The 66998-nt window shown below is 40.4% G+C and overlaps 3 protein-coding genes across 3 annotated transcripts; all 3 read left to right on the top strand.

Annotated features, from left to right (window-relative positions):
- The first annotated feature begins 20377 nt into the window (after positions 1–20377).
- Positions 20378–21101, top strand: LOC132015783 (uncharacterized). Its single transcript, XM_059396549.1, has one exon. The coding sequence runs from the start codon at positions 20766–20768 to the stop codon at positions 21099–21101; it is 336 nt and encodes a 111-aa protein (XP_059252532.1). The 5' UTR covers positions 20378–20765.
- A 43-nt stretch (positions 21102–21144) lies between these two features.
- Positions 21145–42849, top strand: IFRD1 (interferon related developmental regulator 1). The gene is made up of 12 exons (XM_059396548.1): positions 21145–21235; positions 25812–25916; positions 26063–26147; positions 26833–26957; positions 28650–28807; positions 31694–31744; positions 31852–32030; positions 32120–32228; positions 35291–35425; positions 39807–39935; positions 40365–40460; positions 42542–42849. Exons 1-12 carry the CDS (start codon positions 21145–21147, stop codon positions 42629–42631), a joined length of 1353 nt encoding a protein of 450 aa, XP_059252531.1. The 3' UTR covers positions 42632–42849.
- Positions 42850–51163: 8314 nt separating this feature from the next.
- Positions 51164–57069, top strand: LSMEM1 (leucine rich single-pass membrane protein 1). The gene is made up of 3 exons (XM_059395651.1): positions 51164–51287; positions 53014–53142; positions 56781–57069. Exons 1-3 carry the CDS (start codon positions 51164–51166, stop codon positions 56909–56911), a joined length of 384 nt encoding a protein of 127 aa, XP_059251634.1. The 3' UTR covers positions 56912–57069.
- The last annotated feature ends 9929 nt before the right edge of the window (positions 57070–66998 follow it).

Raw genomic sequence — 66998 nt, 5'->3', positions numbered from 1 at the left:
TCATGTGTGTGTGTATACCACATCTTCTTTATCCATTCATCTGTTGATGGACATCTAGGTTCTTTCCATAGCTTGGCTATTGTGGACATTGCTGCTATAAACATTCGGGTGCATGTGCCCCTTTGGATCACTACATTTGTATCTTTAGGGTAAATACACAGTACTGCAATTGCTGGGTCATAGGGTAGCTCTATTTTCAACTTTTTGAGGAACCTCCATGATGTTTTCCAGAGTGGTTGCACCAGCTTGCATTCTGGGGTCTCTGTTTTAAGCAGCTTAGCATGTACCCTAATAAACTTATTTCTTATTTATTTATTTTAAAAGATTTTTAAATTTCATTTATTTGACACAGAGAGAGATCACAAGTAGGCAGAGAGGCAGGCAGAGAGTGGGGGAAAGCAGGCTCCCTGCTGAGCAGAGAGCCCGATGTGGGGCTCAGTCCCAGGACTCTTGAGATCACGACCTGAGCCAAAGGCAGAGACTTAACCTACTGAGGCACCCAGGTGCCCCAAACTTATTTCTTATTTAAAAAGTAGTATGCATTCACTGTAGAAACGGTATAACTTAATGATAAATAGAAAGTAAATGACACAATTCCTGTTAATCCTCCTACTTTTCTTTCTTTCTTTCTTTCTTTTTTTTTTTTTTAAGATTTCATTTATTCATGAGAGAGAGAGAGAGAGAGAGAGAGGGAGGGAGGGGCAGGAGGAGAAGCAGGCTCCCCACTGACCAGGGATCCCAATTCAGGACTCGATCCCAGGACCCCAGGATCATGACCTGAGCCGAAGGGAGACGCTTAACTATCTGGGCCACTCAGGGGCCCTCCTTCTACTTTTCTAATATTCTCAGTAGCCTATGCTTAATTGCCTTCTTTTCTTTCTCTTATCCACAATAACAGGCATAGTATAGTTCTCTACTCTTCTTGTCTCTATGTCCTTTGTCAGAGAGAATGACTCGTATAGTGATTGATTCAATCATTAATTTGTTCATTCAAAAATAATCTAACGAGACCTATATTCTGCTAAGTGCTAGGGATACAAACATGAGTCAGACATCGCTCCTACCCCTGAGTTAATGATAGGCTGGAGAGGAGACGAAAAGAGAGAAACAAGTCCTCAGTATAGTGTGTGGAGTACCTTAAGGGAGGTGGAAAGGAGGAAGATGAGGAGAAACAGAGACTCTAAGCTAAGAGGTCAGCCAGGAACTGAAAGCCTGGATATGAAAACTTTAAAGGTGTTTACAAAGAAATGCAGGCATTATGTTGTTGATACTGTGAAGAGTTGAATGCTGAGGTTGCTGAGGTACAAAGGACAAGGTCATGGAGGCCTTGCTTGTCATGCTAAGGAGGCTTAATGCTTTCTCCTAACTGGGGCTTTAATGAAGGGTACTCAATAGATATGTGAAATCGTAGATTTAATTTTTAGGTAGAGATTAGATAGAGTTCCGAGTGTTAGGGTTAAGGATTTCTGACAAGGGTCAGGAATGGGAACAGGGAGCCTGTTAGGAAGCTCTTTGCAGTAGAGTAGGTAAGAGATGCTGTTGGTAGATGTATTGGTATTAAGGATGAAGAAAGAGGGGTGCCTGGGTGGCCCAGTAGGTTAATGTCAGACTCTTGATTCAGCCCCACCTTGAGCTCTGTGCTGGGCATGGAACCTGTTTAATTTTCTTTTCCTCTCCCTCTCCCCTTCTCCCTCCTGTTTGCATGCTTGCTCTCTCTTTCAAAAAAAAAAAAAAAAAAAAAAAAGAATGAAGAAAGAAATGAATTTGAGAAATAATTAGGAAATGAAATGGTCATGACTTGGTGACTGAAGGGGAAATGCGAGGAAGAGTCAAAGATGACTTCTGGGTCGCCTGGGTGGCTCAGTGAGTTAAACCGCTGCTTTCGGCTCAGGTCATGATCTCAGGGTCCTGGGATTGAGCCCTGCATCGGGCTCTCTGCTCAGCAGGGAGCCTGCTTCCTCCTCTCTCTCTGCCTGCCTCTCTTCCTGCTTGTGATTTCTCTCTGTCAAATAGATAAATAAAATCTTTAAAAAAAAAAAAAAAAAGAGGACTTCTGGGTTTCCAGCTTGGGTGGTCAGATAGGGGTTAAACTATCACTTACCCATAAGGTAGCTTATTGTGAAGATACAGAAGTTTAACCTTCAGGCCTCTTTCCTTGTATGGGTCCATTCAAAGTCTCTGGGTATGGCACCAGCAGTTTTATATTCTTAAATATATATTCTTTTTCTTAATAAAAACGACCTACACCCTCTTGGGGCGCCTGGGTGGCTCAGTGGGTTGGGGACTCTGCCTTCGGTTCGGGTCATGGTCTCAGGGTCCTGGGATCGGGCCCTGCATTGGACTCTTTGCTCGGCAGGGAGCCTGCTTCCCCTTCTCTATTTGCCTGCCTCTCTGCCTACTTGTGATCTCTCTCTGTCAGATGAATAAATAAAATCTTAAAAACAAACAAACCCCAAATCGACCTACACCCTCTTTAAGCTGATAATAGCTTCAGACGCACAGAACCTGAACCCAACCCTGCCCATCCCCTTTCAATTCATTCTTCTGATTAGTAGATTAATCTTATAAGAATCATCAACATCATGTCAGTCCTCTCCTCAGAAGCTATTGTTTTCATGTCAGTAGCCTTTTACCAACCTGGCAGTTTTGCTTCCTCCTTTCTAAAACTTTCTAAAACTGTCTCCCAACAAATGTTTATAGTTTCAGAAAAAATAACTTGACCTGTCTGTCAAAGAGCCTGTACATCATTTACAAATGCCCTTGGAAGACTTATCTACTAAAAGTTGCAATTACTCTGTTGAACTTTTTGTTTATTACCACTCTTCTTTATCTTTCTTTTCTTTTTTCTTGTTTTTATACTAGTTGTGGCTTTTCTACCTCACACACTTGTCTAATGTCAGACTTGCCTGTTCAGTGTTAACTGGTGTTTGGAATGTCTCATGCCTATAGAAAGCTTTCTTGCACAAGCCAGCATCACTTTGCATTTTGGCCATGGTGTATGTCTACTCTGTGATTATGCTTTAATATTCTATTTTTGATAATGTTGAATCAAAGATTGTTTGCTATCCAGAATGTTCATTCTGGGCTATAAACCTTTGAACATTGGTTATGCAATAGTTCCAAGATCTGGACTATAATGTTGCTGTCATCTGCAGTGACAGCTATCTAGAACCATTCCCTCATTTGGAAGAAGAGTTGTATTCATTGTTGTTGGCTGCATCACCACTTGATAAATTATTTCTGAGGGGTTTTCTGCTCTCTGAGCAGCCACTGTTCCATGTATGAAATACCTAATTTCACTTCCTAAGCATTTTCCCCATAATGCACCTTCTGCTTCAACAAATTCTCACTCAGACATACTAAAATGGGACTCACAATAATCAATTTATTATTTTAGCAGCCTTAGTAAACAAGGCAGTCTCACTGTGTTCTTTTTCACTATGTTCTTTTTTCTTTAGGGATAAGGCAGGCCTAGCATTTTTCTACAAAAGAACATACTGTATGGCCTCATGTTACAAAATTTCAGCTTGGTTAAATTGTAACAGACAGTCCTTCAATTTTTCCTGTGAGAAGATCACTTATTATGGATTAGAAACTGTTACATTAAAAAATCAAGAAAGAATGTTACCATCAGGAGACTGCTGTGAGATGGAGAGTATGGTTATGATGTTTCACACCCAATCTTTCTCCTCTTCTTTCTTCTCAGTATCTTCCTGCTGCTTCAGTCTCTCCCTCTGTCTCATGTTGGCAGGTACAGATCGGAGGTGTAGTGGGCTTGACGGCACCTGCAGGGGCTGAAGGACTTCTCTTGTGTAAACAGATTTAGGTTGGCCTGCCTTAATTCTGTAGAAGGAGTAGTGAACCAAGGAGAGCAAAATATGAGAACACTAGGAAATGTGGAGCAGATGCACCATAGGGCAGGATGAGGACTTGGAGCCCACTTTGTCTTTGGAGAAATACTGTTTTCTGTAGTGTTATGTCCTTTTCGGTCAGCACAGGCCTTCTGATTTTCGTGATGCTTTGAGGGATTCAGGTATGGAAGCAGAGGGGGAAGGCTGGCAGCAGCCCAGGGAGGGTAGTTATGACACAGGGAGCTGTCACCAGCTGAGAGCCAAAGGGTAGCCTGGCTCTGGGCTCTGGACTCCTCGATGGGGACAGATAGTGGGCTGCGCAGATGTGCAAAGCAGGCCAGTGCTCTGGAAGAATTCTCCCAAGTACCCGGAAGGAGAACCTGGAACAAGAAAAATTTCCTTTTTGTCACACATGACAGGAACTTTAGCTTTGATCCTTGTTGCCCTTGGAAGACCGGAGAAGTCTTTTAACATCTGGCCTACCCAGAACACACAGTGATGAATGCATGTCCAGAGTGGGGCTAACTCCCCGCCTCCCTCCCACAGGCACACCCCTCCCAGCTGCTGCTCGTGCCACTTCTGTCTCTTCCATTTGGAGTTGCCCCAGGGGAAGAGGAAGACTAGAAGACATTTTATGTAAACAGAGCAAGGGGGATGTCAGATGCTGACCACCTGTTTGTAGCTTGGTACCCCGAAAAGTGGCCCTGGGCCCTCCTGAGGTCTGGTGTTTGAAATAGAATGTTGTCTCAGCATCCTGTTTCTTATAGGTCAGCATCATATTCCTTTTTTTTTTTTTTCTTTTAATTGACTACACTTGCCATTTTTCCCCCTTTAGCATTTACTTACTTGTTTGTATGTTTATTAAAGATTTTATTCATTTGACAGAGAGCATAAGCAGGGGGAGTAGCAGGCAGAGGTAGAGGGAGAGGCAGGCTCCCCGCTGAACAGAGAGCCTGATGTGAGGCTCAATCCAGGATCCTGGGATCATGACCTGAGCCAAAGGCAGGCAATTAACCAACTAAGCCACCCAGGCACCCCTAACATCATATTTCTCAGCTAGTTAATACAAATGCCCCCCCAAAGACTGATGAGGGTGAAGGGCCATTCCTCAGAGCTCCTTTAGCTCAGTGTTTTACATAATTAATCTTTAATATGGCTAGATCTTGTTAGGTTGATTTGTTATCTCTTGGCTTTCTTCTTCCTCCCTTCCACCTTCTCTCTACCCTCCCTTCTTTCCTTCTTGCATATTTGGTCCTAGAAAATTTTCTGTTCAAGTAGTGTTGCTGCTGCTCCCTATGTCTTGTGTTCCCTGTTGTTGCTCCCTATGTCTTGTGTTCCCTGTTGTGGCCAGAAATCTGCATCCATCATTAAAGGCTTAGAGGGGATACAGGAGGCTGAGGAAGCTTAAGGATAGGTCTTGAGGTTACTGCTTAGACTGCCAGGAAAGTCTTGTATGAAGACCTATAGCATTGTTATAACTCTGTGTCTTATTATATTTTGAATTAAGGATATCAATATAAGGATGTATGATGAAATTTAAATTGTTAATTCAGCATGACAGCTCTGGACTTTTTCCTCCTCTTTGATCGATAGTTACTCCAGTATGGCTTATGAACTCTACTTTCCTATCTGTCTTGGTGAACAACAATGACACACATCAGTAAGGAAAATTTAGGTGAGATCACCAGGGAGCCAGGTTACAGATGAGGTATAATCATTTATCTTTAGACTCATGGTTACAGTTTACCTTCCCTTCACCCATTCTTCATTTCTACACAGCCTTCCTTCCCTTGGTGCTGTAATAATGGGAGGGTATATCCAGGGCAGTAGGAACCTCCCTTGTCCTGACCTCCAGAGTCATGGCTCCTATACTCTCTTATTTATGACAAAGATCAGAGGTGCTACCTCCCTCTGTCTAAGTGGGTGGGAGCAGACAGGTCACAGTTATGGAAGTAGTATTTGAAATAAAGAGGAAAGGGCTATCGAGTGTCCTGTATGTTCTCTGTGATCTTTTAAAATCTATTTTACATGGAAACTTGAGTCATCTAAGGCCTCAGAGTCTTGGAAAGCAAGCACCTCCATGTTAGTCCCTGACATAGATGTACTTGTTCATAAATATTTTATCCGTTTTGGTATCCTCCACTTCCTAAGTGCTCAGTAAGTATTTACTAAACAAATAAGTGACTCTTGCTGCCTATAATAGTGTTGTGTTGGAGGTATGAGCACATTTTTATGGTAGAATGTATTAGTCATCAAGCCAGCCATTTAGCCATGTCCTCTCTTGCCTATTCCAGTAATTACATGCTAAATACAAGGGTGTGAATGCCCATAGCATTTTTTGTATCCTATTTTTTTTTCATATTTATTTGTTTTGAAAGTCAAAAATTAGTTATTTGTGCCTACTATGTACCAGGCACTGTAACTGTGACTGGCACTTTTATACATTCTTTCTAATTCTCACAATAGTGCTCTAAGGGATTATCTTCATTTTTTATTCATTCAACACCAGCCAGGCTCTGTGTTAGATGCTAAGGACAAACGGTGAATGAGACAGATAGCATCCTACCTTCATGGTGCTTAGAAGCTTAGGCATCCAGAAGTAACTGGTAGTAAGGCATTATAATAAGTGGCCAAACCTGAATGTGAATCTGCCTGTTGCCAGAATGCTGAAAAATAGTGGCAGTCTGCTACAAAGAACTTGCAAAGTGCCAGTCCTTTCTAACTCAACTCAGTTTTAAACCTTCAGACCAATCCCATGTTACCTCCATTTTCCAAGTAAGGAAATGGGACTCTGGGAGGTTAAATAACTTGCTCACGATCATAGAGCCAGTCGACAGCAGGACCAAGACCTGGATGGAGGTTGGCCTGTCTCCAGAGGCCAATTTGCTTCTACTTGACCATGCTGTTGCCCTACATAGCAGAGAAGACAAAGGTCCACAGGCCCTGCCCTGTAGGATTTTATAGACAAGAAAAGCAAAATATAATTACAGTGCAAAGCAGAATAGCATAAAGCCACAAGAAGAATATAAACAAGGTGCTTTGAGGTTGAGGAGGAATTATTTTAGTCTAAGGAGTCCTTGAAAACAGAGGACAAGAAAAAGTGCTCTATTTGATAGATCTACAGGGTATCATCTTTCAAGTAGAAAATGACTTATTATTCTGAGTGAAATATAAAAATAGAATTTAGAATTATTTCACTTCCTTAATTTTTTTTTTGTGTGTGAGTGTGTGTGTATTCGTTTTATAAAATTTAATGAATGGTTGACTGGGTATAGCACTGTAAGAAACATCAGTTTCAGAGATGTTAAATAGTTTAAAAATGTGGATCTTAGAATCAAATACAAACACAAATTCCGAGCAAGAATATATAAAACAGTCTTTGTTCAAAGTATTTTCTATAGGAGATGTACGAAAGAGTCCTGGTATATTTTCACTTCCATTGGCACCCAAGTGGGGCTACTGTTTGCAGTTGTATAGTTTGTGTGATACACAAAGGTATCCAGCTGAGGAGGTGCCAAGGGGTTGAAACCCAATCACATTTCCCATACTAAACAATGCTCCCCATTGGAGGACTGCCTCCCTCTCTCCAAGAGGAAGGGCATCTTGGTGACTTTTTAAATTTTGTAGAAGTTAGAAAAGATTCTCTATGCGCTAGCAGTGACCCTGGGTCCTACAGCAGGAATGCTGGTAAGAGCTCTGCAGCAGCTGGAGTTGAAGTGTATTCGTTATTCTGAAATTGAAGGATAATTAACATACAGTATTATATTAGTTTCAGATGGGCAGCATAGTAATTTGATATTTTTATATATTATAAAATGGTCACCTTGATAGGTCTAGTTACCCTCTGTACCACACAAAGTTATCGTGATTTTATTGAGTGGACATTGTCATCCCTGGGACTTATTTATTTCATAACTAGAAGTTTGTACCTCTTAATCCTCTTTACCTATTTCACCTACCCTCCACCCATCCCCCGGTTCCCCCCCCACCACAACCACCAGTTTGTTCCCTATAAGTCTGTTTCTCTTCTGTTCGTTCATTTGTTTCTTAGATTCTACATGTAAGTGAAATCATAAGGTATTTGTCTTTCTCTCTCTGAATTACTTTATTAGCACAATGTCTTCTAGATCCATCCATGTTTCATTATTTTATATGGTGAAGTAATATTGGAATATTATGTATATATGTTGGAATATTATGTATATATGTACACACACATAACACATCTTCTCTATTTAATAATCTATCAGTGGACACTTGGGTAACTTCCATATCTTGGCTATTGTAAGTAATGCTGCAGTGAACATAGCAGTATGTATATCTTTTTGAATTAGTGTTTTCATTTCCTTCAGATAAATACCCAGAAAGGGAAAAGCTAGTTGTATGGTAGTTCTATTTTTAATTTTTTGAGGAACCTCTATATTGTTTTCTATAGTAGCCTCACCAGTTTACCTTTCTACCAACAGTGCTTGGAGTTCCCTTTTCTCTACATCCTTGCCAATACTTGTCTTTTTGATAATAGCCATTCTGACAGGTGTGAGGTGTATCTTGTGGTTTTGATTTGCATTTCCCTGATGATTAGTGATGTTGAACGTTTCATGTGCTTTTTGCCCATATGTATGTCTTCTCTGCCCATTTTTTTTTACCAGGTTTTTGTTGTTGTTGTTGTTGTTGTTACCGAGTTGTATGAGTTCTTTATATATTTTGGGTATGAACCCCTACCAGATAAATCATGTGCAAATGTCCTCTCCCATTCAGTAGGTTGACTTTCCTTTTGTTAATGGTTTCCTTTGCTGGGCAAAAGTTTTTTAGTTTGTTGTAGTCCTAATTGTTTGTTCTTTATTTTGTTGCTCTTACCAGAGGAGACATATATAAAAGAATGTAGGTAAGATCAATGTCAAAGAACTTACTGCCTGTATTTTCTTACAGAAATTTTATGGCTTCAGGTCTTATATTTAAGTCTTTAATCCATTTTGATTTGATTTTTGCATATGGTGTAAGAGAGTGGTCCAGTTACATTTTTTTGCATATTGTTGTCCAGTTTTCCCAACACCATTTGCTGAAGAGACTGTCTTTTTCATTGTACATTTTTTAAAAAGTTATTTATTTATTTGAGAGAGAGAGAGAGAGAAGGAGACAGATGGTGGTGGAGATAGCGAGAGAGAGCATGAGCAGGGAGGAAAGGGAGAAGCAGCTTACCCACTGAGCAGGAAGCCCAGTGATACAGGGCTGGATACCAGGACCCTGGGACCATGACCTGAGCAGAACGCAGACACTTAACTGACATACCACCTAGGCGCCCCCCTCATTGTACATTCTTGCCTCCTTTGTCATTGATTAATTGACCATATAAATGTGGGTTTATTTGTGGGCTCCCAATTCTATGCTGTTATCTATGGGTCTATTTTTGTGCCTGTACCATACTGTTTTGATTACTATACTTTTGTTTTATAGTTGAAATCAGAGAGCATAATACCTCCAGCTTTGTTTTTTCTCAAGATTGCTTTGCCTCTTGGGGGGGGGGGGTCTTTGGTGGTTCCATAAAGATTTTAGGATTATTTGTTCTAGTTCTATGAATAATGCCATTGGTATTATGATAGGGATTGCAGTGAATGAAGTATACTTAATATGACGACATGTTTTTTTTTTTAATGTCTACTAATAGACCTAAAAGGGATATATGACTTTATTAAATCCTAAATTAAACTTAAGATTAAATTAAGTAATTATTAATATCACTGTAAAATCTGTTAATGAAAAGTTTTGTTGATTCCATACTATTACATAAAGACAAATTATAATATGGGATAAAATATAATTTCAGGGAGTCCACAGTGCATCTAAATCCCATTTTTGGACCTCAGATTAGAATACCCATAGTACTGTATGGAGTGGTTCAAAAATAATTGAACACTTAACAATATAAACATGGGTTTTAACACTTTCCCTATGGCTAGACAGTTAAAAGGTCACCCACGGTTTAATGCATTTATCTGGTCAGTTTAGATAATAGCTCTTTGTAAAATTTTAATTTTCTCTTATTAATAAGAACATTCATATGTTAGTGTATCATTTATTTTGAAATGTTTTACTCATTTTACTCTATTGATACTTTTCTTCGTGAAGGCATCAAATAACATTGACTAATTATAAACCACATTTCCTTAATTTTTTCATTTTCAAAACGTGCAAATATTCCTTCAAAGAAGACATGTTTTAACCACGAGTTAAAACTGAATATAAGCAATGCAGTATGAAGTCACCAGGGCAGGGTGCCTGGGTGGCTCAGCTGTTAAGTGTCTGCCTTCTGCTCAGGTCATGATCCCAGGGTCCTGGGATTGAGCCCCACATCGGGCTCCCTGCTCAGTGGGGAGCCTGCTTCTCCCTTTCTCACTCCCCCTGTTTGTGTCCCCTCTCTATCAAATAAATAAAATCTTAAAAGAAAAGAAGAAGAAGAAGAGGAAGTCATTGTCATCACCAGGGCACATGGCAAGCATTTTACTTCATTTTCAAGGATGCAACAAGGATGAAAGTGATTGCAGGCAGGATTTGTGCGCTAGGGATGTTCATGATCAGTGATTCAGTGGGTGGCAGTTTTCCTTGCCCAACACATAGATGAGCCATAATAGTTGTTGACATTTTTTTATTTGACAAATATTTTCTGCGTGCTTCACCTGTGTCAGTCAGAGTTCAGTGGTTGGGACACAGATCAATAACGCAGGGCCTCTGTGTGTTGCATCCCCGGTAGTCAGCGCTTCACGAAAGAGGCAAAAGATACTGTGGGAGCACAGAGGCGGGAGGGATCAGTTCTAGCTACAGCGTTGCCATGAAGTTTGGAAATGCAGATAGATTATTTTAACCTATAATGTAATAATCCCAACAAAACTATTATGTGTTTGCCTGTGTTTCTGGACTTGGTGGCCAGTTTTAAGATGGTCAGCAAAGACTATAGGAAAAGATACTTGATTTGGGCCTCAGATGTCAAAAGAAATTCACCAGATTAGAAAAGGGCCTGGGAGGACATTCCCAGTTGAAGGAAACGTTTCTTCGGGAAGCTATGAGTGATCATGCTTAGCTGGTATGTAGAAGAGGAAGTGAGACAGATGTATAGGAGGCAGGTATTAGAAGTTTTGTAAACCGTGTTAAAGTGTATGGATTTTATACTAAAGGCAGTCAGGGGCCAATGAAGGGTTACGAGTTAGGCAGTAACACAGACATTCAATCAAAAACTGTTCGTGTAGTGCCTACTACCTTTTAGGCCAGTGCTAGATGCTGAGCTACAAAAATGAATTAGATGCAAGTAACTCAAAAGCCTGGTAAAGAAAAATATAGAGAAGTTGGTGCAATGGAAGCCATAGATTTTCTGTAATCATAATCACAGCATTACTACATTTATGGAATATTTACTATGTGCCTGGCATGTGCTAAGTGCTAACATGCATTGTCTTATTTAATTATGTCAATAATTCTAAAAGCACTATTGATTGGTGCCGCTTTATAGAAGAGGAAACTGAAAGCACAGATTCAGTAACTTGCGTCTGGTAAAGGGTGGAGCCAGGGTTCAAATCTTAATAGTCTGACTCCAGAAAATGCACTTTTTACCATATCGGAGGGGACAGTCCATTCTGCAGGGACAAAGGTGGGATTTGGAAAGTCTGCATGGGGATAGTGACAGGGTTTGCCTTAAGGAAGATTACTCATTTTTAAAAAAGATTTTATTTATTTATTTGACAGAGAGAGCGAGGGAGCACACAGGCGGGGAAGCAGTAGACAGAGAGAGAAAGAGAAGCCAGCCTGCTGCTGAGCAAGGAGCCTGAGGCAGGTCTTGGTTCCAGGACCTGGGGATCAAGATCCGAGCTGAAGGCACAGGCTTAACCAACTGAGCCACACCCAGGCGCCCCAAGGAAGATCACTCTTAATTAGTGGCAAAGAGGGAGAAAGAAAAGGATACTAGGGGGAGAAGCCCAGAAAGCACTCTCATACAATAATAGTGGGAGTGAAGGAAAGGAAATTCTCCAAATAAAGAGTTTTAACAGGGTGTCCTTGGACAGACTTCTGTGGAGGCGGCATGAAGTGGGCAGTGGCACTATGTTGGTACATTCTAAGTACAAAACAGCAGATGACAGAAGTGAGGATTTCAAAGACATTTTCTTTCTTGGAGCATATGGAATTTTTAGGGTTGTAGGGGAATAGTTGAAGAATTATTTTTATTCAACTCCCTTTTAAACACATATAAGAATGTTAGAAATTGCCAAATGCTACCATCATTTTCAAGAGATTGTTAGATATAGCAGTATTAGTCGGGATCCTTTTAGCACCAAGTCACAGAAATCTCCAGTTAAAATTGACTTAAATATTAAGTACTTTTATTATCTCACATGGTGAGTGGTCTAGAGGTGATAGGTGATGCTACGTGGTAATTGAGTATCTCAGAAATCTTATCTAGTTTCTGTAATCCTTTTTTCTTACAGTTCCTGGTATGTTAGCTTTGTTTCCTGTCATTGGTCTCAAATGACAATATTCAGAGAAAGAGAAGACCACCTTTTTGTTTGTATTTCTTTTGGAAAAGAGAAGTCTTCATGACAAACCCTCAACTCTCACACTTCGTTGGTTAGAATTATGTTGTGTGTCCAAGACTGAACCAACCATTCATAGGAGGAATCAGTCACGGGATCATTCATGACCCAGTGCTTGGTGCTGGGGCTAGGTCCATCTTTCCCTGAAGCACATGGCCACTCAAAGGGGGTTGGAAATCTGGACAAAATTGCAGTTTTGTGAATGAGGAGAGAGAGCTGGGTAGATTTGGGGTAGGCAATCGATGGTGTCTGTTTTAAATTAACTACGAAAGTCTTTCTTAAATGGAATGACAATATAATTATTAAATGTATCTTATTAATAAAATTTTCAGTCTTATAGCCATGTGTTCAGTAGCCAATTTTCTTTTATTTTTAATAAAATAATTATAATTTTAGAACACCTAATATCAATATTTCAATGCAATAAACCTGTTAAGGTCAGTTCAGTTTGGTTTAGGTTTTTAAACTAACTCTTCAGAATTCTTTTGGCTGATTATGGTTCATGGTAAATATCACTGATGATGAATGAAATTTGGCAGTTCACTCATTCTCCATAATTTAGGGAAATGCTAAAATACTAACATGCCTCTAAAGTGTTAGAGAATCTGTTCCTACTTCCCACCACCTTTCATTTGAGAGTAGAGGATTAGGCTCTGCAAGTCCTGTTTGCAACTGACTGAATGGTTTCCTGGGTCTCCAAGAAACAATCACTCAAGGAAACAGGGAAGTGCCAAGAAGAAGCTATCAGTTACTCCAGCCTCCAAGAAATAGAAACCGACTAAGCCTAAACCTAGACCTAACTTAAGCCTAAAGAAACGGTTTACTTTAAAAGTTCAGGGATGATCCTGGAACCCAAATTCCGCTGAGTCTTAGGAAGTTCTGTTCTCTGAAAGTGGAAGTACATCGGGAGCTGGGAAGTTTCAACTTCTGTCCCTGCTTCTCACAGTAGTGCTGTTTGGTTCTTTTCTCTCTGCAGACTAACTTTGTTGTTTTTTCAAGTCTGTGGTGGGCAGATGATAGCTAATTTATATTCCTTGATATCACATCCCCTCTGCTCAAAAGACTAGTCCAAACTCTGAATGTCTCTACATTCTAACTCTGAATTTCCCAGGAGAGAGAATCTAATTTACAAATGGATCTGTGGCATAAATTGAATATCTTGCACAAGATCACCCAGCTAGTAAGTGGAAGATAAGGCCTTTTGACTCTAAGTCAGTCTGGATCTAAAACCTGATGACTTTCCAACAAAATATGTAGCCACCAATTAGATTTTCAGGAGCAGTGCTGGATGCCTTGTTGATTCAGTCTGGTCTTCTCCTTGCTGGTAAACCTGATTTGGGGTCTTGGTATAGACCAAGGTCTAGGTATTAGACCTAAAGACCTAAAGACCTAAAACCTTGCCTTGCTGACTGGTACCTATAATTCTATCATGAGAAGAGTCATGTTTTTTCTTTGGCTTAACACATGGAATATATCTCATCTTTACAGAATATCTGACAGGTTACAAGGATGATATAATGATCTCATTTTATTTTTACAACAATCCAGTGACATAATAGGCAAGGTTATTTACTCCTATTTAGACATAAGGAAATGGAGGTTCACAAAAGGAAGGTGATTTCTTCCAGAAGAGAGGACTGACCTCCCTGGGGAGCCTGTAAACTAGTTGCTTTGAAGAAGCTGAAGCATCTCATTGGTAACATACCTGCGGAACATTGAAGTATCCCTTCCAAGGGGGTGCAGGATAGCCACAGGCCACTTGGCGCTGAACTGCATAGACTGGGAACTTTGTCAGGACAGACACTATTCTCTACTCCTCTCTTTGTTCTCAGGTTCTAGCATCATATTTTGTACATTGCAGACACTTGATGAATATTTATTGAAGGAATATGGGACTTCTTAAAATGATAACTCTAATATTGGAATGATCTGCCTTGAAAGTTGTGTGATTCTTAGCACTGGCAGAGTTTAAGAAAAGATGGGTAAATATCTCCATCCTAATATTAAAGACTAACATTTATTGAGTGTTTACTCTGTGTTGGGCACTGGGCTGAGTGCTCTACATAGTAATATTTCATGTATTCCTCATTACAAGTCAATACAATAGGCTCTGTTATTATTCTCTTTGAAACCAAGGCACAGAGAGGTGAAGTGATTTGCTCAAGAATCCATTCAAGTGGTCAGGATTTGAATCCTGGTAGACTAAGTTAGAGATCAGGATCTCAGTTGTGTTGCCAAAGCATTTCCTAGATGAGACAGGAGTTTAAAGTAGATGACCTCAGGTCTTTTTTTGATTTTAAGATTCTCTGGTTGGTTGGCCAGAAGATTGGTGCTACCAGAGGAACTGGGGAAGGAGAACCAACTGTAGGTTTTAGATTTTTTTTTTTTTTTTTTTTTTTTGACAGAGAGAGAGATCACAAGTAGGCAGAGAGGCAGTGGGGGAAGCAGGCTCCCTGCTGAGCAGAGAGCCTGATGCTGTGCTTGATCTCAGGACCCTGAGACCATGACCTAAGCCGAAGGCAGAGGCTTAACCCACTGAGCCACCCAGGTGCCCCTGTAGGTTTTAGGATAGAGGGATCAGCAGAGAACAAATTGATTTTGTATCAGAGGATATCCAAATGAAAGAGTTCAAGCTTCTTTGAAGCTTTTTCTTCAAAGAAAAGAAAATCCATATGTATGCTGTTTTCATGAAAAGCCCTTTCAGTACATCGTGTGATAAACGTTACTGTCTGGCCATGTATATTATAGTATTTATGCCTCACAGTCCTCTTCTAATAGAGCCTTATACTGTAGTATTGATAGAACCACACCTTTGTGAGATAAGCAACATTCTCTTTTGAGAGGACAACTGACAATCTTGTTTTTTATTTTTCAGGAATTTCATTAGAGAAAGTGTATGCAATTTCAGAACCAATAAGAGATATGTCTCCTACATAACAAAAAGAAAAAAGGCAAACAAATATATATTTGGAGGCTTAGGAGTTTTAACTAATTTTGCCACTGTATCCCTTCTTATTTTTTTAAAGATTATTTATTTATTTGACAGACAGAGATCACACGTAGGCAGAGAGAGGAAGGGAAGCAGGCTCCCTGCTGAGCAGAGAGCCCGATGTGGGTCATGATCCCAGAACCCTGGGATCATGACCTGAGCCGAAGGCAGAGGCTTTAACCACTGAGCCTCCCAGGCACCCCCTTCTTATTTTTTTTAAAAGATGTTTGTTTATTTGTTTATTCATTTATTTATTTATTTGACAGAGAGAGAGAGAGAGAGAGAACACAAACAGTGGGAGTGGGAAAAGGAGAAGCAGGCTTCCTGCTGAGCAGGGAGTCCAATGTGGGGTTCGATCCCAGGACTTCATGACCTGAGCTGAAAGCAGATGCTTAACCACCTGAGCCACCCAGACACCCCACTGTATCCCTTCTTAAAAGAAATAAACAGGGACTGCATATTTATCATGTTGTATTATCATCTTCCCTGGCAATAACACAAAACTTGCAAACAGATAAAGAAAGCAACATGCCTAAAACGTAACAAATGATAATCACTTTAAACATTATTTGGTTGAATGACATTGTTATTTAAAAATATAATTCTGCCAGAGTCTTTGAATTATCAGAAACTCTAAATCTGCCAAACAATCAAACAATCAGTCAACAACAGTAGGCATCTAGGGACACTACAAAAGCAGGGAACAAGACAAGATTCTGCCCACATGGCCTTTCCTAGCAAGACTACATACATAACCCATGACTCTTGGGAAGAAGCGTTCAGATTGCCATGTGGCCGAGGTCAGCCAAGGACAACCTTGGAAACAGATGGGCCTGGGCTTTAATCACAGACATACTATTTACTAATGGTACAGCCATGGGAAAGTGACAAAACCTCTCTGAGCCCAGTTCTTCATCCACAAAATGTTACAACTAATCTGTCCCGCATACGGTCATTGTAAGAAGTGTATGAGATATGTGAGGTGAACCTACAATTAAGTGTTCTTATCACACTTACCCACAGGGTAGGAGGAAATTTTTGGAGGTGATGGATATGTTTATGGCATTGATTATAGTAATGGTCCCACTGGTGTATACTTATTTCTGAACTCATCAGGTTGTATCCATCAAAAAGTAGAGCTTTTTGTGTATCAATCATACTGTAATCAAGTGGTAAAAAAGAGGAAAAAAACCTATAACAGCACGAGCAACAGAGGGGACTTCTGATAATTATTAGTATCATCCTTTCCCCCCACTTCAGTTTCTATCTTTAAGAAAACTGCTCTGATTTAGAGGAAATCCATCCCCTCACTGAATTAAACAGTATTATCTATGAGGACCACTCTGTACAAATGGACAGGTTGTTCCCTGATGAAGGGAGAGAGGGGGCTGAATTCCAGCTCATTATCACCCATCAAGCTGGGTGCCCTGGCTTCTCTTTCTAATTTGCACAAAGATGCTACATGTAAAGCTTAGGTACTTATCAGGCTCTGGTGTCTGATTTAGTAATGATGATCTTGGACTTTGCCCATTTTGTGTCTGATGGGGAAATGGTAATCAAGAATTACAATACATGTAATTAATGCTGTTCTAAGGAGGGCACTATGGGAACATAGAAGAGAGACATTTAAATCTGATGGGCTGGGGGAGGGAGGCCCAGGATCTGTGACTTAAAGGATGAGAGGAATTGGTGGAGTGACGTTCAGTTATTTATCCATCTATCCGTTCAGTAATCATGAATATCTACTGAGAGCCAATACTGAAGATAAAACAGTGAATAGAATGATATCTGTTCTTACCATCATTCTGACATTGTAGTAGGGCCAAAAGAAAATAATGACTGAACCTGAGAAGCATTAGGTGGTGAGATGTGCTTTAGGAGAATAACGTACATAGGGTGGTGGTAAGTGGGGTGAGGGGACCATGTCTGAATGGAGAGTAGGGAGGCTCCTTAGGGAGGCGTCACTTGAGCTGAGAACTGAGTGGCAATTGTGGAAACTCAGGGGTGAGGGACAGCTGTTACAAAAGTCTTAAGGGGGAAAGAACTTTATAATCTGAGATGGCAAAGGACACACTTAGGCAAAGTGTAGTGGGTGAAGAGAGGAGTGGGAGAGGTAGCCAGGCATTGAGCATGATGAGCTGTGATACCTGCCAGGAGTTCCATATGGCAAAACAGAAGATCTCTGGCTAGGGGCTGAGAGGTAAGAGGAAGAGGGTAAGAGGAAGAACTTCTAACAACACAGTCCCTTCCCTTCTGTCATATATGACTGTTGTTAGGTGATGAGAGATGAGTTGGGAGAGACAGGCAGGAACTAGGTTATGGTAAGTCTCAGCTGGATCTGGGAGACATTTAATTTTGCTTAATGCTATGCAAAGAATCCCAAGGAAGCCATGACTAAAGTCATTCAAAGACAGGCTTTTATGTTTATGCCTTCAGAGGAAGTTTGAATACCAAGTCTTATTTGTGTTAATTAATTGTTCTTGAGCCATATTTCTCAATATACAGATCCCATGAGAGCTTGGAACTCTTCTCAGGTGTGTCCACACATTCAGATTAATGTACAATTTATTTTCGCAACAATGAGTTTATTTACGTGATAGTGATGTCTGTTGGAATGTTAAACTGAGTAGGTTGTATTTTATAGGGGGAGGAAACATCTTTTTACTGCTAAGAGCTGAGATGCAGCACATAATGTCAAGTTGTTAACAAATATGTGATATTTATTAGAGCATGGGAAATCTTTGCCTCATAATACATGAAGGAGACCCTGCTAGCTGCTTACCTGACATCCATGATCTCCCCCTTATTCTTATTGACAGAACCTTAGATTTGATTGTCAATAAGCCCCGCTGAAAATACTTGTCTTCTAGACTCCCTTTGGGTCAGGGATCGTTGTGTGACAAAAGTCTGGCCTGTGAGATCTAGGCAGAAGTCACTGGAGAATGAAAAGGCAAATCCTGACAAGGAAAAAGCCCTGTGTCCTCTTCCCCTTTCCTCCTGCTATTTGTAGTCACTTGGTGACTCAGTGTTGTTGGGAGTCTTGTACTTTCTTTAAATATGTTGCAAAGCCAACATGTTGAGTTAAGGACCACTGTCTTATGAGGACTGTGACTAAATCTTTCTGGCACTTGTACTGGTCTGAGGTACTTCTGATAAAATCATCTCACTATATTTTAATGTGTATACACATTCTGATTTTATCAGAAGTACCTCTCAGAGTTCATAATTTGAGGTATCTTCAGTGTATGTCATGTTTCTTCCTGTTTTTGAACTAGAGAAATATAGTCAACAATTATTTCTTAAACATTCATTTAACATATGCTGAATATCTATAATTATGAAGATAACACTTTTTTATGTGCTGTGAGGAATAGAGATGATGAGACCAAGCTTCTTGTTCTGGGGGAGCCAACAATTTTATTAGATGACAGATGTTCATAAATTAATGTAAAACGTGTATGCATATCCTGTGTAGGCCACGGCTGGGCCTGCCCCAGAAAAGCCTCTAAGTGGACATGAACGTGGATGCAGATAAAAGGAACATGCTCCCAAATGCAGGCAGAGCACATGTACAAAGCTTGGAGCCTGGACATCCAGCCTGTATGGATGTCAGTGGGCTTATTACACTGTGGCAAAATTATTGCCTTAAGTGTAGTATTATTTATTTCTGTATGATGGAGAGCCTAGTGTTATAAAAGGTATGGAGTTCTTTGTTCCTCTAACCTGGGTTTGTCTCACTCAGTGTGGCCCAAGGTCGCTAGACTTCAGATGTGTAGTCATGGGAGGGATGATGGAAGGAAATCATGCGAGCTGTGTCCACCAATCTTCATCCTGACCTGGTTTACATGCTCTATGTGGCTTACTTGCTGCCTTAGGATTAAAGAACGTAAAAGCCATCCTGAAATATGGCCCCTTGGAGAGCATCGTTGAATGGGCTGTGTGACCTGTAGGGATATAGTAAGTGACAACAGAGTATTACAAAGAGCACTGAGTTGTGAGGAGGAAGAAACAGTTCTGTTTAGGGCTTCCCTAAGGCTTCATTCACATGGCTGAAGAATGGGATGTGTATGGGGAAGCACTGAGAGATGGAGCTGGAAAGGGAGTCCAGGCCAAGCTAAGAGGTTTGGCATTGAACATATTGGTAATGGAACCGAGGAATGTTTTTGAGCAACTATTAAACTAGTGAATTAGTAAAACGGGATCATAAATAAACCTGACAGCATTATCATATGTGATACCTTGGTGAAATGACTGGAAGATCCCTTTAGGTGCCCAGGTTTGAACTGAGGCCATGTGTGACTGGAGAATAGTGCATGAATTTAGAGTTTTATCATAAAACTGATTGGGGAACATGAAAGAGAGTGGGGAACCACATAGGAAGTTTGAGTTTTTTAATTTGGACAGAGGGGATAGTAGTACTGTGAACACACAAAGGGCACAGGAAGAGGGAAACAGTTCTTGTTTTAGTGATATTGGATTGAGGTGCTGGCAGCACATTCAGGCGGAAATATGCTACAAGCAGCAGAAAATAAGAGAAGGAGCCCAGGAGAGAGGTGGAGTGAGGGATTAGCCACCTACGCTGGGGTGAGTCAGTGAGTTTGGGCATAATACATGAACCTAATGACAGGTCCCAAATACATGACAAATGTAACAGGGAAGACATACCTAAGAGTGCCTTGGAAAATAAAAAACACTGCGATCTTGGTATTTATAGTTTATGTTTGTTTTACCAGCTGTTGAATTCTCAGAAACCAACTCTTATCCCGGATTGACCTCCTAACTGGCCGAATTGTCAAAGGACTCATTTTTGTTTAGAAATGTGACTCCTGTGACATTGAATCACCAGATCTTTCTGGTCTATACTAGGAGAAAGAGACGAACTACACGACTAAAGCACGCCTTTTTTTGGAGGTAGGGGGCACACAGCCCCTCAATTATAGGTAGTGGTGATCACTAAACTAATTCAACAACTAAAATCTTGGAGGTGTTCCCGAGGAGGGGTATGGGTGTGCCTGGACGGAAGCTGCACGGAAGCAGGGGAGAGGTTAAACAGAAGAACGCCACCCGCGAGATAAAGATGAGCTAAGCCAATTGCGTAGCTCCCAGTTGGAAGCTGGCCTTCGTCATCAGGCATACTCGCTTCATTGCTCACCGCCTGGGAACAACTCAGTTTATTCCGAGGCGGGGCCGCTGAGAAGCAGGGGAGGGGACAAGAGTAGGGAGAAAAGAGCGCAGAAAAACCCGTTGGGCGGAGACAGGAGAACTTCCCCCCGAAGATTTACTACATTTCCCAGAATTCAGTGCGGCAGAGAGGCGTTGATCCTTGGTCGCCGCTGGAAGATTTGCGACATGGGATTGGTAGTCAGCATCCATCGGTCGCCGGAGGTAGGACTCCGGTGGGGAGTCTATAGGGATTGGCTAATGAGAGTTCGAGTTCCGCCCACAGATGGTGACGACAGGCGGCGGTCTTGCTACTTAAGGCGTCGTGGCCCAGCCCGCCCCGCCTTAGCTCCCGCGCTAGAGAGAAACATGTATCGTTTCCGCTCACAGCTCTTCACGGGGATTTCTGCTGCTGCCACCGCCCGCTCGTACCCCCGCCGCTTCTCGCCTCTGTTAGCTGAAGACTCGCCTCTTAGCCGCCCGCCGCACAGACGCACGAGTAAAAAGTGCAGCTCCATCGGCTGATCCTCGCTAAGCTCCGAGTTTAGGCGGCACCGGGCGTCCCACGATGCCGAAGAATAAGAAGCGGAACACTCCCCACCGCGGTGGCAGTGGTGGCAGCGGCACAGGGGCAGCTGCAGCGACGGCGGCGACAGCAGGTAAGGGGGTATCCCCGCCGCCGACATCCCCGTTGCCGGCCGGGCTTGCGAGTCTCATCCTCGGGCGCCGTGGGATTTGTAGTTCCATTCCTCTGGACATATGTGTCGGCTGGGCTCTTTGCTTGACTGGCGAACTACAATTCCCAGCGTGCCGTGGGGGCAGTACCTCGCGCGATTTGGATCTGGCTTGCGGACCGAACTCTTTGGCACCGGCCTTGGGGACGGGGAGGGGCGGCGCGAATAGGTTCTAGGGCCTGAGAGTGGATCCGGGTCCGGGGTGACGGATTGTTGGGCGGGAGAGGAAATCTCAGAAGCTGGTGCTTGCTCCTCAGAGCTCACTCTGACGGAGGGTGGGGCCGGGAGAGGCTTTGCGTCTTTCTATCTGTGGTTGCCTTTGACCCACCGACTCCAACGTGGAGTTCTGGGGAATGCCAAAGGTCCTGCGCGTTTGGCCCGGCTCTTGCGTCACGAGGCCCGCCCTTGCGCTTTGCGGCCCGGGTGACGCGGAGGCGCCGGTGTGGCATCCCATCCCGTTGCCGCCTTGGGCAGCCCGCGTGTCCACCTGGCTGGGCGGAGGCGTGGAGGCTCAGGGCCACTGTCCGAGCCTAGGGTCCATTTCTATTACAAACTGGCACCTCCAGAAACCCCGCGCCCCCGCTTCGTCTGCGGGGGGTGCTCCAGCGACCTTCTCCCGGGGGGCAGAAACCGCGTTCTCCTTTGTGCAGCGTTCTATAGGTTCTGTCCCCTGAGGCCGGGGTGGGTGAGGTGGTGGGGAACTCAGGTTGCAATTGGCCAAAAGTTTAGATTTTTTTTTGTGTTCTCATTGCAAAGTTGAAGCTTTTCCTGGATGGGTGGGTGCTAAAGTGAACTCCTGATTCTCTACTACTAACTATAGGGTTAGGGGAAAAGGACTTAAAGGAAAGTCTTATGAAACACCACTAAACTTAAATCGAGTATTAATGAAATCATCTCATTTAGTAATTTTTTGGTCGAGATTTTGAAGTTAAACATTGGAATTCTCGGACTTTAGCCCGTCAGAACTAGTACTAACCATTATGTATTTGTCAACACAATATCGACCCTCGTAATGATACGCCTCTGTTCATTAATGAATAGTCCATTTTCCTTGTTAAAGATGATACGAAACTGGCGTTTAAAACGCTTTCCTGTAGGATTTATAGCAGCATGAAAACTTATGTTCTGTAGTAAACATTTAATAATTGACAATAGAAATCAATTATTATAGTTGCAGTTTTCCCCCTTTTTATGTTGCTCTTTATTTTTATTGTATGCCCTCGATACTCATGAAATTTGTTCTTGATCAAGATGTAAAATACAAAATTAGTTTGTTGTAGCATTTGATTGTCAATGTGAATAGAGGGTACCTCTATTCTTTTCTGTATTTTAGCTTTTCCTCCTCTGAAGTCAATTTGAATTGTCTGGGAGGTCCTTATTCATTTTACTCTTCTTTAAGTTTTTACCTTTTGTTGGTGGAGCAGATGATGGTGAAGCAGCAAGCAGTCATTTTAAAAGTTGTAATGGATGTTACTCATGGCTTCCTCGAATCACAAACAAATCTTTATCCCCTCAGAAACTCTGAAATTTCCTTTCTTCCTAGGGCTAAGGAATAACCACAGGTGGTGGTGGGGTATTACTTTTCAAATTTCCCCTCTCCTCTTTGCTCATTTCTCATCAGCCTAATTGCTGTTGCTTTTTTTTTTTAATTTATTTTCAGTAGAAAAGGTAAACTTAAACACTGAATTTTAGCATATTCAAACGAATGGAAAAGAATTCTTCGTTGAGTGTATAAAACTGTACAGGCTTTGAATATTTTTGGAAATTTACACTAGTACTTGTTATCTGTGCTTACCTCTGGTAAGTGGGTTATGCAGTGGGATTTACTTTTTTAATACGTTAATTTGATTCCATGTGGATGTATTACTTTTTAAATAAAGGGATAAATAATAACGGAGTAGAAGGGATGGAATGTTGTCACAAACTTGTACTTACTTAAAAGCCATTTACCTTATTGGTATTTTTAAAATGACATCCAGTAGAGATGGGATTCAAATGAGATCTTAACATGTACAATAAAAAGATAACCATGTTTCTTATCACTTTAATTGATTTTCCATTTAAATTCTTTCTCTTTTAAGTTATGCAGGGTTTTAGAAAGCTGATAAAATTGACAAGTATGCTTATTTTTCATTGCACTTAATTTAAAGAGAGCATTTTTTTTTTTTAAATGAAAGAACAAAACCTTGTTAGTAAACCCTGAAGATATAAGGACTTTATGTCTAGAGTGCCACCTAATTAATATTACTTGGGATCACACAGTGGGTGAATTTGATCTAGATATCAGGCATTCATACAGGGTTCTTTTTCTTGATTTGTTGTTGTTTGTTTAACTTCTCTTTCCTGGAGTTGGAAACTGAGACTTAGGGAAAGGAGTTGAGTAAGAGGTGTTTAAGGGTACTCTTCTTGGCAGTTTAGAAGTAGACTGAATATGAAAAGTAAAAAATATGAATTGACTTGTGAATGTGTATTAGTAGAAATCAGATGGCTCTAAACTATTCCCATGACTTCAAATCATGGAAGACAATGAAGGTAGATCCAGAAATAGAGTATGATGTTATAGGTCTTGGTTTATTTGTTTATTCCTGCCCTAAGCACTCTGATTAATATGTTATGGTATCCTGGCTTCTTAGCTTATTCTTTATGCCGTCCTACCTTTATTAGCAAAGTTATTCCTTTGGAATAGCAAGCAAATTTGAAGGCTGCTTGTCATCTTGTGTTGATTTAAAAATTAGCCAGGTTGTATTTTGATTTTTAAAAAAAAAAAAAACTTCATTAAAAATATACCCCCCAAATACTAAACTTAGGAAGCTTAAACACAGAGGATTGGAAAAACAAAACAAACAAACAACAAACAAACCACTGCTTTTTAAGGGAATAAGTGACATGAATTTCTTGAACAGAGGCACCTGGTGATATTTGGTACAATCTTTAATTTTACTGATAAGCGAACTTGGACTCAAAGGTGAATCAGGTGACTCAAAGTCACTTTTGAGACAGATTTTGGTACGTACTGTAACTCAGTGCTGAATGTAATTCATGACAGAGCAGTACTTTATTATTAAATTCCTGCAAAACAAAATATAACTAAATTTATTTTTTTTGAAGATTTTACTTATTTATTTGCCAGACAGATCACAAGTAGGCAGAGAGGCAGTCAGAGATAGAGAGGGGGAAGTATCTGAGCAGAGAGCCCGGTTCAGGGCTCGATTCCAGGACCTGAGCCAAAGGCAGAGGCTTAATCCACTGATCCACCCAGGCACCGTGGATTTATTTTTTAAGTTAATTTGAGGAAAGATTCTAGTTACAAAAAAAGATTATATTTTGGGATGCTTGGGTGGCTCAGTCGGTGGAGCATAGGATTCTTTATCTTGGAGTTGTCAATTCAAGCTCCAAGTTGAGTGTAGAGATTACTCAAAAAATAAAATCTTTAAAAAAAAGATTTTATTTTTTAGTAACAGCCCTGATGTTTTTAAACTGTTGGATATGTTAACCTTTCTTTTAAAAGTGAATCATCTAACAGGCTTTTCTACTATATCAAAAACCAAAATTTCTGTTTTATTCCTTCCCCCACCTTTTAATTTATTTTTTATTTTTATTTTTATTTTTTTAAAGATTTTATTTTTATTTATTTGTCAGAGAGAGAGAGCACACAGGCAGGCAGAGTGGCAGGCAGAGGCGGAGGGAGAAGCAGGCTCCCAGCCGTGCAAGGATCCCAAGATGGGACTCGATCCCAGAAGACTGGGATCATGACCCGAGCCGAAGACAGCCGCCTAACCGACTGAGCCACCCAGGGGTCCCCCCCCCACCTTTTTAAATAAAGATGTTATTTATTTATTTGTTTGAGAGAGAGAGACTGCATGTGTGTGTTTGTGTATGTATGTGCAGGGGGCGGGGCAGAGGGAGAGAGAGTCTCAAGAGGACTGAAGACTGTGCTGACCCCAGCATCCAGAGCCCCATATGGGGCTCCTGAGATCATGACCTGAGTTGGATGTTTAATTGACTGAACCACTCAGGTGTCCCCCCCCCCCTTGCTTAATTCAAGCTATCTTTAAAACTACCATCTCTTAATGTCTTATTTCTTCACACAAGGTGTATAGCTTAAAAATTAATCCATTTACCATGTTTATGTTTACTAGGCTCAGTCATTCTCCTTGAACAATATACTTACTCTTATGACCTATTGTTTCATACTCTATTTCTGGATATATTTTTATTGTCTTTAACGAAGTCATGTTTTGGAAATACTTTTTCAACCATAATACCAGTTTTTGATACATTTCTGAAGTTGATGTATATTGTAAAACAGTAGTCTGAAAAACAGGGGAATTGACTTTTTTTAGAATATTTAAGTATGTTTATTTGTAGCATAATCATCCCTTTTAAATAAGGTTGGATTTTCATTACCAAAATTCTCCTAAGTAGATTTAAAAATTCCCAAGTGAGCTTTTTGAGCATATGGCAACACAGTCATCTACTTCCACCCTCTTTTGCCTACTAGGTGGCCAGCATCGGAATGTTCAACCTTTTAGTGATGAGGATGCATCGATTGAAACCATGAGCCATTGCAGTGGTTACAGCGATCCTTCCAGTTTTGCTGAAGATGGTATGAGTTTTAAATTTAAATTTGCAACTTTAGATAAAAAGATGTTTTAGGTAGAAGAATTCTTATAGCTAAGGCACACTATTGCTGTTTTCTGTCTGCTTTTTTCCTACTTAAATTAACATTGGTAAGTTTATATTATTCCTTAGGACCAGAAGTCCTTGATGAGGAAGGAACTCAAGAAGATTTAGAGTACAAATTGAAGGGATTCATTGATTTGACCCTGGATAAAAGGTAGGAGATACTGGAAACTTTGTTCTGTGTGATTCTGATCAGCCACTATGTATATTATATGCAGTTCTGTGATTTAGCAGTATACTTTTCTAAAGCTTGATTTGTTTACTTTCGATCTTTAAGTGTTTCTTATTCCTTTGGACTTTTAACAGATTGGAACATGCCACTAGAATTTAGATTGTCTTAGATTAGTCATTATTCTAGCATAATAAATAGCATATAACTGTATTTGTTTGCAATTGAAATGGGTTTGTTGGACTAAAAGTTACTCTTCAGCTGGAAAGAACAGCTAAACTTTGCTTTAAGCCTCTTGCCCACTAATTTTATTGCAGATGTGAAAAATAGCAAAGCTAAATTTTCTTATTTCATAGTAGTTCTAGAGCTGACTTAAACAGAAGTAAAGAGCCCTAACGATGCAAATGCGAAGTCCAGACTTTTGCAGTATCAAAAAATTGTGAGTTTGCTTAAATATGTAATACGGGAGAATATGTCTTCTGTGTAAAGAGGTGAATTGTGGATTCACCTTATTACACTGAAAAATGGTTAAGAGCTTGATAACAATTCTATAGAAAGAAAGAATCTACAAATGTATAAAGAGAAATGGAGAGGGAAATAGTGTAGTTTTTATAAGTCATTGTTGACCTATGGTACACACCAAATTGATCTTCTGATTTGTTTTAAATAGTGCGAAGACAAGGCAGGCAGCTCTTGAAGGCATTAAAAATGCACTGGCTTCAAAAATGCTTTATGAATTTATTCTGGAAAGAAGAATGACTTTGACTGACAGCATTGAACGCTGCCTGAAAAAAGGTAATATACTTATTTTTGAGTCAGAGGCACAGAACTAAAAAGGAATTTGCCACCTTCTTTGCAGTAATATTTATTAATGGAAATGGAAGATTGGCTCACTCTTAACTTTACGGTTGTCAAGGAATACACTATGCTTATTCAATTCAGAATGAGACTTGTTTTTGTTTATGTAAAAACAGCTTGAAACTAGGATTGTGATGGATTGTCATCCTTGTTTATATTGGAACAGGTGATTGCCATTTTCATGTATAAGAAAATCTTGAAAGCTTGTGTCAGATTTTAACAAAGGTATTAAAAAAGCCATCCTACTTCATTTTCCTAACTTAAAAAGTATTATAATCACATAGCTCATTTTCCCTTGCACTTACTAAAAACCTCAGTCATACCTGTGGATGACATCATTTTCAGGATATCCCTTGAAATGTTTAAATTCTAGAACTTTGTAATGGAGATTCTGGAAGTCATATTATAATCATAGAACTTTTAAAAATGAAGAGAGACCTTGAAGATTAAGTCTAATATTAACAAACTTCACTTTTAGGAACCACTAAAATTACAAGGGTCTGGGGCTGCCAGCTTAATTATTTTGTCAAGTAAGAACATTATGAGAATAATGACCTTATCATAAAGACCTATGGTTAGGTCTTTATTAACAAAATATTTCTAGCACCAGAAATGTGGGAAGCACACCTGCTCTTTTTAAATGGAATGAGCTTATTACCTTTATCTTCTTGTATTTCTCATTTTACCTCAGGTGAAAGCTTTGCAATAGAATGCCAACCATTCCATCTCTCTCATTGTACAGAATAAAGGTCTAGGAAATGTGAGATTGGTCTAAGGTTATATAACTTCTTAGTGGTATAGTTGATAGCAGAGCCAACTTTTTTGAGACTGTTTCCTATTAATGGTAGTTGGGTTAGATGACCTTTAAAAATTCCGTTCCAATCTGCTTTTTTAATAGATTTTTAATTTGTCAGGTAATAATTTGGTATCTGCAGTTTTCGTATGGTTTTAAAGAATTCTTTCTTTCTTTCTAAAGATTTTATTTGAAAGAGCATGCATATGTAAGCAGAATGGGGAGGGGCAAGCAGACTCCCCTCTGATTGTGGAGCTGGATGCGGGGCTGGATCTCAGTACCCTGAGATCATGAGCTGAAATGAAATCAAGGGTTGGATGTTTATCGAGCAGAACCACCCAGGCGCCCCAAGAATCCTTTATTTTTAATCCCTTACTTGTTTTAAAAAAAATTGGGGAAGGAGAAACCTTGAAGGTTTAGTTTACTTCATGGGCTGCATCCATCTGAAATGGTTGAGAAACTAATTCAGAGTCTACCTGAGCACTGTTCTATGAGTACATGAAAGATCTCGAAGATCAGGTCAGCTTGAAACACGTCATTTTGCTGAATTGTTACAGTGCTCCCTTAAGACAGGTGTTAATCTCCATTTCACTGCTGAAGAAATACGTTTTGAGAATAAGAGTTGTAAGTCATTTATTTGGCTAATAAGTGGTGGTTGTAGGGTGAGGTTGGTTTCTAGAGTTTGAGGTCACTAGGTTTGCAGCTCATGTAGCATATTATGGGGTTGTATGAACGGTAAATAATATTTTGGTGAATTGTACAAATGTGGGAAATTGCTGTCTTAATAAGTTCTCTCAGAACAATTTTTCATGGTTGTACCTTTGCTTTTTTCCTAGGTAAGAGTGATGAGCAGCGTGCGGCTGCAGCATTAGCATCTGTTCTTTGTGTTCAGTTGGGCCCTGGAATTGAAAGTGAAGAGGTTTTAAAAACTCTTGGACCAGTCTTAAAGAAAATAATTTGTGATGGAACAGCTAGTATCCAGGCTAGGCAAACTGTAAGTATATGATTTTTTACTTTATAAGTCTGTCCAGGCATGACATCCAGATACTCTGATGAATGGTCTAGGAAGGTTACATTTTTAAAATAATAGGTTTTTAATTAACATTTTATTTGCATTTATCTTTTACTTTGAGCAGACTTAATGGTATTGACAATTGTTTCCTTAAATTTTCTGAGATACCATAGAACATCCCAGATAGAACACATCTCGATGTCTTTGAAATCAAAGGTCATAAGCTGATAGGAAATACTATTTTGAGTTCTTCAGGATGATTGAAGAATAATTTTTGTTGTAACTTAAATGATATAGAAAGTGCTTATTGGGTGGTCATTTTTTATTCTAAGAAATGTAATAGGTATTTTTAAAAAACCTTGGCTGTTGTGGCCTAGAAGTCCTTATGAAAAAGCTGAAAGCTTTATTTCGTAGGAATCTGTAACTTGTGAGATACTCTAGTCATGTCATGGGGTTTGAAAGACCATGTTTCATTCTCTGATTATTCGATACTCATTACTCATGACAGTTGACTTTAGATTGTGGATTTTGTTTGTTTGCTTTTGGAGTGCTCAGGTAATTATCAGAAGCATCTTTGTGGGTTTGGAAAGTGGATTTGAATCATAAGGGGTCTTAAGAATTTAATCTTAGTAGATTTGATTGTTAAGCTTTTTTTTTTTTTTTTTTTAACAAGAAACCAGTTCAGCTTCGAGGCTTTCTAATAGTTTTAATAGTGACTTTTCACATTAGCTTTCTCTTTAGTATTACTGACTATTTAGTATTACATTTAGATGACATTGATCTTTCTATCAGATAAACCCTGAAATCTTAGGGACTTAATAAAAATTTATTTCTTGCTCATATCACTGTGTAAGTTGGCAGAGTCCCTGGGTGTCCATCCACAACTCTGTGTCCTACCTTTAGGTCCTCCTTATGGCAACTATGGCGGCAAGGTGGGGAAAGAAAAAAGACAGGTGCTCAGGCCAGAATGCATCACTTTAGTGGCTGGTTCCTTGGTTTACAAACTATATGGAGGCTGGGAATAGTTAAGCTGTTTCCCCAGAGGCAAAAAAAAGTAGAATTTTGGTGACTTCATAGGAATCTCTTGCCCTCTAGCAGTTCATAGTCCCAAAAATAGCTAATTAAGCTTTTGTTGTTTATATTTTTATCCCCCTTTTTTGGGTTTTCATGAAGCTTTTAAATCATGCAGGACTATAGGGGTATTTTTGAAATGTTTGACAGAAAACACTGTTGCGTGGATACTTGTAGTAAACCCTTAATTTTCCTTGCATGTGTGTTCGTTGTCATTTTAAAAATAATATGTTTGATGCTTGCTGTGAATTTAAAAAAGTACTTGGCAATCCTCATATTAGCAGAAGGAATGAAGGCAGTTCTAGTTTTTAAGCTATCTTTTCTCTCTTAGAGGCATCAAAAGGAGAGATGTGGCTTTGCCTCTGCTGCTTGTTTAGGATGAGGGATTACAGATTCAAAGTTTCTGTTATCGGGGTGCCTGGGTGGCACAGTGGGTTAAAGCCTCTGCCTTCGGCTCAGGTCATGATCTCAGGGTCCTGGGATCGAGTCCCGTATCGGTCTCTCTGCTCAGCAGGGAACCTGCTTCCTCCTTTCTCTCTGCCTGCCTCTCTGCCTACTTGAGATCTCTGCCTGTCAAATAAATACAAAAATAAAATCTTTAAAAAAAAAAAACAAAAAAACCCACAAAGTTTCTGTTATCGAGAATAATGCCTCGACTACTTTTTAATTTTAGCGATATCCAGTTTTACGAGGCTGAAATAATGAAAATAAAATAGTGACACCGAGCAGATGAATCTGCAAATGTCCTCATGATACCAGGAACTTGGCTGTATGAATGGTGACTTAAAGACTTCACGCTTTAGTGCCACTTAGAACAACATGAGAGGATTTTAGTGAAAATTAGCAAAAAGGGAAATGGAGAATACAGAAATCTCACAAATTATAAGTTGTTTTCCTATGATTTATTTGTTTAGAGCAGTGTTCTGAAAACTAATGGTTCCCGTAAAGTTGCAAGCAGATTGTATATAAATTTTGTATTCTGAGCTCCATTTTATTAGGTAACTTAAACCATGGTAGTCCTGTAATGTCATCATTTGTCTAACCTCTTTTTTTCCCTAACAAAAGGGAATTATAGGATTCCTGACTGGTTTTCAACATAGGCAGAAAAAAGTGGAATTTGAATGAATGAGACCCCTTTTGAGGTGGCAAGTTTGAGGATAGTTAATTAAATTTTAGATTTCTGCTATTTCTTGGAAACTGATTTCTTTTAGAAGTTTTCATAGTAGAGTATAAAAAGAGATGAATGAATATAAATGGTTTTAAATGCTTAAAAGCTTATAACAAACTTTGTGTTTAAAGGCTTTTTAAGAAGAGTAGGCTTCTTTATCTCCAATGTGCAAACTTCATCTCTGTCTTTGAGTTGGAGTTGGAAGTTTAAAAAGGATCTGCTGGATTAAAGAAGGAAGACCCAGGAGAGATTGAGTAACTTTCCTAAAGTCACATTGTTGATTTGGTAGCAGAGCTTGGGCTAAAATCCACTTCCGTTAACTCTTGATCTTGTATTCCTTATCTCTTCATATTCTTTTTTTGAAAAAGATTTTTATTTATTTGAGAGCGAGGGAGAGTATGAGCAGAGAGGGGGCTGTGCAGGGGGAGAGGCAGAAGCAGACTCTCTATGCTAGGCCCCCGGCAGACACTTAACCCATGAGCCACCCAGGCACCCCTCTCTTTTTATTCTGTGCTTGGGAGCAGTGTCATCATGTAATTGAGAAAATCTTCACACTGAATTTTAAAAGCAGGAAAATACGGAAATAATAAGAAAATTACCAACATTAATGTCTATTTTTTTCTTTTTAGTGTGCAACTTGCTTTGGTGTTTGCTGTTTTATTGCTACAGAAGACATTACTGTAAGTAGAACACCCTTTACTCTTGCACATTTCAAATTTAATTAATTAATATACTTGCATATTTCAAATTTAAAGTGGTTACCTTACTTCATGTTCTGATGCATTAGGAGCTGTATTCAACTCTGGAATGTTTGGAAAGTATCTTCACCAAGTCCTATCTCAAAGACAAAGACACTAATGTTATTTGCAGCACCCCTAATACAATGCTTCATATCAGCACTCTTCTCGCATGGACATTATTATTGACTATATGCCCAATCAGTGAAGTGAAGAAAAAGCTTGAGATGTATGTACTCTTAGTTTCATATTTTATAAAAACAGCATTTATTGATATGATTGGTTATGTTCACACAGTAATGACTAACTGTTTTTTAGGCATTTCCATAAACTTCCAAGCCTCCTCTCTTCTGATGATGTCAACATGAGAATAGCTGCTGGTGAATCGTTGGCACTTATGTTTGAATTGGCCAGAGGGATGGAGAGTGTAAGTGTCTGACGAACAGAGGGAAAAGATTGTGTCTCAAGGACCATTATTCTACCATTATATTCATAATTAAGAATTGGATGATAACTTTGGAGTATGGCCAGCTTGAGAATCAAGTGACTGATTGCTCTGCTTCTTGGCAGTGGTGGTATAAAAATTTTAAGAGTATAAACCGGTAGGGGTTGGTAGAGCAACATTTAAGTGTAGTTTATTACACGTAACTCTTGTTGTCTGTAGAACTCAAGTTTAGGGACACTGTTACTTGTGGAGAGAGTTGTCTATGACAGTCTGTGTGGCTCTGCTTGGATGTCTCAGACACAGGGCATATTAAGGTGATTCAGGCATGAGTGCTTTATAATAAATGTCAGACAAATGGATGACATACTTAGGTGACATAGGTTTGAGATCTAATGAGTTTAGTCACTGTTGTTTAACCTCTCTAAGCCAAAGCTGAACGCAAACATCACCCTTTAGACTGGGCATTATGTGCTTTGCAGTTCCCTACCTATTGTCCGTCCATGGATGTTTATTACCTCGATTTGGCTCTCAAAAATATTTGAGTTTGTGATAGCTGACCAACTTTACCGGTTCGCCTGTTCTGTTGCGGGGTTAGCACTGAAAGTTCTGTGTTCCAGGAAACCTTTCCTCTCAAGCTAACTGGAACATTTGGTCACCCTGGTTTGTATCCTCTCTTGTGAACCTTGGCTTACTTATTAGCTGCTTTTTAATGTAAGAACAAAGATTATATTTCTGGAATGAAACCTTTCCAGGAATTCAATATGTTATTTAACAATGAATAATTCCATTCTAGTCCCGTGTTTAAAAATATCTGGGAAGTGTCTTTTTTAGGCTTACCCCGGCCTCTCTCTTTTTCTTTGAAGGATAGCAGGGTGGGAATGAAAAGAAGTTATTAAGGCTTTCAGTAGCGAATGAATCTACTTATGTGAGAAATTGGCCTCAAGTTTAGCAATCAATTTAATTTTATTGCGCTAGTTAATGCCTCCCTAACCTCAAGGCATAGAAGCCAGATGTCCCACTTTTTTAATCTTCTGTTCTTCTGCAGGCCAGAAATGGTAATTTCTTTTTCTTTTTCCTTTAAAGTGTATTTTAAAAGTAAAGTAATAAGGCAGTTCAAGTTATACATGTTGAATTTTTAAAAAAATTTGTAAATACACTTTTATTGTTGCCCACGTAGCTTATATTCTGTGGGTATAATAAATCATATGAGAGAGCTCGGAGAACTCAGATAAAATTGAACAAGTTTGGGTAACTATTTGTTTAAGGACAGAAGTGACCTTGGTTACAGAACAGAACCTAGTGTTTTGTTTGCTATTTTTGTTAAGTAAGCTTTTTGAAAGGAGTGAGTGTGTGGTTTTGGTGGGGGTAGTTAAGGAGTGTTCAAAAAATTAAACCATGTGTTGATGAATATATAGGCTGATTTAAATTAGGGTTTTGGAAGCAAATACATGGCATTGAAATATTCAGAGCCTTTTGCTAACATAATTATAAGTTGACATGAAGAATTAGGAATTGTTTGTGAGAGCTCTCTGTGGTTTATTATGCATGTTTGCTCTACAACCAAATGGGTAAGAGTGCACTCTACACTACGCTCCTAGGTTCAAATCTCTTTTCCACCCTTATTAGTTGGATAATGTTGGGTGACTTCTCTATGTCTCGGTATCAGTATCTTTAAAATGGAGAATAAAGTAGTAACTACCTCATGGGGTTGTTGAGAACATAGATACAGTGTAAGTGGTAGCTATTACAGTAACTGTTCATTAAAGTGAGGATTACGTCCCCCTCCTGGTGGTGATCTTTTGGTAGTGGCCTTTTAGGGGCTCTCTGGGATAACCTATAATAAAACAAAGACTGTTTACTGGGCAGAGTTACAGGTCTTGGGAGCCACATAATGTGCTGACTCAGGAAACTGTACCAAAATATATTCTAGACAGATCTTCCCCAGTTCTTCCTTTTTTGTCCTCACCTAACCTGACATGGGAAGTGCTGCAAGAACAAGGCAGACAGACAGACACAACACACGCACACACATACCCTTCTGTGATAATGATTATGCTGTTTTCTTTTTATTACTGATAGGAGTTGAGGTGTTTATTTGTATCTCCAAGAGCTCATTTGTCCCTGGGTGTATAGTTTTACTGTAGAGTTACCCTAAACTCTAGTAAATTGGCTTTTGGAAGCTATTTATGGACTTTTTTAATGTCTTAAATTTACTTTCTTTTTAATGCCCCAACATGTTATGGATATGTTTCCCTATAATATTAGTATTTAATTTTTCCAAGTTAATACTGTATTGAACTCATTGACTCAGACTGTAAACTAGATTGAGTTTTACTCATGGCAGAGGTCAATTATAGTGGGATTTCTCAATCTCTACACTGTTGATATATTACTGGGCTGGATAATTTTGTGCTGGAGGGGAGTCATATCAAGGTAATAGCAAACAGTAATACATTTTGTGGCTTCCCTTCAAAAGGGATTAAAATATCTTCTTAGCTTGAGTAATTTAATTACTTAAGTTGTGCACCAGATTTAAATTGTATTGCATTTTTGAAATATGGCCAGTATATTAGAAGTTAGGTGCTTTAGGCATTACTGATAGTTTGTACTTTTGGAATAAGAATATTTGGAATTCCGGGGTTGTGTGCTTTGGGGACTGAAGAGCCAAAGGATAGAAGCTATGTTGGTATTTGGGGTATTCAGTTTCACTGAACTACTTTGAAATCCTAGGAATGTCTTGAGTATGGTAGGAGCGCACTAAATATTTATTGAATGTATCTGGATATACTTGGAGGGGGAATGTTAATTGTTTAGTGGTAGTATATCATCTTGTAGTCAGCATTTCTGGATTAAAACTTCTGCATGATATTATAAATGCATTAATGTATTCCTGTGCGCCAAGATCTCTAAAGAGCTCGGAGATTTGTGGTGCTGTTTTTACCCCTGCTGGGTATTTTCCAAAGTAGAGTGTTCTCTTTTAGCACTAGGAAAGGTTGGGGGGAAGACCCAATAATGAACTAAACAAAATTGTTTTTCCTGACCAGGACTTCTTTTACGAAGACATGGACTCTTTGACCCAGATGCTTAGGGCTTTGGCTACGGATGGAAACAAGCACCGTGCCAAAGTGGACAAGAGAAAGCAGCGGTCGGTGTTCAGAGACATCCTGAGGGCAGTGGAGGTAGGTCTTTTAATGCTATAATGGCTACTTTCATTTACTTATTTATTTATAAAATATTTGACAGAGACACAGCGAGAGAGGGAACACAAGCAGGGGGAGTGGGAGAGGGAGAAGCAGGCTCCTCACTGAACAGGGAGCCTGATTTGGGGCTTGATCACAGGATCCGGGGATCATGACCTGAGCTTAACCACTGAGCCACCCAGGTGCCGCTCCTTCCTACTTTTTTTTTTTTTTTTAAAGTAGATTCGATGCACCCACCATGGGGCTTGAACTCATAACCCCGAGATTAAGAGTTGTATGCTCCACCAACTGAGCCAGCCAGGCATGTGCTATTTGTTTTGAGATGAGATTGGTTTAGGCTAAACTGGACAGTTGTGGGTCATTTTTTTATTGAACTTCAGTTTTGGGCAAAATGGTTTCCTCCGTTTAAGCAAGGTTTTTAACTACATACAGAGAGATGACTTTTTTTTTTTTAAACAAAAGAAAATTTAGTTCTGATGCATAAAGGTACTTTTTTTTTTAGGTTAAAAAATATGACAATTTCATAGTTAAAGTGTGTTTCACTTTGTTGTACTTGCCATCATTTAAGCAAAGGTGCACATAGATATTTAGTATGGTATTTTTTGTGAATGGTAAATTATTGCCTACCCTTCAGTACTTTAAACAGAGATCTTTGTCTGGGAAACCTGAGTGCTAAAAACGGAAATAACGAAATCCAGCCTTTACACTAGGTCTTAGCCAAAAGGCTAAGAAATGATGAAATCCAGCCTTTAAATAAGGGTTTAAAATCATCTGATGCTTGAGTATCTTCTATAGTCTTCTAACCTGTTTTAATCTGTCTGGCAAATAAATTGATTTAGAAACTTTCAGGGATTTGGATAGAATGCATGGTTAAAAGGAACTGCAGGATAAAAGCAGTTTTACTGTGGATAATACCAAAGTATTTGTTTTGTTTTTTTGTTTTTCTTTTTCTTAGCTAGATAAGAATGATTTCTTGGATATAAGAATAAATATCTCAGATACTTGCTATCTGATAGGGCAGTTCATTTAAGAATTAGTATGTCACCAAAGAGTCATCAGCCTGACATGTATATGAAAACTTAGAATGGGAATTAAAAAAATAAAGATGCTAAGACCCCATTCAGGTCCAGTTTTGAAATGTTGCAATGATTCTCATACATAGGCTACTTAAGAACTACTTTCTTCATTTTATTTTATTATTTATTTATTTTAAATAAAGATTTTGTTTATTTATTTGACAGAGAGAGAGAGAAAGATCACAAGTAGGCAGAGAGGCAGGCAGAGAGAGGTGGGGGTTGGGGAAGCAGGCTCCCTGCTGAGCAGAGAGCCCGACGTGGGGCTCGATCCCAGGACCCTAGGATCATGACCTGAGCTGAAGGCAGAGGCTTAACCCACTGAGCCACCCAGGTTCCCTACTTTCTTCATTTTAATCTAAGTAAAACCTAGGGTATAGGTATAGAGGTCTTCTGGGACCTGAACATTTTGTTAATGCTAACTCTAATTAGAATAGTAGTTTATATTTACTCTGGTTTTTATAATCTAAAACACAGAGTAAAATCCCGAACTTGAGCAGAAATCTGTATTAACAATTGATCCTTTTGATCTTAAAATTTTAGTGTGGTGGTATCCTCAAATTGAGCCATTTTCTTGAATGACTGCAACCTACTCACCTGGGTGGATCAGTCAGTAAAGCATCTGCCTTTGGCTCAGGTCATGATCCCAGGGTTCTTGGATTGAGCCCCTCATTGGTCTCCCCGCTTGGCGGAAGCCTGCTTCTCCCTCTACCCCTCAATTTGCTCGTGCGTGTGCTCTCTCTCTCTCTCTCTCTCTCTCTCAAATAAATAAGTAAAATCTTTAAGCAGCCTTAACAGGTCTTTTGTGTGCCCGTCACTCTTGCCCAGCAGTACAAAAAGTAAAAGCCATTTCTTTGCCTCATAATTCTGACCTGTGGTGCTCTCCCTCCCAGACCTTAAACACCCTCTCCTCTCCATCTCAGGATTTCTCTTCCTCCCATTCCCTTTGACCGGCTTTGCTGTGCTCCAGTTCTGCTTCAGTGTACCCACCAAAGAAAGGTCTGGCCTTCCAGCCTTGTTGAGTGTTGCGGTTTCTTTGCTTTTACTGGAAGCCAGTTTTCTCTGAAGGACCCTGCTTCCTGGATGGATGGAGGTTGTTAAACTGCTATAGAGGAGAATTCTCCATTTTAGGCATAGTTATTGCTGCCTGTCATTTCTTTTCATTCAGGAGTCTTTCTTTTAAGACCATGTGTTTCTCAAGTTAGCAAGCATTTAATAGGTTAGGTACCTTGACATACAGTTTTCTTATTTTAATTCCTTTATAACTTAAGCAACAGAATTAACTTTTTAAGGAAAAAGGAGTTTACTAAAGACATAAAGAACAGTAAGTAGGAAAGCTGGAATTTGAACTCACTGCACTGTGCTATCTTTCATCAGGGCCAAGAACTGCAGATGGGCAAGTGAGAGAGAGTCAAAGTGTCCATTGGATTTGTCAGTTAGGTCATTGGTGGGTGACCTTTACAAGTGCAGCTTCAGTAGAATGATGGCAGGAAAGCTTAATGGGGATTGATTGAAAAGAGAATGGGAAGTGAAGAAGTGGAGATGGGGTGTCTTGACTGTTTTTTTTAAAAATACGACTGTAATTGGAAGGGGAAGAGAGTTGACCACTGGACTGTGGGAGTGTGTGTTACTGTGTCTTGTTTAAGATGCTGGATGCATTTTATGGGAGAAGAAAGCCATGGAGAAGGGAGCATTTTAAAATATAAATGAAAGGTTGAGAGTATGATGTAAACAGTATGATTTGCCTTGAACTAGAGAGATTTAGGAGAAGAGTAGGTAAGGATGCAGTTGAGTTTAGAGGGAGTTCTTTCCTGGTGTCTCATGTTTTCTGAAATAAGGAAGGCTGAAATAGTAGAACCCTTGTGGGTTTTTTGAGCTGTTGTAACAGATCAGCTACTGTATGTGCTTCACAACACAGACTTTGTCTTAACACTTGTAATAACTGGTAGGGGGAGGAAAGCCCCACTTGACAAGCAAAGGAACAGACCCAAAGGGGTTAAATTACTTGGCAAAATGACAAGCCAATGAGTAGTATACTTGTGTAAGTCTGGAGTTTGCATTCTGTTCTTCCATGTTATATGCTGTGTCTGCTGGGAAAGAAGGGGGCTACGTAGGTGTGGGGAAGACAATTGGAGTGATTAAGTTCCGTCTCTTTATCCTGTCTCCGGTGACCCGCTGTTCTCTTCCTGGTTGCTCTTTCATAGTCATGATTCATCAAACAATGGAGTGGCCAGTGTTTTTCCTCCCCAAGTTTTGCCTCTAGTCTGTGTGACTCCTCTGTGCATTTGGAAAACCCTATCCTGTATTTGTTCATGATCTTTACTTCCATTTCCTTTATTTTCATTCACTTGATTCTCTCTCAGGGTTATACTTTATAAAATTGTCTTCTGGCAAAATTATTCCATCTCTGAAGTCTTAAACTCACCTATTCCTTCTCATTTTCTCTTTCTTTCTTTTTTTTTTTTTTCTTAAGATTTTATTTATTTGACAGAGAGCACAAGTAGGGGCAAGAGGCAGAGGGAGCCCGATGTGGGGCTCCATCCCAGGGCCCTGGATTCATGACCTGAGCCGAAGGCAGATGCTTAACCAACCGAGCCACCCAGGCGTACCTGCTCTCATTTTCTTAATAAGCCTGGTCTTAAACCCTTGGAGCCCCCTGGTTGCTGGTCCCCTTCTTTTTGGTTGGTCTGTTAACCCCGTTTGTCTTCTCTTGACCCTGCTTCCCCTCGGTTTCACCACTGGCGTGTGGGGGCATCTTATCTTTGATACCACTTCCTCTTCCCTCCCCACTTCACCTCCCATTTGTAGACCGGTAGAGATAACTTTTTTTCCTTCAAGTTTTCTTTTAAATTAACATATGATGCATTATTTGTTTCAGTGGTACAGGTTTGTGATTCATCAGCACTCACCACAGCACATACCCTCCCCAATGGCCATCACCCAGCCACCCCATCCTTCCCACTCTGCCAACTCCAGCAACCCTCAGTTTGTTTCCTGAGGTTTCTTGAGTGCTACTGAAATTTAAAGACATTCGCAACAATGTGGTTTGCCAGTAAGATTTATTTGAACTCAGTTGTGCCAAGTCTATGACAACTAGATTAAGTTCTACACCCTTATTAGGATAGTAATTTCTAGTCTATTCACATCTCAGGGATGGCAGTATCAGTTAAAACCATATTGTTTTCTTACCTCAGCACGTAAATGTGTCTATTTAGAAATTGTATTTATGTAGGATCTCTTTAAGTCCTCTTAATTTCTCTTAAAATTTTGGTTCTTCTGTTGTCTAGGAACGGGATTTTCCAGCAGAAACTGTTAAATTTGGCCCTGAACGAATGTATATTGATTGCTGGGTCAAAAAACATACCTATGACACCTTTAAGGAAGTTCTTGGATCAGGGATGCAGTATCATTTGCAGGTGAGTGAGTGACTTCTTTTCTGTGTGTTTGCTTTTAAATTAGGGAGCAGTTTTGAATGTAGTTCACTGAATGGGCTTTTGAAGTTAGCAGGATATGCTGAATGCATTTAGCATGATACAAAACTACATTTTATTAATTAATTTTACATTTATATTTTAAAGTAAAATTCAATAAGTATGAAACTCTTCCGTTTGTATTGTATAAATCCGGTGGAACATCTATAAATTCTGTAGAGCGCTGTTGCTCTTCTCATAACTTTACTGGATTCAAGGCATTTGAAACAATTTAGTCTTACAAAGAGAAACAAAATAAGTGACCTGTGTTCTTATTTATAAGCTTCACATTACTTCTGTTAATCATTTCACTTTGTATAAAAAAAGAGCTGATGTTTAATAATGAGCTTTATTACCTTTTCTATTTTACTGAAGTCAAATGAATTCCTTCGTAATGTATTTGAACTTGGACCCCCGGTGATGCTTGATGCCGCAACACTTAAAACGATGAAGATTTCTCGTTTTGAAAGGGTAGGTTTTGTTTTTGTTCTCATCAGAACCAAATGCATTGAAGAGAAGCAGAGCTGATGCTTCGATTCTACCAGGTGATAGGTGTTGAGTGGAGTCTGTGGGCCTTGAGTGCCTCATGCTGTTTCAGACACAACAGCTGTATTAAAATTGTAGAAACTTCATTGCAGTTAGAGTCCAGAGGGGTTGTATTGAATAATTTTATTCTTAATCCCATTAATAAAGAAATTTTCCTTTTTTGTTTTCCTTTATTCTGTTAACTTCTATGAAAGAATAAATATTACATAGTGCTTCTTTTGTATCAGATAACTAAACCTACTTAATAAGTACCAGATTCATTTGCAAATTAAGGAAACAGGCTTAAAGAGTTTGTGACATTACTTATAATTTCACTTAACCTTTCAAAAATCCTTAAATTATAATTATTCTTATGTTTTTACGGAGGTGAAATTCACGTAACAAACTGTTTTCAGTCGTATAATTCAGGGCATTTAGTACAGTCACAATGTTGTACAGCTATCTGTCTAGTTTCAGGATATTTTCATCTCCTCAGAAGGAAGCTTATACCTTTAAGCATTCAATTCCCATTCCCTCCCCCTTCCCTCCCCCCACAGCTACTGGCAACCACTTGTCTGCTTTCTGTCTGCATTTACCTATTCTGGATATTTTGTATAAATAGACTCAAATAACATGTGACTTGTTGTGTGGTTTTTTTCATTCAGCATTATGTTGCCAAGGGTCATCCATGTTCTAGCACATACCAGTACTTCGGTCCTTTTTGGGCTGAATAATACTCCATTGTGTGGAGTATTATTGATTATCCAGTCATCCTTTGATGGACATTTAGCTTGTTTACACTTTTTGGCCATTGTGAATAATGTTGCTATGAACATTTGTAAGTTTTCATTAGAGCACTTGTTCTTAATTCTTTTAGGTATAGGAATGGAGTTGCTGGGTCATATGGTAGTTATATGTTTAATTTTTTAGGGAACTGCCAAACCATTTTCTGTTGGTCCTGAACCATTTTACATTCCTACCAGCAGTGTATGATAATTTCAACTTCTATATCCTTTTCAACACTTGTTATTTTAGCTTTTTTGTTTTTGTTCTGTTTTAAATTATAACCATACTAGTGGGTGTGAAGTGCTCAATCATATATATATATATGTTTGTAAATATATATGTTTATCTCATATATATGTTTATATATATATTTCTTACATAAATATGCTTTTTAAAGATTTTATTTGGGGAGAGAGAATGCATAAGTGTGCGGTTTGGGGGAGGGGCAGAGCAGAAAATCTCAAGCAGATTCCATGCTGAGCGCAGAACCCAATGTGGGGCTCAGTCCCACCACCCTGAGATCACGATCTGAGCCGAAACCAAGAGTTGGAGCTTAACCAACTCTGCCACCCAGGTGCCCCTGAAGTGTTTAATTATATTTCTATAGACTCTCTATAGTTAATCATTGTTATGGTCATATAATTGATGAGTATTTTAATATTAGCATCTTTACATATATTTCTCCTTTGAATTTTTTTCTCAGAAGAAATCTGTACATGGGAATACAGAGTCAATTCTGACTTTTCCCATATGTACTGCCAAATTACCTTCTAAAGTTATTCTGTCATTTTTAATTATTTCTAGCAATGAATGAAGGCACATAGCCATTACATATTTGACAGCATTGAATTTTAGGATTTAAAACATTTGTTAGTTTAATTGGCATTAAGATGGAGCCTAATTTTTTTTCCTTGCTATTTTAATTAATTGGATATTTTGGGTATTTTGTTCACTTTATTCATGAATTGTTTTTTTCTTTGATCAGATTAAATGATGCATTTTTTAAAAACTTTTTGGTAGAATTTGGTATTTTACATATTTGAATAATACTTTTTCTTAATACAAAATATCATCTATTATGTGTTAATTTTCCCCCTTGTTCTTTGTGTGTGCTTTATAAACTTTTAAAATTGATAAGGTTGAGTTAGCTCATTTCTTTGCTTTGTGATTTTTAATTCATCCTTTATCAGAGTATCTTAAATTTTAGTGATCCACATGTGTTTTTCTTTCCTTCATTTCAGCACCTGTATAACTCTGCAGCCTTCAAAGCTCGAACAAAAGCTCGAAGCAAATGTCGAGATAAGAGAGCAGATGTTGGAGAATTCTTCTAGCTTTTTAGCATTTGGAAGACCACTTTCTAAATTTTTTTTTCCCCTTTGGTAATTCCTAATGTATTTAAACTAGGGATAGTTTTTATCTAGGGTCAGCATAGATAGCTTTTGTAGCAGGGGTTATATTATAATTTAATGTACAGTATTACAAATGGTGAGTTCTGATTACTGAATATTCTCTGTAAACATAAACATAAATAAAGTGTAATGTTTGGTCATTTTCTGTTTATGAGGAGAGTAAAAATATGATATTTCATTTGATTTCATAATGAGGAAAATTATCACCCAAGGTTAAATTTCCTATACTGTGGTTGTCCAAAAATATTGATTATAATGTTGTAAATATACATGGTATTTAAGTTAAGATGTTAAACAGGTGAGTTCTGGATACAGTTTTGGGAGCTAGTTCTTCTGGAAAAGCTGCTATATTTTAATTTTTAAATGGAACCTAATTTAATTTTGTCACTGGGATCAACATAGAGAATTTATACCTTACAGAATAGACCTTACAGATGTACTTAAAGGTTATTCATTCCAGCTATGGGAGTTCCTGAACAATTAGCATATGCCAGAAAGGCTGCTAACCTTGACCTCTGAGGGTACTAACACATTTTATTTGCTATATTCTTGTATTTTGAAATAAAGATCTTTTCACATAAAAAAGTGCTTCTTTTCTAATAGAAGAAACATTTCTGGGTCTGAAGTAGAGTTCAAAATGACCAAGCTAGTAGGGAAAGAGTGAGAAGAAAACTTACTCTGTATATCTGGACAACATGAAAGTAAATGAAAAAAAAAAAGTAGCAGTGTCCCCGGGAAAATTAGAGTAATATTGTAGCATATCATTGGGATTTTAGTTACTGATTTCTTTGGTATTAGTGCAGAGAACAGTAGTAAGAGGCAGGAGGGATGGGGAAGCACGTACAGTGTAGAGAAGAACCAAAATCAGTGAGCGTACTTCCGAAACTAGCGTTCTTCCTCTCCTGCATTTTCCACATCTCTGGGAGGTCTGATGGGGCCCCTCGGCTGCACTCGGCTGGCCTGTGGGGATGCTCTTGGTTGCTTTGAGTGTGCAGCCCATCCTTCAGATCCGGTGCAGAGGAAGACCACCTTGGAATCCAGAATTTGAGTTTGCATGCTGTCACCTCCTTCTGCTCCCAAGTAGCTGAGAATTGTGGAAAAGAGATTGCAAGTAGTGTTTTCCCCCCTAAATTTTCAATTTCCTGTATGTATACATATCTTTAAATAATGAATTTTTACTAAAGCGATCTATATACATAGCTTAATAGTACCGCAAGGATTGTAAGGAAAAGTGTTAGCTCCTGGCACCATCCTTTTCCATTTCTTAGGGGGCATTTCAGCCTTGAGGTTTTTCCTAGCACCTTGGTTTCATATTTCTGAGTGGGGCCTATACTGCTTATTTTTTAATTTGCTATGTTTAGAAACATCTGACAGTATCCTATTTGATAGATGAAGTTTTCTGCCTTTTTACTTTTTTCTCATTCCCCCAGAATTTTTTCATTAAATTGGCATCATTGTATTACAGCGACCATATTTTTCTGTGTTCATTCCCGAACTAGTTCGCTGTGCTTCTGTTTCCATTCTCAACATTTTGTCTTGCTTTTACATACACATCACTACTTCTTCCAAAACCGTCCCAAATAGGTAAAACTTTAAATCTATTTTTGACATGGTCAAAGCTCTACTGTGTACTTGTTTCAGTGTAAACTAAATTCTTTCTTACCCATGTATACAGCTGTTTCCTGAGACTTCATCATCCTGGTATTTGTTTTTCTCTCTGATTGGAGTTTGTATTTCCTGGACCCTGTGTCTTGGTTATTAGATTACTTAATTGTTGAAGTGGAACACTTCCTTCAGTAACTTCAGGAATGGGTGCATGGGAGGTTGATTACTTTGAGAGTATTACATGTCTGAAAGGTAGTATGAATTGGTATATAAGACTTGAGGTAGATCAAGAGTTTCAAAGGCATTGCTCTATTCTAATTAAAAGTGTTGTGATGCACAGTATTTATTTCTGATTTCTTTGTTTTTTTTGTTAGAGGTTTTTTAGTGTTATAAAATTGTGTGATACTGTGCTTTGGTGGCCCCTGGCAATCTGGAAAATAAAATTCGTAGGTTCTTGACCCTGCCCTGCACTACACCTTCCCCAAGCCAAAAATCCCAACTGCACGCACACACATACACACATACACACTTTTCTTTGTCTCCAAACCCCATGACATAACTAAAGCTGCTGGATTCCTTATTTTTCATTTATTTTTCTTTCTGGGAGATTTCTATAATGTAGTTTTCCAATGTTCATGAAATGACCTGCTTGTGTTTAGCTTCATACTTAGTGTTGCCGCCAATTATTGAGCCCGCCTGGACTCTGCAGTTTCCCTCATTCATCAGTGATCGTCCTCTGGAGGCCTGTGAAGGCAGGCTAACAACCACGGTCTCTTGCATATTTAATACATTTGTTAAAATATTGTTCAGTATTGTTTCTTCCAATTTTCTTTCTTGTGGTTTTGAAATCTTTATATCTATTCTGCCTTTTAGCTGGAGTTTTAGGAGGAAGAAGAGATGAGTGAGTGTTTATCTGCTTCTTAGGTTTATAGGTGGATACATTTTCATGAAATTTATGGATGTTTGCTCAACAAGGATTAATGGGGATTCAGTGTATACAAATCTTTGAGTTTTCTTGAAAGTAGTAAAATGGTATATGACAGACAAGTTCATTCCTTGATTCTTCGTTAATCTTGCTGGTTTTAAAGGAATTTAAAATGGCCCCTGCTTACTAAGTTCTTTGAGGCTCAAGCATTAATTTTGGAACAACCAGCATTCCATGACTCAAGTGGCATCCACTGAATTTTCTGGGAATTGAATCTAGATAGAATAAATTACTTGAAATAAAAATCAAATACTTAAAAATGCCCCCAGATTAAACAATTCAGGTGAGAATACCCATTTTCTTCTTGTGGCTTTGAACTATTCCTAATGTGTTCTTTCAAGTATGTAATAGATAAAATGAGGTGTGTCCTCTTGCTTTGCTCTTAATGTAGTTCTCCAGAATTGGGAGACAATTGGTCATAAGCTATAAAAACTTACAGCCCCTTCACTGGTTTAAAAATTCAGAGGCACCTAGGTGGCTCAGTTGGTTAAATGTCTGCCTTCAGCTCAGGTCATGGTCCCAGGGTCCTGGGATGGAGTCCTGCTTCGGGCTCCCTGCTCAGCAGGGAGCCTTTCTCTCTCTCTTCCCACTTATGCTTTCTTGCTATCTCTGTCTCTCAAAAACAAGAAAATCTTTTTAAAAAAAATGGTTTTACTCAGATTTTGGTGTAAGGAATTGCTTAGGCTCCATTTTCCTCATCCCTGGAGGGAATTGATAATTCACAGGCTTGTAAGACTATAGGAGAAAAACAGTAAATGCTCAAAATGAGGCCATTCTATTATTTTTTCAAAGATTTGATGGTTTAAGACAGATCAGGTTGTTAGGGGAGTATTTAAAAAACAGGCTGATAATTAACAGCAAACATTTTCATTTTTCATGGAATTTGGCATAGGTTTTTAAAGTACAATATAGTTCTGAGAAGGCAGTTATGAGTTATGTCTTCTGCATCAATTGGTCCGCTGGTACAGATGAAGCCTAAGAAAATGGCTTTCCTTTCCCCTAAAAGTAGGGTGAGGTCTGTACTGAATGTAAACTGTAAAGGAAGTTCTGTGAAGCCAGTATTTTCTCACTGACATACAAAATGTTTCAAGGACAAATAATGTCTGTCTTAGACGGGGCAGTGGAAGGTGGGTATCCCTTTAGTACCCAGCCCTCCGCATCCCGCTGGGAGAGTCTGTCCCTGTGGCCTTCAAATGGGACTCACAGGGACCTCAGGACTCACTGTAGCTCCTTTTATGTACAGCAGAGGGCAGAAGCTCCTTGGCGTGTTCGTGAGGGAGCCACACAAGAGAAAGCCTGACATTCCTGAGAAAGGAGGATGCCTAAAAACTCAGAGTGAATAAAGCTTTCCAGTAGACAGGGAGGTGGATGAGACAAAGTGCTTCCCTCTCCTGCGGTGGGTCTGGAGCCACAAAATCTCCCCCTCCCAATCCTGTTTCCTAGTGACTGGACGCCCTAGGGATTCTCTGACGTGCCATGCCCCTAGTTAATATCACAACCTTGTTCTGTCTTTGCTGATTGCCATCCTCTGCCTGGTCTGGAGTCCTGTGCGAGGTAGTTGTCAGGATGGCAGCTCTAGTCTGCTAGTGGACATTTATATATGGGCGCATACCGTGGCCGAGGCGCTAGAAATGTGTCTGCTTACACACACACACCAGCCAAATAAGGACATTTAACTTTGGTCCAATAAGGACCTCATCAGTTACCAACTGAATCAAAGCATGGTGGCTTTTTATTTTCAAAGCATGGTTTCAGCAATATATTCACAAAAAGCTCAGACATTTTGAAAAAAGTATTTGGCATCTTACATTGCTTGGCTAAATGAACACTAAATATAGACCGACATCAAGCTGGGGTTTCTGGGCCTTGTAGGAACACCTGTGCGCTGAAGGAAGGCAAACAAAGAACCACAGAATTTGTAAAGTTTTGTTGCAGTTGCTTCTGATTAGTTTTTTTTTTTTTTTTTTTTCCTGGCCGCCTAGCAGTCAAAGCTCACATTTTTGTAAGTAATTTGCATGTTATTACTCTGCCGACCTCATTATGATTCTTGAGCCTGGGATTTTTTTGTTGCATGCACTCTGCTTTTAACTTTTGATAGAAATGATTTAAACTTGATTTAAAAAATTAATTCCTGAATGTGAAGAGGCACTGACTCTGAAATGGAATTAAAGAACAAATTACCATGACTCACTCAATAAAGCTTCCTGTTAGCTTTGAGTTATGCCCGATTATAACAGTTCTGATCCTGTGGCAAGCAATATCGGTGTGTTACTTCCGAGCTTTGAGACCGAGCACCTTTGGTTAAAAAATAAAGAGCAAAGCCATTTTTCATAGACAACTATTCTGTCAGAATATTTGTAGGTAGTGAAAGAGTCCTTAAATGAGGAAAAGAATCAGTTTTGAGCATTGATCTAAGCTGGAGGAAAATGAAATTACTTACATGTTTTAGTGCCAGGTATCAGAAAGGGCTCCATTAAAAGGATACTACTTTGGTCAACCTTAATGAGCAGATTTGCACACCAGGATTAGGGAGTAAGGCTGAGCCGGGGTGATGCAGAATTTAGTAACCAGCCCTGCTGATTGTTGCCCTTCTACGGAGGAGCCACAGATAGCAACAACTGGATGCCAACAGCTGTGGGTCCTCATTTTAGGGCCATGTGATCCTGTATCCATTTACTTATCGAGTCATTGGTGAGCACTTGGTGGCCGTGAACCACAGACGCCCAACTCTGTTTTCTTGGACAGGTCTTTATTTTCCATTTGCATGTTGTAGTTAATTTTAAAAATACATGAAAATGGCATCTCTTTATATTGTGACTTAATCCTGAATAAGAAATTTACTTTCAGGGCCCTTCATAGCTTAAGTTGCTGCCTTAGTGCTTTTGGACTCCATGTTGCCCTGAGTCACCTTTGTAGTCAGCAGTAGCAAGGCTAATGATTTGGAGATTTAATTAACTGCACGGCTCTTGGGTTAGCTTTCGTGGCTGTGATTTTCTATTTGGCCCTCCACTTTGTAAACGTCAATTAAGCTTCAGTCTGAGATTTGAGCAATATGAATTCCATTCCTAAAGGGGAAGCTAAGGCTCAAGGACATTAAGTCAGAGATCCAAAAATGAACCACGCGTCAGTCACCAAGCCTAAAATAGGAGCCATGGCTGGAATGATGATCTTATGATGTGAAACATATAACCTTTAGTCTTCATCAAATTTTAGTATCGGGGAGAGTAGAATATACGAGATGATAACACATAGAATATCTCTGGAAGAAGAGAAATCTGTGACCATGCCTCAGTCACGGTTTTACCTGTGAGAGGATAAGATTTGATTGAGCTCTAAGGCTCCTTTATTTTATATGCTGCTGCTGCTTTTTAAAAAAATGACCACTCCATGTCATTCCCTTATGAATGCTCCATGGGTCTATTTGGAATTCAGTATCTAAGGTGTGCTTCAGTAGTAGCTAAACTACCCAGAGAATTACGTATTTTTGTTAATTAAAATTTCAAGGTAACTGAAACACCTTGTTCAGTCTTTAACTTTGGTTGAGCAAAAGTTTAATGAGTCCATGGCATTTTTTAAAAAGATTTATTTATTCATTTTAGAGAGAGAGAGCATATGTGGTGGGAGGGACAGAGGGAGGGTGAGAGACTCCTAAGCAGACTTCCCGCTGAGCATGGAGTGGGATGAGGGGCTCGATCCCACAACGCTGAGACCATGAGCCGAAATCAAGAGTTGGCCTCTCAACTGACTGAGCCCCCCCAGGCGCCCCAGGTCATTCTGAGCTCGCTGTTTTTCTTAGGACTTCAGGAGCATATTTTTTTTCATAAATCCTAGTGGGTTTCAGGTATCACTGGAAAATTCCTGGTTTTTTAATATTTTAGAATATAATTTAATCTGCTTAGTAAATGGCTGATTCTTTTTTCAGATCTTCTACAGGTGTTCACATCTTCCCCCCCACCCCCGAATTTGGTTTCTCCTATTTTTCTTCATTCTGTAATGGCTATTGAAGGAAAAGTGTAAAATGTTTATGGAAAGTAGTGTGTTGCTTCCTATCAGCAGGCACAAAGCTTATTGAGTTTACCAGAGGCCAGTTAGATATCACATGAGGATTTTTACACTCAGTTTTATTTCCATTAGTGTATTTATTATTAACTGCCTTAAATTCTTTTGAAAATGGTGAGCTTCAGCTCTTGAATAAAATATGTTAATTACTCCCACTTAAGTCACTGGCTTATACATTTGACACCGGGCACTTGGGAGAATTCGGTGCTGACCCTCAGAAAACTGACAGTTTTCTGTCAGTTGGGAAAGTCAAAGATGGGAGCAATAAACGTTGTAAAACAGGGTAAGTGTTCTGGTGGAAGAAGGTAACTGCATCCAGCACAAGCACAGAGGAGAAGCAGGGTGGTTCTTAGAGGAGGGGAGAGGTTTGAGCTGAGGTATGAAAGAGGGTCAGGGAGGGATGCGGAGAAGAGAGGGACGACGCAGGCAACTCTGAAGCCAGAGGCCCGCTTCCAGCTCCGCAACTAACTAAATGGATGATCTCGGGCATTCCCAGCTCAGCTTCGATATCCTCACTGAGGAAAGGATGGGGGCCAGACCAGAGCATGTCCACCATCCCCTTCAGATCAAAAAGCCCGGGATCACTATCAGACTCATTTTATGAAAAGAGAGAACTGTGAAAGAGACAGCTTTGATAGTAATTTGAGTTTGTCTTCCTAGAGCTCTGTATTTCATGTAGTTAAAGGGCCGTCATTTCTCTGTTGTGCTGGACAGACAGCTTAAAATAGACCTTTTTAATCCATTCAGGCTTTTCGGGGTTGTCTGAAGTGGTGCTGTCATTAGAAAATGTAAGTCTCGCTTTTGAAATTCTGTATTATGTAAGTGACCTTGATCTAAGGAAACTCAGAAGGAAGAGACCTCAGATGTCCCAGAGTCTGGTCTCCAGCTCGCCATAGGGTTCCTGTCTATAGCTTCTAAGCTTGTGAAGATTTCATCTTGAGGACTCCCAGCCAGCAGCTCAGGGCTAAAGGGTACATTTAAGGTAGAAACTCATATGCCATATTGAGGGAGAATATAAAATACAAAAATGGCAGTTTTGTGCCATTGGTTCAGCATCTGCCTCTCAATTTCAGCTCTGGTCATGATCTCAGGGCCATGGGATCGAGCTCCGTGTCGGGCTCTGTGCTCACTGTGGCATCTGCTTGAGATTCTCTCTGCCGGTCTGCCTCTGCCCCATTCCCCACTCTCAAAAATATATATATAAATAAATAATAAATACTAAAAAGGAATTAAATAAATAAATAATGTATTTAAAAAATAAAGAGTTAAAAGAAAATTGCAGTTTTGTTTTACAGCCTCATGCAGTTAGGACAGTTCATCCTAATACTCTCTTCTCCCCTCAGAATCTGTGGGCCCGAGGCTGACTAGCTTAGTTTTGTTTTTCTATATGTTTATACATACTTTTCTTGGGCAAAGGATTTGAGGCATTTCACCAGAATATAAACAATGTAATAAAAGAAAAAATATTTTAAAATAACTTAGAAAATAAAAAAAGGAGGCCCGGGGAAGATAGACCTGAGGAATCCGTGGAGGAGGGGAAGGATATTCAGAGAAGCAAGGTATAAAGGGCTCAGACTGGGCCACACACTTGAGTCTGAGCTTCCTGGCAAGCCAGGCAAAAAGAGTAGATACGAAGTAGTCCCCACAAGGAAAAATTTCCTTCTGGACAAGCATAGCTCTTCTAGACCTTTGGCTGAAAGGAATGCGTGTGAAGGGTTCTTTATGTGCCTGTGGCCTGTGGTTCTTGTGACCGGGGCTCCTGGGCCCAGCCTTCTGCTTCATGTCACTCTTTTCTTCCAGGAACAATGAATCATTCCCAGGACACGGGCCCTGGAGGCATGCCTGAAGACAGAAAACTTTATATTGTGGATTCCATAAACGACTTAAACAAACTTAACCTCTGTCCTACAGGATCACAGCACCTGTTCCGTATGTGCCTCCTCCCAGGCTTGAGGGCCCTTCCTGGCTTCCAGGCCACCTAAAAATAGCAAATGCTAATCTGGACCTGGGTGTGTGTGTGTGAGGGGGGCAGGGTGGGCATTAGGAACAGCTCAATGTCGGAAGTGCTATTTATTATTAGGCAATTCTTGTTTTTGTTCTTTTAATACTTGCCAGGGGTAGGGGCTTTCTTGGCTCCTAAGCAAGATTTGGAATCCGTCTTCAAGGGTTCTGAGACTTTCCTGTGGAGTGTGTCTCCCAGGAAAGGGTTGGAGGCTGCAGGTCTTCCAAGAGGTTTGCTCCTCCCTCTGGGCATCTGTTGCACCTGCTGGGGACCCCATCCACATCACCAGTGGGGCCCACTTCCCTAGAGAGCTCTGACTTCATAGTGCATTCCTGGAAAATGCTCCACACATTCCTCCAGCTCTTAAAAAGTCATTAGAATTTTATTGGGCAAAGAAATCAACTTAATTTTCTACTTACAGATTACAAATGGCCCCAACTAAAGGCTTAAGAAAGGAGGGGAAAAGCAAAACAAAAATCTGCTAAATACTAAATGTAGACTTTATTCCCTAAATATTGTAAACGAGCTCGACCAGATCATTCTGAGCCCCATTTTTCCAGCTTAAACTGTGACATTCAAACACAGGCCTTAATTTTCCACTGGCCATTTGTTCCATTCCCATTCTAAACTCTGACTGTCCCAAATTTACACCTATTTTATACCCCTTTTCCATCCTTCCTGAGGTCTTGCTTGTTTCTTCATTTTAATGCGTTTGGGTTTTCACCTGCTTTTACTGGGTCAGTCTCAATAGACGCAGGTGTTTCGATGCCAACTTATGCCATCGCTTTGATTAGGAAGCAAAGGTTGTTGTAGGGTGACTTGGCTCAGGACACAAGGCACTCACCCAGCTACAATCAAGTAGCACTCTGTGTGGGACCGATGCCAAGGAGGAGAGAATACAGAAAGGAAGTCATTAGTCTTCCCAAGTCTCTCTATTTCTTAATGAATTTACTTTGGGTGTCACTAGGCACACGGGCCTTACAAAATGATGGCCACATGCAGACGCTTCATGCTCTGGCTGACCCAAGCTGCCTTAAAAGCATGGTTGCAGTCTCAATTTAACTTCAGAACATTTGAAAGAACCTTGTTTCCAGAGCAGCTTGATTGCAAAGATGCTTCTAAGAGACGAAAATACATTGGAGCCATTTTTCTGCTTAAATGGATGTGGGCTTCACTGATGACCCCCATGATGCAAGGAGACATCTCTGTCTTTGGGTGACTTCCCAGAGTAGTCAGCCTTCTGCTTAGAAGAGGTGTCCCAGCCAGCTGTGTTTTTACTCCTGGGTCACATTGGCGGAAGACGAGACAGAGCCTCCAACATTCTGAGCCTTTGATGTATGTAGCTTCCTCTACCCAGCCCAGGAAAAGCCCCGGTCCGGCTCCTTTAGTGTTAAAACCATCTTCAAAGAACTTTCCAAGGAGATTCCTTGTTTTTTGAATACCGGTGTTGAAGAAGGTAAAAAATTCACAAAGAGCACCAGCCCAAAGGCATTCTTAAAACCTAAGTCACTCTCCAGGGCGATCACTTGGGGAAGACGGGTGTATCCCTTACACTCTAATCATGGGGACAGTTCAGGTCTGGGGACAGTTCAGGTCTGTGGACAAGCCATCTGGGAGGAGTTTTTGTCATTGTTTTTGTTTGTTTCCTATCAGCCCTCGAGGAGAAAATCCCGGATGTTGGCACTAACTCAGGAAACGGAAGTCATAGTCTGTTTTTTATGGGGTTGATAATTGTGCTGATTGTCAGCCTGGCACTGGTTTCCTTCGTGATTTTTCTAATAGGTAAGTACCACCGACATGTTCTCATTACTCAAAGGCTCTTACTTTGCAGCTGGTTGTTTAACTTTGTTCTGGGAGGAGACGTGCTTTTTGGCACTCACAGCTATGCTGAAAGAGGGCGTGCGGTGGCCCTGAGTGAGCCCTGCGGCTCCAGGAGGATCGTGGGGACACAAGCCCATGGTGCCCAAAGTTCACAAACACCTCCTAGGACTTTACTCTCTTACTTGAAGTCCCTAGCTGTCAAATGGCCGGCGGCTTATCCTTGGTGACTGTCGGTTTTCTTGGTCCAGTGTAAAACGGTTCTATTCCTTCAGGTCTGTAGCAGAGTCACGCTGAGGCTTCCAATTCCTTTCCAGGTTTTCTCACTTCCCAGGAATGAGCTGGTAGCCTGAGGGCTCTGCACACCTCCTGCCCCCCTTCCCTCTCAGGCAGTGTTAGGAAGGCTAGGAAGGCGGTAAGACCACTTCTTTCCTGTTTGACAGTGCCTAGGCTCTCCTCGCTGCCCTGGGCCTGACCTCTCCCTTGGGGACGGCTGTCCCACACAGCTCCCCGGTCCTCAAGCCCACCAGTGTTCTCTCTCAGCTAACCCCTGTGGGCCATCATCCAGGACTCTCTTCAGCTTCCTCCCAGCCCCGAGAGAAGCGTGAGAGAAGCGTGAGAGAAGCCCGAGTGGCCTTTGACACCCTTTCCCCCTGCAGGGATCCACCACACTGTCATTCCTTCTGCCCTTTCCTACTTTGCAGGCCGGGTAGCCTTTGAAAATCGGCACTGAGAAGTGGAGCCCATGTCTTTGGAATGCCCTTAATTTAAATTTATTCAGGATTAGAGGTAGTGCTGGTGGATGGGGGGGGATAGGGGGCAGAGGACGTGACTCTTTGATCCCTTCCCACCCTTCCCCCCCCCCAAACTCCCTCGTTCCAGCTAAAAGGTTTTTATCCAGCCAGTGGGGTGGATAAAAGGTGGGGAGGCATCACGTTTCATCGCTTCTCTCTCGCCCAGTCCTTGCCTTCTTGCACTTAAAAGCTGCAAGGGCAACTTTCCTGACCAGGTGCCCTTGTATCTGACCGTCGGCTGGATGTGGTTTGTTCCTGAACCTTCTGGACCATAGAGAGCCTATGGATTACCTTCTGACATGTTACACCAACCAAAATGAATGCTCCAAATATCATTCTGCCACCCCCATCGGGGACAGTGACTGAGTTAAACTACCGTGCCCAAGGTCCACAGGTCATAAGTGCCCAAAGACTCTTCCGCCCTACCTCAAAGAACATGACTTTATCAGCATCCTTATAAATGTGGTTTATTTTATATTTGCTGCTGGTGTTTTATATTGAGGGCAAAGTCATATTAACAAGTGGAAGAAGACATGAATAAAGGATGTCTTTATTGGGCAGTTGCTCTGTGCCAGACACATAAATTCATTATCGTAATTTTTACGTCTTGAGGTAGTATTTAATATTTCTGTTTCATCAGTGCAAGACTAAGGTCCAGAGAGTTTACCTCTCCATGTTTACCCTTCTAATCAGAGGCAGAACCAGGATCCAAACCCTCATCTGTCCTGCTCCAGAGCTCCCCTGCCCTTCATTTCCTGTGTTGAAGTAATAAAGTAAGGACTTCCTCTGGTTTTCAGTCAAAACTTAACTCAAACTAAGACCAGAGTTGGCACAGGCATCTAGAAATGAAGTTGGCCTGTGCTCCTCTTTAACAAGGAAATCTTTTTGCTCTCAGTGGGATTGAGTGCAGATTTGTAACCTTTCTCTGAAGTGGAGGAACCTGTATTCTTTAAAACTCTGGTCTTTTTACATGAGAGAGAAGGCTTATTTTATGATGATTACTTTCTTATTAAACCATGGGGTCTTGGGACACCTGGGTGGCTCAGGCAGTTAAGCATCTGCCTGCGGCTCTGGTCATGATCCCAGGGTCCTGGGATCGAGTCCTAGGTTGGGCTCCTTGCTCAGCAGGGCGTCTAGTTCTCTTTTCTCTCCCAGCTTGTGCTCTTTCTCACAATCTCTGTCTCTCTCTTTCTCAAATAATATAAATAAAAATCTTAGAAAAAATAAAACCCCAACAACAGGCCTTAGGTTTTTGTCACAATCCCTCTCCTAAAAAGGAATAATAGACAGCAAGGGCAGATAACTATGGATGCCCCTGGTAGCAGTTTCTAGTAGCCAGGCAGTGTGTTCCTGAGAATACCGGGCACATAGGATATTATTAAGTGTTGCCTGAAGAAAAAAAGGAGCCTATGGTCAAATGCACCTGAGAATTGCTGAGTTAGATAGTTAGATAATGCTCTTTTTTTTTTTTTAACCTTCCTCTGAGTTTCCAAGAGGCAAGTCAGTATATAATTTTTCTGTAACTTTCTTGCACCTGCAACCCCCCCTTTTTTAAAAAATTTAATTTGGAATCAGTGTATTGTGGAACACAGTTTAGCCAACAGGGCTGCTGCTTCCTTCTCTTTGTGACTAATGTTCTAGGAGGTTCCTAAGAGGGAAAAGTATTTAATATGTTAGGAATTTAGTTTCACATTTTTCCCCAGAAGCAAGTGGTATTCCATCTTGCTCTACAGCAAATCTCAAATAAGATCCTTCCTTCAAGTTTTGGACCATAATTCATCCAGTATAATTTTTCAAACATGGGGAAGAAGCAGCTTCTGAACAATAATTTGTCCCAAACCTGGAAGGGGAAGCTCTACTTTCTAGTTTTCCTTCCCATATTAGTTTATTCACTAAGCCTCGTGGCATGTTACCACCATTAGTTCCTGACAGATAGCTTGGGAAAAACTTGCCTAAAATGGAAATCAAGCAGCTCAAATATTAAGTGTGGATTTTGTGCTGCATTTCCTGGAAATTTTAACTCTCACCAGCAGACCTCAAAGTGTTCCATTCTGTACCTGACTTTATCACCAGGAGTTTGGTTTATTTTGAAAATATTGTCTCTGTTCTCAGGATGGTCTGAGGGGAATTCTTACATATTCATTTATGGGCTGGTAATCCAGAACCAGTAGAGCTATGTCAAAAGAGACCAAAACCCAGGGGTGCCTGGGTGGCTCAGTGGGTTAAAGCCTCTGCCTTCAGATTAGGTCATGGTCCCAGGGTCCTGGGATCAAACCCCACCCCCCCACCCCGCACTGGGCTCCTGCTCAGCAGGGAGCCTGCTTCCTCCTCTCTCTCTGCCTGCCTCTCTGCCTACTTGTGATCTCTGTATGTCAAATAAATAAATAAAATCTTAAAAAAAAAAAAAAAAAGGCCATAAACCAGAAAACCTCATTTCCTGATGAGAAGCCAAAAACCTTCTGAGAAGAGGTCTCTGAAAAAGACAAAGTAACAATCACTTCCCTGATGTGCTCATAATGAGACAAGCTGGTGGTTTCCCTTGGTTGCTCACGGTGTTATTTCTCGACCAAAATCTGTGCGGAACTTCCAAAGTTAGTCTAGGCTGGCCACAACAAATTGTAAAAATAATCCACTTGGTAGATAACTTTAGTTTTAAGCAATTCCTCTCCCGGGCATCTGGGCTGCCTGGGAGACCGGAGCAGGGGACTGGCCACGGGGTCCTTTCAGCACTCAGCTAACATGGCACTAACCAGTCCTGACGGAACAGCCTGGAAACCAGTGTAACCCAGTCTGTTTTCTATTTTGAAGTCCAAACTGGAAACAAGATGGATGACGTGTCAAGAAGACTAACAGCTGAGGCAAAGGACATAGACGATCTTAAGAAAATCAACAGCCTGATTGTAAAGCGACTCAATCAACTGGACGCTGAACAAAACTAAAGAAATGAACATCTAGGGATGCCTGGGTGGCTCAGTTGGTTAAGCAGCTGCCTTCGGCTCAGGTCATGATCCTGGGATCGAGTCCCACATCGGGATCCTTGCTCTGCAGGGAGCCTGCTTCTCCCTCTGCCTTCCACTCTGTCTGCCTGTACTCGCTCTCGCTCGCTCTCTCTCTGACAAATAAATAAATAAAATTAAAAAAAAAAAGAAAAGAAAAGAAAAGAAAAGAAATGAACATCTAAAAGCAGCTGCTAACCCCGGAGCTTACACTTGACTAGGCGCGCGCAGGGTTATGAACTGAGCTTGCGCATTTCTGCAGGCGACAGACTATCTGATTCGGGACCCCAACCCTGGAGCCCACTTTCTGCTGCAGGGATGGGAGCAACTCCAACGCCAAGCGCCATGGGGGTACTAGGCAGAAAAGGGCTCATTTTATGGTAGGGTCCTTCTGCTTCATTGGGGTTAAGGGTGGCTGACATGAAGGAGAACAAAGGTTAGCAAGAGAATCCGGCTCCGCACCTATACCTTCTCTTACAAAAGGAGCTTTGCCATCAGAATAAGTTCACTGAGCCGGTGAGGTTCATGGCACCTCAAGCACACTTATGAATTCCTGTGACAGCTTGATGAATCCAGTGAATTATCTGTATTCAAGGGAACCAGGTGATGACTCTTCTCAATAAAATAAATTCTGCTCAGGTGATTAAACTCTCACTCTTACTTCCTCAGGGACAGGGGCTGGGCTGACTTCAGAGCCAGTTGCCTTCTGGTATTTGCTAGTAGTACTGGTATGTGTATGGTAGGGTGGGAGTCAAAAGAGAGAGCCCGAGTTATTTAACCAATGTTTATTGAGCTCTTTGTGCAAACCGTCTATCTACTTTAGAAGAGTTCACGTTCAACTGGGGAACAAAGGAAATGTATGGTTATATATATATGTTACATAAGCTTTGTTGGCTTCCTTTCTCATGCAAAAAACCCTGTGTTCTGCTGATTAATTTTGAAGAAATCTGATAAGTTTGTGGTCTTTACTAAACTACAGGAGGAAATTGTATATTTGGAATATCTGGAACCTGCCCTGTTTTAGCTCAAAAGGTCAGGTACACAGTTTGTATTACGATATGCTGTGGTATAAATGAGCTTAAAACACATGTGAGTCTTAGAAAATCTTTTATGTAATGCAAATATATTGTGCAAGTTTATTGAAGAATGCATTGCAATTCTCTCATTTTAGGCTGATGAAAACCCTGTCCTTAACTATTAAACACAAACACACACGTTTACATTTTACAACACTAGTTGATGAAATAAACACAAGACATTTTACTTACCTATTTTTGCACTCAAAGGCATTTGTCCTGCATACTCGCTTCTTAAAATTGATAGATATCATATAGAATATTTTAATATAAAATTTGTGTGTACTGAAAATTCTTATTGAATCGTTGTTGGGTTGTGGCAAAATAAATTATCAGGAAGGAGAGAGATGCAGGGCTCAATCCCAGGACCGTGAGATCATGACCTGGGCCAAAATCAACAGTTGGATGTCCAACTGACCAAGCCACCCAGGCGCCCCTTTCCTTTCTTTTAAAATAGCTTTCTTGAGCTGTCATTGACACATAAAAATCGTATATATTTAAGGTATACAACTTGATGTTTTGATATACATATTGTTGGATGAGCACCACAATTAAAATAATTAATATATGCATCATTTTTATAGTTACCATTTGTGTTTGGGGGATTTAGAGGTAAGAATATTGAAGAGCTCTCCTCTTAACACATTTCAGGTATACAGTACGGTGTTGTTAACTGTCATCACCATGCTGGACACGAGGTCTTGAGAACAAATTCTTCTTGCATTACTGAATCTTTGTACTCTTTGCCCACATAGCAGTCTAATATGGCGGCTGAGACATGGGCTGGGGAACCCGATTTCCTGGTTTGGATGCTGCTGCCACTGTTTACTGTCAGTTTTGGAAAAATAACTTCAGTGAAACTGGGTAATTATTAACTCTATTTCTTAATATTGTTGGGAGGCTTAACAGAGCCTTCAGTGCTTAATAAAGCACTGAAAACTAGCAGAAACAAAGTAAGTATGAGTTGTTATTGTAATTATTATTTTCAAAAGTAATAAGTATGGTATGGTGGAAATAACCGACTGCATTTAAACCTCTGCATTAAGTCTTTGGGACTTAAAGCCAAAATATTTTTTTCTACTGCAGCGTTTAAGACCTTAGTATCCTGATCTCATCCGGTCAAGGATGATAGGGCGAGGGGCTTTGCAGCAAAAAATTTACTGTGCTCTAGGAGATGATCAATAAATGCAGGAGGGTTTTATTGTTTACCAAATAATCTAGTCTGATGAACATCAGGGTTCACATTTGCCTACCTGAGATGGAGCCCAGGAATCTGTCTGACTGTCCAGCACTAATAACATGCCACAGGGTTCAGTGGAAAGAGGGAGCAAGCAGAGGAGAAAAAGAAATAGAAAAGACAGCTGACCTGAGACATATCCTGATAGGAAAAGAAAAGAACATTTGCATCATTCTTTGGACTCTGTATGTGTTCACAAGGGGCTTAGAGAGAGAGGTTTTTTTTTTCTGGCAATGGGCTCCACTGAGATAGAAGGATTACACACACCTTCTGCCTCCAGGTCCCAGGCCATGCCCTTTCTTTATTTATTTTAAAGATTTTATTTATTTATTTGAGAGAGAGAGAAAGAAAGCATAAGCGGGGGGTGGGGGGCAGGCAGAGAGAGAAGCAGGCCTGATGCTTCTTTGCAGAGAGAGAAGCCCCTGATGCGGGGCTTGATCTCAGGACCCGGGACCACCGACCCAAGCCCAGGGCCGACCCTTAACGACTGAGCCACCCAGGTGCCTTACCCATGTACTTTCTATTCTACCTTCTTCTAGCCCCTCAGAGTTCTGCCTTGGCAACCGCCTGCAGGTGAGCCTAGCCCAGCCCTTCCTCCCACGCTCTGCGGTTGACGCGTGGAGGCACGTGGGGGCACGCCGCGCTGGAGCACACTGGGGCACGCAGCAGCCTGAACTAGGAGGCCCCAGCTTCCCAGCGTGGCGGCTGAGCTCCAGTTTAGGGGACACACATTACTCATTTCTCCAGAAAAGACCAAGGCCCTCTGTCTAGGGACTGCCGGTGGATGGATGCCAATCTGCAAAGCAAGGCTTTGGGCTAAGAACAGAGCAAACCTGGAGAGTTAAAAATAATAAAAACAATTGCTTATTTTACTAGTGACAGCCCGTGGAAAACGGAAGTGTTGTGGTGTGTATGTCTTAGAAGTACAGCACGAGGGGCGCCTGGGTGGCTCAGTGGGTTAAGCTGCTGCCTTCGGCTTGGGTCATGATCTCAGGGTCCTGGGATTGAGTCCCGCATCGGGCTCTCTGCTCAGCAGGGAGCCTGCTTCCTTCTCTCTCTCTCTGCCTAACAAATAAATAAATAAATAAAATCAAATAAATAAAATCTTAAAAAAAAAAAAGTACAGCACGAACCATTGGGATCTAGCCCATTTTTATTGCTTAGCAAGGTAATTTCAGTGAAAACAAGATTTCTCCAGCTTGATATAATGACCCCATTTAAATTCAGACGGGGATGAGGGAAAGAGAGATCGTCAGAAAAGACTGGTAATCTATTCCCTTTGTAAATGAGTTTGCGCAGAAGAAGCTGTGAAAGGGAGTCAGGGCCATGAGCTATCTTTTCACGGAGTCCGGATGTGTATCATTTTTTAAAAAAGAGGAAAAATGAAATTATTCTTATTGGAACCTGTGTGCCCCCTTATTCTTACTTGGTGAAGATAAAAGCTTCTTAGTCAAAATTTTTATGGGGAAAACATTATAGAAATACCATTCTTCTTACTGTGAAGGTGAAAAGGATTTTTAAAGATATGATGAAAAAGCAAATCAGAACAAGCTTAATTCTCTATAATGAGTGAGATTGGAGCGTCTCTGCTGCACTTGCTGGTGTGGGCTGTGCTGGGCTTCCCTGAGCCCGCGCTGCAGAGGATCCCAGAGGAGGCTACGGTGTGGTCCTCCCTCCAAGTGGGCTTCTGATCTATGTCAGAAGATAGGTGGGACATTACTTTTGGTTGGGGATGGACAGCGTTTTGATAAGCGTATAGATCTTATGAGAACAGCTGATCAAACACATCCACATCAATTACTTATAATGGTAATACTTCCAGCACCTGATAATAATATGCTCTCTCAATGTCTTACTCGGAGAGGCCTTGATGTTTAAGATTTTTTTCAAACGAAATTTTGTTCCTCAAACCAAAAGATTTGGTTAACACCCCCATAGTTCTTGCTTTTAAAGTATGAAGAGCCAGAGAAAACAGACGGAAGCATTTAATGTGTTGTGTGGCTAAACTCCTGGCTCTGTGCTGGATCCTTTATATAATTTTTTAAATCACAAGAACCTGTGAGGTTTCTTAAAAATAGATGATGTGGGGCGCCTGGGTGGCTCAGTCACTGACTCATCTGCCTTCAGATTGGGTCATGATCCTGGGGTCCTGGGATCTGTCCTGCAGGGGGTCTGTGATTAGTGGGGAGCCTCCTGCTCCCTCTCCTGCCTTTCCCTGCACCACCCCATCCCGTGCTTGCTCTCTCTGCTCTCTTTTTCTCAAATAAATAACTTTTAAAAAATGGATTAGATGATGACTTCAGCCTGAAAAAAAACTTTTGTGTTCAGTTCGGTTCTACAGAACAAGTGAATTGCCCTCATTGGAAATGGGGGTGTGGGGAGGGAGAATGTTTGTGCAAATAAGACATGAGAAAGTGGTATTGGCCTGCAACCACAAACAGGAGATGGCAGTTTCCAGCGTGCTCACTGAGGGGATCACCAGGAAGACTTAAAAAAACAACAACAACCTGGGGCGCCTGGGTGGCTCAGTGGGTTAAGCCGCTGCCTTCTGCTCAGGTCATGATCCCAGGGTCCTTGGATCAAGCCCTGCATTGGGCTCTCTGCTCAGCGGGGAGCCTGCTTCCTCCTCTCTCTCTGCCTGCCTGCTTGTGATCTCCGTCTGTCAAATAAATAAATAAAACAAAAAAAAGAAACAACAACCCTGAGTTCTGATCCTCCTCTCAGACATTCTGAGCTGGCAGGCAGGGGCTGGTGTTGGGAGTTCATGTTTTTAAAAAGTTGCTGTGATGATTCTGGTGCTCTGTTTGGACCAATGACTATACAGATCACGGATTTGGAGTAAACTTGGGATTGGATTCTGGTACTATGCATGAATAAGAGTGTAGCCTTGACCTCTTTTCATGTTGTCAGCTTCCCTGACTTTTAGGTTGTTCCTTGGTAACACAGGAGGGTATTGCTTCTGGTGAAAACTGAGGAATTTGATAGAAAGTTCTTCAGGTTCTGTAGTGTTTATAAGTCACTAATGAGTCGTACATTAAAAAAGGGAGCCATCTGATCATTTATGGATGTGATTCTTAATTTCCAAGGAACATTCACGATCTCTTGTCAAAGACCTATTAATGTCTTGAGAAGAACATTCCAATTTCTACTTTTTATTTCCCTCCCTTCCCCCATAGCCAGACCTTCTCAACTGCACTTGGCTTAAGTTCCAATTGAAGGGGCTACTTCACTTTTCTGAAGAGCCATTGAGAGCTGTTCCGATAGCGGATGTGAGTGAGAAACCAGGAACCCTGAAAGGTAAGGGTCCCGAAGAAAAGCCAGACAGGGAGTTCTGCCCCAGGAGAGCAAAGAAGGATTATTCCTGAAGTGGTAGCTTTGGGATACCATGATGTGTGGGCTTACAAATATGAGACACACAAAGCTGACCAGACAGGTAGACAGTCCAACAGTTGGTCTTTTCATGTACGTTGGAAAGTGGTATCTTTGACCTTGATCTAAAGACACAAAGGATTTAGATTTTAGATTTCTGGTTGAGATACAGGTAGTTCTGCTCCAGGTGCCGCTTAAGGGAGCATCCTGGCTGGACATGAGAATGACCTGCCCTTGCCCCATCCCCGCTAATTATGACAGAATCCGCCTTGTTTTCATTTTGAATGAAAACCTCCTGTCTTTGACATCTTCTGCTGAATACATTTTATAGGTCCTTTGACAGACTATTGACATTCCCTAGTGATTAAAAATGCTGTTGAGGAATGGTCAGATGTCCCTCCCCTTTGACGTAACAGTTACAAGGGACTTAGAAATAACTCTACCCAGGTGGTGAGATAAAGAAATAGAATCGATACCAAAATACTCCACAGTCAGCTGAGACCAGTGACAATCATGGAGATGATGTGAGGCAAATGATGAATTCAGTCCTCAGCGCGGAGGAGCAAAAAAATAGAGTTGAAATGAGCTGTGACTCTGTTGATACAGTGTGATGGAACTCTTCAAAGTGTCAAGAGATGAAAATTGGGCTTACATGTGGAACTTTCTGCCGTTGCTAGCGTTAATTGGGGGCAAAGCTTATGTCGCCCCTGAATTTCCCTCACTATCTAAAAGAAATCAAAATGGACTTATAGGAAGTCACATAATTGGTCAGAAGGAAATTGGAGGAAGATTTTACCTTTGTTTCATTTCTTCTTTCCTTTTTTCCTTCAAAGTTGGTCTTGCCAATAAAATAATAAGGATTTTTCTGTAGACATTTTCTCTCACGCCAGGAATGTGAGGAGTAGGATGTGAAGGGGGTGAGGGCAGAGAAAGCAGCCGTGGTGTGAAACAGACTGCCCACGGGCAAGGCTGCAGTGTTTGAAATCTTCGCAGATGGAGGAAGACATGGGCCACTCTGTGTCCGCCCAGATAGATGAAGAAGGCATGGGCTGTAGGAAAGGAAATCATGACCGAACTTTTCCTTGTTTTTTGGTTTCCTCTGACTCTCAAGTCCCTTTCTAAATTTCAAAACATGATGCATTATTCATGCATGAGTCCTCAAAGACACTGAATGTAACAAGCTTGTTCCATCAGGAATATTCCTCCTGATTGTGGAGTGCTACTGCCACAGAGCATTTATTGTCTAATGAACAAAGGGATTAGGCCAAGCAATTGAAAAACCAGTTAATAATTTAATTATGGCATCTTAAATGCCAAAAAATGTCTACTTTTCCAATGCCCTAAAGTCATTTTAAATATTCTGTTCCACATCCTCACTCCCCCAAACTCCTTTAATATTAATGAGCTGGGGTCAACATCTGAATCACACTTAAGGTCTCAGAAACAGTTTCTTACAGATGCAGAAAATAAACAAGGAAGGAAAAAGACATTAGGTCGCCTTTGAGGTACAATCTGGGACCTATTTTTAAACCTTCATTCAGTATGGATGATAGAAAACCCAAGTTCTTTCCATATTTACTTGTAGAAGTCACAAAGGACTTCTAATCATCACATTCCATAATCATTACCCCCAACAGTTTGATGCCATCTATTCCTCCTGTCAACTAGAACTTGATTTGAAGCTCTCTGACTTTGCCTTGTCCTTGTGTGCTTGTGTTGTACCCTTTGCATTGCTCTCTCATCTGGGTGTCCTATGGGTATAGTATGTTGTTTGATAATGTGAATTTGTGTAATTGAATTAAGCTAGGAAGGCTTTCCAGTTTGCTTGCATTGCCCTCTGATTTGCAATTAGAACAAAGTGGTGCTCACTAATAGGAGAGGAGGGACACCTGGTGGCAGTTGGTTATTTCAGAGGAAGGAGGTCACTTTGAAAGGAAGAAAGAAGGCAAGAGTTAAAATAAAATTTGAGATATCCATGAGAGAGTGAAAGGTTGCTTCAGACATATGATAGCTCGGAGTTTATGTCTGGGGTAAAGGCTCTTAGGCTAGAAGGTCACCTAGATAGCGGTGAAGACTGTGTGTTTTAGAGTTGAGGGACCTACTTTTGAATCTCATTCTGTGCTCATTAAATGTGTGACCTTGGCTATTTACCTTTTCTGAGTGTTGGTCATCTTACTATAAAATGGGAGTGATCCTACCTAATAAGGTTGCTGTAATAATTGAACAAAGTGATACCTAGTACCTGGTAAGCACTTAAGGAAAGTGGCTGCGATATTTCTAATTCACAGCAAAATGCTGAGAGTGGGGTTTGATGCCAAGGAGTGGTTTTCTGATCGTTCTGGTGGGAACTTCATAATTTTTTTGAATTTTGGGAAAGTCCAAAATTAGACTTTCCCAAAGTCTAAAGAGGCCATAGAGGTGGCCTCTTTGATCCCCCTTTTATGAAGGTCTTCACAAGGTAACCTTGTTTCAGGTCTGTTGGAAATTATCTCACAATGAAGCAGAGGAATTTATGCAGCTCCTGAAGTGTCTTTTCACCACGCAGACATTCCACCCTTATGGAGCTTACCCCTAAGTGGGAAGATGAGATCATCACACAATGGCAAAGCAAGAAATAAGGCATAACCATTTGGGGGCATAACCCCAATTTTATGACCCAGAGAAAAAGAGGGAAGGCATGTCCCTGAGCCCACAATAGGCTGACCAGTTGTTCTGCAAAAGCCTCTGTCCCCAGCAAACTGGGATTTTTGTTCACTCTACCTTCAGAGTGAATACCAAAGCCATCAGGAGGGTTTCTCTGAGTGGCTACCTTTTCTTTCTACAGACCTACCTACAACCCTCCCCCCAACTGTGGCTTTTCCTTAAGACTCATGTCAATGTGCACCACCTTCTGTCTTTGATCTTAGTCTCTTTTTCTAACCTGGTACTATGATTTCTCTATTATGTCTGTTCTTTTACACTAGCTCCTTGATACCCATGTAAGTCTCTCCTACCCTAATAAATCATTCTCCTGCTATCTCCTCTAGCCATTTCTTTTATTCTTACTTCTTCCTGCCTAGAGTTCTCAAAATGGTGGGCTATACCCATTGTCTCTTATAGTTGAAACTCCCATCCATTCCTCACTACCTGCTGCAATTGGACATTCACCCCAGCTGCCTGTGGAAACTGTCCTTGCTGAGGTAATAGAACTTATGACGTCATTGCTAGATCCAATGCCCATTACCCAAACTTTTTCTTAGTGAACTTTTTTGTTGGATTTAACCTTTTTATTTTTTTTAACAACATATAATGTATTATTTGCTTCAGGTGTACAGGTCTGTGAATCATCAGTCTTAAGCAATTTACAGCACTCACCATAGCACATACTCTCCCCAACATCCATAACCTAGCCACCCCATCCCTCCCCACCCATTTCCCAGCAACCCTCAGTTTGTTTCCTGAGATTAAGAGTCTCTTATGGTTTGTCTCCTTCCCTGGTCCCATCTTGCTTCATTTTTTCCCTCCTTACTTCCCATGGCCTCCTGTCCTGCCTCTCAAACTCCTCATATCAGAGAGATCATATGATAATTGTCTTCCTCTGATTGACTTACTTCTCTTAGCATAATACCCTGTAGTTCCATCCGTGTCATTACAAATGGCAAGATTTCATTTTTTTTGATCGGTGCATAGTATTCCATTGTATATATATATACCACATCCTTTTTATCCATTCATCTGTTGATAGAAAGGTTCTTTCTAGGTTCTTTCCATAGTTTGGCTATTGTGGGCATTGCTACTATAAACATTCAGTTGCACATGCCCCTTCAGATCACTACATTTGTATCTTTAGGGTAAATACCCAGTACTACAATTGCTGGGTCATAGGGTATCGCTATTTTCAACTTTTTGAGGAATCTCCATGCTGTTTTCCAGAGTGGCTACACCAGCTTGCATTCCCACCAACGGTGTTAGAGGGTTCCCCTTTTTCCACATCCTTGCCAATGTCTGTTTTTTCCTGACTTGTTAATTTTAGCTATTCTGACTGGTGTGAGGTGGTATCTCACTGTGGTTTTGTTTTGTATTTCCCTGATGTCGAGTGATGTTGAGTACTTTTCATGTGTTGACTGGCCATTTGGATGTCTTCTTTGCAGATATGTCTGTTCATGTCTTCTGTCCTTTTCTTGGCTGGATGATTTTTTCTTTGGGTGTTTTCTTTGGGTGTTGAGTTTGATAAGGTCTTTATAGATTTTGGATATTAGCCCTTTATCTGATATTGTCATTTGTGAATATCTTCTCCCATTCTGTCAGTTGTCTTTTGGTTTTGTTGACTGTTTCCTTTGCTGTGCAAAAGGTTTTGATCTTTATGAAG

The sequence above is a fragment of the Mustela nigripes genome, chromosome 4 (genome assembly GCF_022355385.1).
Source record: "Mustela nigripes isolate SB6536 chromosome 4, MUSNIG.SB6536, whole genome shotgun sequence".
NCBI lineage: Eukaryota > Metazoa > Chordata > Mammalia > Carnivora > Mustelidae > Mustela > Mustela nigripes.
Note: the sequence above shows the minus strand (reverse complement) of the source record. Positions and strands in the feature narration are given on the sequence as shown.

What these genes read in the sequence shown, in the direction of transcription:
- LSMEM1 (XM_059395651.1), top strand. Translation starts at nt 51,164, where the DNA reads ATGAATCATTCCCAGGACACGGGCCCTGGAGGCATGCCTGAAGACAGA. An exon ending in AGGATCACAGCACCTGTTCC is followed by an intron (nt 51,288 to 53,013) that starts GTATGTGCCTCC and finishes GTTTCCTATCAG; the next exon opens with CCCTCGAGGAGAAAATCCCG. An exon ending in CTTCGTGATTTTTCTAATAG is followed by an intron (nt 53,143 to 56,780) that starts GTAAGTACCACC and finishes TCTATTTTGAAG; the next exon opens with TCCAAACTGGAAACAAGATG.
- IFRD1 (XM_059396548.1), top strand. Translation starts at nt 21,145, where the DNA reads ATGCCGAAGAATAAGAAGCGGAACACTCCCCACCGCGGTGGCAGTGGT. An exon ending in TGGCCAGAGGGATGGAGAGT is followed by an intron (nt 32,229 to 35,290) that starts GTAAGTGTCTGA and finishes TTTCCTGACCAG; the next exon opens with GACTTCTTTTACGAAGACAT. An exon ending in AGATTTCTCGTTTTGAAAGG is followed by an intron (nt 40,461 to 42,541) that starts GTAGGTTTTGTT and finishes CCTTCATTTCAG; the next exon opens with CACCTGTATAACTCTGCAGC.
- LOC132015783 (XM_059396549.1), top strand. Translation starts at nt 20,766, where the DNA reads ATGGGATTGGTAGTCAGCATCCATCGGTCGCCGGAGGTAGGACTCCGG.